At 46.6% G+C, this 72,089-nt stretch overlaps 2 protein-coding genes across 2 annotated transcripts; one reads left to right on the top strand and one right to left on the bottom strand.

Annotated features, from left to right (window-relative positions):
- Positions 1 to 19,247: 19,247 nt before the first annotated feature.
- LOC127307415 (uncharacterized) lies at positions 19,248 to 21,546 on the bottom strand. Its single transcript, XM_051338137.2, has 2 exons — positions 19,807 to 21,546; positions 19,248 to 19,705 (listed from the first exon to the last, which is right to left on the bottom strand). The coding sequence occupies exons 1-2, from the start codon at positions 21,418 to 21,420 to the stop codon at positions 19,529 to 19,531; spliced, it is 1,791 nt and encodes a 596-aa protein (XP_051194097.1). The 5' UTR covers positions 21,421 to 21,546; the 3' UTR covers positions 19,248 to 19,528.
- A 22,062-nt stretch (positions 21,547 to 43,608) lies between these two features.
- LOC139832465 (uncharacterized) lies at positions 43,609 to 44,969 on the top strand. Its single transcript, XM_071822233.1, has 5 exons — positions 43,609 to 43,779; positions 43,879 to 44,053; positions 44,354 to 44,471; positions 44,566 to 44,815; positions 44,925 to 44,969. Exons 1-5 carry the CDS (start codon positions 43,609 to 43,611, stop codon positions 44,967 to 44,969), a joined length of 759 nt encoding a protein of 252 aa, XP_071678334.1.
- The last annotated feature ends 27,120 nt before the right edge of the window (positions 44,970 to 72,089 follow it).

Here is a 72,089-nt window from a genome sequence, read left to right as displayed (position 1 = left end):
GCACACGAGAAGGAGATTGCAAAGCTATGGGGCGACATCCTCTCACTCCACGACACCACCAACAAACTCCAAGCTCAACTCTATGACGTTCAGAATCAGAACTGTGAGTATGAAAACAGGTTTAAACACATAAGCTATGCTGCTAGTTTCAGGATTCCCGAGACCAAGATGTCGTTTGTTGATGGAGAGCCTCTTCCTTGGAAGTCTGATGATGGGAATTCATCACCACCATCGCCGAAGGAGTAATTCATCATCGGTATTGGCATCCCCTTGGTTTGTTCCAAGCTTGGGGGAGTGCCGCGGTATCACATCATCACTACCTTTTACCTTTTTACTATCAAGTAGTGTCATATCATGAGTAGGGAAGTTATCATATAAGATGGGTTGCAGTGTGGAAGTATCTCTCCTTTAGTTGGTTGTCTATGTATCCCTTGGTGTGAGTTATCGTTATGGAATATTAATGAGAAGTCTTATCATTTACATATTGCACATCTTATTTTAGTTAGCAATCCTTATTATATGATTGATCTTGTTAATAGTATTGGTATCACTTTGGGAGCACTGAATAAATCTATTTGGTTTTGGCAAACTTAGCATTGGTCAATAGCAACAACACTTTGAGGTTTAAGTAGAAAAGAGAAATACATGTAGTTGTTTCATTATCTTTCTTTCTTGTTAGCTCATAGCTTATTATTCTGAAGTTAAAATTGTTTGTGCTTACAAGGAAGCTGCATGATTGTTTCTATCACATGTATATTTGTTTGTTTCCCTCGACTCTTATGCTTGCTAATTAACCTTGCTAGCCAAAGACCTGTATTGAGAGGGAATACTTCTCGTGCATCCAAACCTTAACCCAAAACCTATGTCATTTGTGTCCACCATAACTACCTACTACATGGTATTTCCTGCCATTCCAAGTAAATACTTCGTGTGCTACCTTTAAACAATTCAAAATTTACTATCTCTTATTTGTGTCAATGTTTTATAGCTCATGAGGAAGTATGTGGTGTTTTATCTTTCAACCTTGTTGGGCAACTTTCACCAATGGACTAGTGGCTTCATCCACTTATCCAATAATTTTGCAAAAAGAGCTGGCAATGGGATTCCTAGTCCCAAATAAATTAACCTAAATAGACACTCCTCCATGGTATGTGATTGATGGACGGCACCCGAAGGATTCGGTTAGCCATGGCTTGTGTAAGCAAAGGTTGGGGGGAGTGTCATCATAATAAAACTAAAATAAAAAAGGCACTCCTTCATGGTATGAGATTGTTGGCAGGCACCCGAGGATTCGGTTAGCCATGGTTTGTGAAAGAAAGGTTGGAAGGAGTGCCACACAAAAATAAAAATAAAATGGGAGCCGCTCTTTGAAGGTTTGTCTGGCAAGGGGGTTAGAGTACCCGCTACCAGTCGTTGACAACAACAAACACCTCTCAAACATGTTACTTTCATTCTCTTTATATTATTTCAAAACTGAAAAAGCTCTAGCACATGATTTAATCCCTGCTTCCCTCTGCGAAGGGCCTGTCTTTTACTTTATGTTGAGTCAGTAAACCTATTTCCCTCCATCTTAAGCAAGCATTTGAGTTGTTGTGATCAAACCATTATATTGTGATTTACCTCATCATGTCTTTTACTTTTCCTTGTTTAGTACAAGTTTTATCTGAATGAATATAGCTTTGAAAGTTATCAATGATCATGAGGAGATTATTATGATTGAGTATGCAAGTTGTGCCATATAAACTTTAACATAAGAGCGCTGCTTGATAGATAAGTATAACCTGTTAACTGTTCTTTGACCAAGAACGAAGTTTGCCATCACCAACTATGATTTCTTATGCACCTTTATTTGTGATTACCTTATACTTGTTTCAAGTTGAATTATATGAGGAAGTTGTTTACTAGAATGTCTTGTGTGAATGAATATGATGCTTCTTGTCCGTATTTTATTTATCGACTCTTCACTCCATAAACATGTGGTCCTGTTTACCGAGTTCAGTTTCGCTTGGGGACAAGCGAAGTCTAAGCTTGGGGGGAGTTGATACGTCCAATTTGCATCACTATTTTATATCATAATTTGCTGTTATTCATTGATATATTTCATATTTGGAGATGATACTTATGTTATTTCATCTATTTTGCATGATTCATGATAATTGGAGGATCGCGCACCGGAGTCAGGATTCTGCTGGAAAAAGCGCCGTCAGAATGCAATATTTCGGAAGATCAACAGTTGACGGAAATTATATGAAAAATCCTATTTTTCTAGAAGACGAAGGGAGCCAGAAGGGGGAGCCGAGGGGAGCCGAGGTGGGCCCACCTCATAGGCCGGCGCGGCCCAAGTCCTGGCCGCGCCGCCCTGTGAGGGGGGGCCCACAGCCCCCTCTCGCCTCCTTTTCTTCGCGAACGTCTTCGTCCCGAAAACCTAAGCTCCAGGGGATAGGTCGCGAAGAGTCACAGCCGCCTCTGCGAGGCGGAGAACACCAGAGAGAAAAGAGCTCTCCGGCAGGCTGAGATCCGCCGGGGAAATTTCCTCCCGGAGGGGGAAATCGACGCCATCGTCACCGCCATCGAGCTGGACATCATCTCCATCAACATCATCATCATCTCCATCATCATCACCGCCGTCTCCACCGTTGCACATCGTCACCGCTGTAACAATTTGGGTTTGATCTTGTTTGTTTGATAGGGGAAACTCTCCCGGTGTTGATTTCTACTTGTTATTGATGCTATTGAGTGAAACCGTTGAACCAAGGTTTATGTTCAGATTGTTATTCATCATCATATCACCTCTGATCATGTTCCATATGATGTCTCGTGAGTAGTTCGTTTAGTTCTTGAGGACATGGGTGAAGTCTAAATGTTAGTAGTGAAGTATGGTTGAGTAATATTCAATGTTATGATATTTAAGTTGTGGTGTTATTCTTCTAGTGGTGTCGTGTGAACGTCGACTACACGATACTTCACCTTTATGGGCCTAGGGGAATGCATCTTGTACTCGTTTGCCAATTGCGGGGGTGCCGGAGTGACAGAAACCTAAGCCCCCGTTGGTATATCGATGCAGGAGGGATAGCAGGATCTCAGAGTTTAAGGCTGTGGTTAGATTTATCTTAATTACTTTCTTGTAGTTGCGGATGCTTGCAAGGGGTATAATCACAAGTATGTATTAGTCCTAGGAAGGGCGGTGCATTAGCATAGGTCCTCCCACACAACACTTATCAAAACAATGAAGATTAATCAGCTATATGAAGCGAAAGCACTAGACTAAGTTCCCGTATGTCCTCAAGAACGTTTGGTCATTATAAGTAAACAAACCGGCTTGTCCTTTGTGCTAAAAAGGATTGGGCCACTCGATAATTTCCTATGTTCCATGCCACATTATTGATGATATCTACATGTTTTATGCATACTTTATGTCATATTTATGCATTTTCCAGCACTAACCTATTAACGAGATGCCGAAGAGCCAGTTGTTGTTTTCTGCTGTTTTTGGTTTCAGAAATCCTAGTAAGGAAATATTCTCGGAATTGGATGAAATCAATGCCCAGGGGCCTATTTTCACACGAAGCTTCCAGAAGTCCGAGGGAGAGACAAAGTGGGGCCACGGGGCGCTGCCACACTAGGGCGGCGCAGCCCGGGGGGGCCCGTGCGGCCCTAGCGTGTGGGGCCCCCGTGACGCCCCCTGACCTATCTCCTCCGCCTACTTAAAGCCTTCGTCGCGAAACCCCCAGTACCGAGAGCCACGATACGGAAAACCTTCCAGAGACGCCGCCGCCGCCAATCCCATCTCGGGGGATTCAGGAGATTGCCTCCGGCACCCTGCCGGAGAGGGGAATCATCTCCCGGGGGACTCTTCACCGCCATGGTCGCCTCCGGAGTGATGAGTGAGTAGTTCACCCCTGGACTATGGGTCCATAGCAGTAGCTAGATGGTCGTCTTCTCCTAATTGTGCTTCATTGTCGGGTCTTGTGAGCTGCCTAACATGATCAAGATCATCTATCTGTAATGCTATATGTTGTGTTTGTTGGGATCCGATGGATAGAGAATACTATGCTATGTTGATTATCAGTCTATTACCTATGTGTTGTTTATGATCTTGCATGCTCTCCGTTATTAGTAGAGGCTCTGGCCAAGTTTTTGCTAGTAACTCCAAGAGGGAGTATTTATGCTCGATAGTGGGTTCATGCCTCCATTAAATCTGGGACAGTGACAGAAAGTTCTAAGGTTGTGGATATGCTGTTGCCACTAGGGATAAAACATCGATGCTATGTCCGAGGATGTAGTTGTTGATTACATTACGCACCATACTTAATGCAATTGTCTGTTGTTTTCAACTTAATACTGGAAGGGGTTCGGATGATAATCTGAAGGTGGACTTTTTAGGCATAGATGCATGCTGGATAGCGGTCTATGTACTTTGTTGTAATGCCCAATTAAATCTAACAATACTCATCATATCATGTATGTGCATGGTCATGCCCTCTTTATTTGTCAATTGCCCAACTGTAATTTGTTCACCCAACATGCTATTTATCTTATGGGAGAGACACCTCTAGTGAACTGTGGACCCCGGTCCATTCTTTTAATCGAATACAATCTACTGCAATACTTGTTCTACTGTTTTCTGCAAACAATCATCATCCACACTATACATCTAATCCTTTGTTACAGCAAACCGGTGAGATTGACAACCTCACTGTTTCGTTGGGGCAAAGTACTTTGGTTGTGTTGTGCAGGTTCCATGTTGGAGCTGGAATCCCTGGTGTTGCGCCGCACTACATCTCGCCGCCATCAACCTTCAACGTGCTTCTTGACTCCTACTGGTTCGATAAACCTTGGTTTCTAACTGAGGGAAACTTACTGTTGTACGCATCACACCTTCCACTTGGGGTTCCCAACGGTCGCGTGCTGTACGCGTGTCATCGTCCTCCCGTAAGATCGCCGCGGCGAGCGGCTTCGGTCGCGGCAGCCTCACCGTGCCGGAGGCGTGGGCCTTGTACCGCACGGGATATCCCGTCCCGCCGGACATGCGCCTGCCAAGCAGCGACGGGTGGAGGATGGCCGTCAACAGCATAGGTGTCCCGCCGCCGCCGTCGCCTGGCACGGAGCGTTGGAGGGACTCCATCAGGGCCCGCCGGTCTACACTCACCACCGACGACCGGGCCGATCCGACCTAGGTGGCCACCGGCAACGACGCCTGGTGCGTCGCCTACTTCCAGGTGCAGTACGACATGGAGATGAACAGCACCACCGGCCTCGTCGGCGGACCAAACAACTGGAACAAGGACGGACGCGTCCTGTTCTGGGGCGTTCCGGGGCGCACCCTGGAAAGAATCATCGACGGCATACACAACGGTGCTCCAAGGTTGGAGGCGCCATCCTTACTGCCACCATCTCCCGCAGCGCGCTGGCAGCCGAGGAGGACGTACTCGTCCTCCTCCAACTCTTCCTCGTCAGGGCAGGCCCGATCGACGATGTCCTCATCGCACCGCTCCGCGCACTACACCATTCCCAAGCGTGAGGTGAACGAGGAGCCGGAATTCGCGATGACGCCCGTCAATCCAAGGCGAGGCGGCAGCGGAAGCGGCAGCCGACAGCAGAAAAGGCGCAGCGGCGATGCCCTCCTCATCCCGAAGTCGAAGGTGAAGGAGTAACAGGATGACGAGGCAGCGGCGAAGGCGGCGCTGCTGGCGGAGTACGAGCGGCAGCAGCGGCTCATCGCGAGCAGCGACGACCCCGAGGACTACCCAGGGCTGCGAGCGGCGTGCTTGGCGCCGCTGAACGACAAGGACACCTGGAGGGGCGACCTTGACACGGCGATTGCCATGTCCATCTGCGACACCGGGAAGCCGCTCGTGGACCTCACCGACGACGGCGAGGCTGGACCAAGCGGCCTGGTGAAGGACGAGCCCGTCGATGAGCCCGACGAGCGCGTCAAGCAGGAGCTTGCCACCGACGACATGTACAACCTCCACCAGTACTATGACGCCTCTGGCTGCCACAAGTACTTCTAGATTAGGGTTTAGTTTTAATTTAATCGAATTTCGTTCGAATCCATGTAATATATAGCAAGTTTGGATGAATTCGCTGAAGTTTTAAATTTCTGAAATTTTGTTTGGGGGATGCGGCTGGGGAGTGACGTCCCCCAAACGCGGCACAAACGAAACACGTCCCCAAAATGCTCGATCTGGCGCCGTTTGGGGGACGCGACTGGAGATGCTCTTAGCATGTAAGCTTAAGAGCAAGTATTGCCCATCTGACTAGCTTCGACATTGTCTCCCTGTAATGATATGGACCAAGCATAAGAGCATCTCTAGTCGCGTCCCCCAAACCGTCCCCCAAACGGCGCCGGATCGAGCATTTGGGGGACGTGTTTTGTTCGTGTCGCGTTTGGGGGACGTCGCTCCCCAGCCGCTTCCCCCAAACGCCGTCCCCAAATAGATATTCAAATGGTTTGCATTCAAAAGAGATCGTTCCCGCCGAAGTCGTCGCGATCAAGCTAGCGGCGATCAAAGTACTGGGCACGCGATCATAATACATGCCGACGTAAAAATTAGAAGAAGTGGAAGGGGTTGGGAGACGGTGACACCGATGGCGCATCCTGGGTCGATGCAGGCCCGTCGATCACGACGACCTCGTCATGATCTGCCTGGTGTGCATGCTCGGTCGCCGACGCAGAGGCTGACGCAGGTGTACTAGCAGATGTTGTCGCAGACGCGTTTGTCGGCTCTTGCTCCGGGGTTGGGGTTGCTTCCGCTGCCTCGGCTGCCGCCATTTTGGCTTCGATGTCGTCGAGGATCTGGCCTTTGAAGAAGTCGTGCTCCACCCGCGTCCGAGGAGACATTCCTAGTGTCGACGCTGTCAGCAGGGACATGTCATCCTTGCGTTTATTGAGCTCCATCTTCTCCTCTTGCATCTTGAGCAGCGCCACCCATCTTTCATTGGTCTTTTTTGTCACGGAAGAGCAGGGTCAAGGAGACCTCGGCAAGGCACTGCGTGATCAATGCCTACATCTTCTTGGTCGACGCAGCGTCAGCCAAGGCGGCCTTTGCAGCCTTGTTGCTGATAGGACGCCCTGTCGATGTTGCTAGCGGCGCATCGAGATCAATGGCGTCTTTCACCTTCGACAAGGAAAGGCGCGTCAACTGCCATTTGTGGTTCTTTTTGAGCTTGCTATAGCAATGCATCATCGCGAACAACTTATTACCTTCCGAGTACCTCCGGTACATATCCATGGCCTTGTCGAACTAACCAAACGAAACACAATCAGATCGTCGAACAAAATGTAGGCGCTACAGTTTATCTAAGAAAGAGTCGTATCATGCCGCTGATGTCGATGCCGCTATCGCCTCTGGTCTCGATCTCGCTATGGAACCCATGGAACATGTTCACCGACGCCTGGATGATGGCCCATCGCGTCGATATTGCCTTTTGGCTCCTCTTCATTGTCAATTTGTTGTAGTCGGGTTGATCATCTTGCGCTCATCGAACTCGGCATTGATCCTCGCTCAATACTTCCCGTAATTTTGGTTGGCGCCGATGATGGAGTCATGGCTCACCGTCGACCACGACTCGTAGAGACATTGATACTCCAGAACCGTCCACTTGGGGCCTCTTGTGCCCGACGCCTTCTTCTTCTTCATGTCGGTCGCGTCAACCTCCACGAGATCACCGACATCCTCATCGGCACCCTCGTCGTCCTCTTAGTCGCCGCCCTCTTCGTCCTCGTCCTCGTCCTCGTCGTCGTCCTCCACCCCCTCCCCCTTCTCCTCCTCCTCCTCTTCCTCCTCCTCCTCCTCAGCACCAATGCCGTCGAATTTGAGCGGGCCCCTGCGGCCTGTGAACGGGGCGTGATGACCCACAAGTATAGGGGGTGTATCATAGTATTTTCGATAAATAAGAGTGTCGAACCTATCGAGGAGCAGAAGGTGTTGACAAGTAGTTTCGATGAAGGATTCACTGTAAATGCTCACAGACAAGTATTCAGGGGGTTTTGATATAGCAGATAAATAAAGTACGAGTAAGTAAAATCCGAGAGAAATAACTGCAGCGAGTGGCCCAATCCTTTTTAGCACAAAGGACAAGCCGGTTTGTTTACTTATAATGACCAAACGTTCTTGAGGACACACGGGAACTTAGTCTAGTGCTTTCGCTTCATATAGCTGATTAATCTTCATTGTTTTATAAGTGTTGTGTGGGAGGACCTATGCTAATGCACCGCCCTTCCTAGGACTAATACATACTTGTGATTATACCCCTTGCAAGCATCCGCAACTACAAGAAAGTAATTAAGATAAATCTAACCACAGCCTTAAACTCTGAGATCCTGCTATCCTTCCTGCATCGATATACCAACGGGGGTTTAGGTTTCTGTCACTCCGGCAACCCCGCAATTGGCAAACGAATACAAGATGTATTCCCCTAGGTCCATAAAGGTGAAGTATCATGTAGTCGACGTTCACATGACACCACTAGAAGAATAACACCACAACTTAAATATCAAACCATTGAATATTACCCAACATAATTCACTACTAACATTTAGACTTCACCCATGTCCTCAAGAACTAAACGAACTACTCACAAGACATCATATGGAACATGATCAGAGGTGATATGATGATGAATAACAATCTGAACATAAACCTTGGTTCAATGGTTTCACTCAATAGCATCAATAACAAGTAGAAATCAATACCGGGAGAGTTTCCCCTATCAAACAATCAAGATTCAACCCTAGATGTTACAGCGGTGACGAGGTGCAGCGGTGGAGATGGCGGTGATGATGATGGAGATGATGGTGATGATGATCCCAATGATGTCCAGCTCGATGACGGTGACGATAGCGTCGATTACCCCCTCCGGGAGGGAATTTTCCCGGCAGATTTCAGCCTGCCGGAGAGCTCTTTTCTCTCTGGTGTTTTCCACCCCGCAGAGGCGGCTGTGACTCTTCGCGACTATCCTCTGGAGCTTAGGTTTTCGGGACGAAGAAATACGCGAAGGAGAGGAGGCCAGAGGGGGCTGTGGGCCCCCTCCCCACAAGGCGGCGCGGCCAGGCCTGGGCCCGCGCCGGCCTATGGGGGGCCCATGGCGGACCTCATCGGCTCCTCCTTTTGGCTATCTCCGTCTTCTAGAAAAATAAGATTTTCCATGTAATTTCCGTCAATTGTTGATCTTCCGAATTATTGCATTCTGACGGTGCCTTTTCCAGCAGAATCCTGACTCCGGTGCGCGATTCTCCAATGATCATGAAACATGCAAAATAGATGAAATAACATAAGTATCATCTATAAATATGAAATATATCAATGAATAACAGTAAATTATGATATAAAATAGTGATGCAAAATGGATGTATCAACTCCCCCCAAGCTTAGACTTCGCTTGTCCCCAAGCGAAACTGAACTCAGTAAACAAGACCACATGTTAATGGAGTGAAGAGTCGATAAACCAAATACGGACAAGAAGCATCATATTAATTCACACAAGACATTCTAGTGAACAACTTCCTCATATAATTCAACTTGAAACAAGTAGACGGTAATCACAAATAAAGGTGCATAAGAAATCATAATTGGTGATGGCAAACTTCATTCTTGGTCAGAGAACAATTAACAGATTGTACTTATCTGTCGAGCAGCGCTCTTATGTTAAAGCTTATATGGCACAACTTGCATACTCAATCATAATAATATCCTCATAATCATTGATAACTTTCAAAGCTATATTCATTCAGATAAAACTTGTACTAAACAAGGAAGAGTAAAAGGCATGATTAAGCAGATCACAATATTTTTGATCACAACAACTCAATTGCTTGCTCAAGATGGAGGGAAATAGGTTTACTGACTCAACATAAAGTAAAAGATAGGCCCTTCGCAGAGGGAAGCAGGGATTAAATCATGTGCTAGAGCTTTTTCAGTTTTGAAATCATATAGAGAGCATAAAAGTAAAATTTTGAGAGGTGTTTGTTGTTGTCAACGAATGGTAGCGGGTACTCTAACCCCCTCGCCAGACAGACTTTCAAAGAGCGGCTCCCATGAAATTTTTATTTTTGGGTGACACTCCTTCCAACCTTTTCTTTCACAAGCCATGGCTAACCGAATCCTCGGGTGCCTTCCAACAATCACATACCATGAAGGAGTGTCTATTTATTTTAGTTTTATTTAGAGATTACACTCCTCCCAACCTTTGCTTTCTCAAACCATGGCTAACCGAATCCTCGGGTGCCTTCCAACAATCTCATACCATGGAGGAGTGTCTATTTGCAAAATTATGAAGGTTAATTAATTGGGGCTGGGAACCCCGTTGCCAGCTCTTTTTGCAAAATTATTGGATAAGAGGATGAAGCCATTAGTCCATTGGTGAAAGTTGTCCAACAAGATTGAAAGATAAAACACCACATACTTCCTCATGAGCTATAAAACATTGACACAAATAAGGGATGATAAATTTTGAATTGTTTAAAGGTAGCACATGAAGTATTTACTTGGAATGGCAGGGAAATACCACATAATAGGTAGTTATGGTGGACACTGATGGCATAGGTTTTGGGTTAAGGTTTGGATGCACGAGAAGCATTCCCTCTCAGTACAGGTCTTTGGCTAGCAAGGTTGATTAGCAAGCATAAGAGTTGAGGGAAACAAACAAATATACATGTGATAGAAACAATCATGCGTCTTCCTTGTAAGCACAAACAATTTTAATCTTTAGAATACTAAGCTAAGAGCTAACAAGAAAGAAGGATAATAAACTAACATATCTACATATATTTCCTCTTTTCTATTTAAACTCAAAGTGTTGTTGCTATTGACCAATGCTAAGTTTGCCAAAACCAAATAGATTTACTCAATGCTCCAAAAGTGATACCAATACTAACAACAAGATCAATCATATAGTAGAGATTGCAAACTGAAATAAGATGTGCAATATGTAAATGATAAAACTTGTCATTAATATTCCATAACGATACTCACACCAAGGGATACATAGACAACCAACTAAGGAGAGATACCTCCACACTTCAACCCATCTTATATGATAACTTCCCTACTCATGATATGACACTACTTGATAATAAAAAGGTAAAAGATAGTGATGATGTGATACCGCGGCACTCCCCCAAGCTTGGAACAAACCAAGGGGGTGCCAATACCGATGTTGAATTACTCCTTCGGTGGTGGTGGTGATGAATTCTTCCCATCATCAGACTTCCAAGGAAGAGGCTCTCCATCAACAAACGACATCTTGGTCTCGGGAATCCTGAAACTAGCAGCATAGCTTATGTGTTTAAACCTGTTTTCATACTCACAATTTTGATTCTAAACATCATAGAGTTGAGCTTGGAGTTTTTTGGTGGTGTCGTGAAGCGAGAGGATGTCGTCCCACAGCTTTGCAGTATCCTTCTTGTGTCCATCAATAAGTTCAGACACAATCTTGTGGAAGATGTCCACTTCAAGCTCAGCCATCTTCTTGTAGTTGAAGACCTCTTGCTCTAGTTTCTCCATCATGTCTTCCAAGTTTCCTTCTCCTTTAGGGCCCTGAACATCTTCAATCTGCAACTCTCCATCTACGAGCAGCAATTCCTTGGGGTGGATCTTCAGCTCGTTCATGTACGGGTTGAAGACGTCCTCAAAGAAACTGTCCTTCGGAGTTCCCGACAAGACATGGTAGCTCTAGATCCGAAGCAGATCCTGGAAGAAAATAGCTCGAAACAAAACATGTCGAGAAAATGATATACGGACCTCCAGGGGTCCGGGGGATTATACAGAAGAAATTTTCACGACGAAAGGAAAGTACCAGGTCGAACTAGAGTCAGAGAGGGATATCGAGGGAGCCCTCCTCATAGGGCGGCGCGGCCAGGCTGGGCCCGCGCCGGCCTATGGGGGCACGCCCTCGTGCGTCTCCTCCACTCCGTTTCAATCTCGTAATTTTTCATATTTTCCAAAAACAGTAAAAACATTGTTCGGAAAGTTAAACGCGGACTTTTTATTACCAGTACTGTTACCTATTCAAAGTCGAACTCTGCAGAACTGTCAATTTGACCTTTGATGAAAGCTTCCGGAGTTACCACTCGAATAACATCAACATCTTCATTATAAGAATCTCCGGAGATATAATGCTTGAGTCTTTGTCCATTCACCACTTGTGTGGCATCGCCTTGCAGAGAACTAATTTTAATTGCTCCTGAACGATACACCTCCACAATGACATATGGTCCTACCCATTTTGAGAGTAATTTCCCTGCAAAAAATCTGAGACGAGACCGATACAATAGGACTTTATCCCCAACATTAAATTCTCTTTTGATAATTCTTCTATCATGCCATTTCTTAACTTTCTCTTTAAAGAGTTTACCATTTTCATAAGCTTCACTTCTCCATTCATCTAGAGAACTCAATTGTAGCAATCTCTTCTTACCGGCAAGTTTAGGATCTTTATTTAGTTCTCTTACAGCCCAATAAGCTTTGTGCTCTAATTCTAAAGGTAAATGACAAGCTTTTCCATGAACCATTTTATAAGGTGACATACCCATGGGATTTTTATAAGCAGTTCTATAAGCCCATAGTGCTTCCTTCAACTTACTAGCCCAGTTCTTTCTAGATTTATTAACAGTCTTTTGCAAGATAGATTTAATCTCTCTATTTGATAGTTCTACTTGCCCACAAGTTTGAGGATGATAAGCGGAAGAAATTCTGATTAATACCATATTTAGCAAGAGTTTTTCTAAAACCACCATGAATAAAATGAGAACCTCCATCAGTCATGAGATATCTAGGAACTCCAAATCTAGGAAAAATAATATCTAAAAGCATTCTTAAAGAGGTCTCACCATCAGCACTTTTTGTGGGTATGGCTTCCACCCATTTAGTAACATAATCAACAGCAACAAGTATATGAGTGTTACCTTCTGAAGAAGGGAAAGGTCCCATGAAGTCAAATCCCCAACAATCGAATGGTTCAATAACAAGAGTATAATTCATAGGCATTTCATTGCGTCTGGAGATATTACCAACCCTTTGACATTCATCACAAGATAAAATAAACTTCCTTGCATCTTTGAAGAGAGTTGGCCAATAAAAACCTGATTGTAGAACCTTTTGCGCGGTTCTATCTCTGGCGTGATGTCCTCCATAAGCACGACCATGACACTTACTCAATATCTCTTGTTGTTCATATTCGGGAACACATCTTCGCAGAATACCATCCACTCCTTTATATAAGTGTGGGTCATCTCAAAAATAATGCCTCAAGTCATAAAAGAATTTCCTCCTTTGCTGAGCTGAAAAGGTTGGAGGCAAGTACTTGGAACAATAAAGTTAACATAATCAGCATACCAAGGACTGTCTCGCGAGCTCACCTTTATTACAGCCAATTGTTCATTTGTAAAACTATCATTAACAGGAATAAGATCATAAGCAATATTTTCCAATCTAGACAAATTATCAGCAACAGGATTATCAGCACATTTCCTATCTATAATATGCAAATAAAATTCTTGCAACATAAGCACCCATCTAATAAGCCTTGGCTTAGCATCTTTCTTTTGCATAAGGTATCTAATTGCAGCATGATCAGTATGAATTGTAACTTTTGAATCAACAATATAAGGTCTAAACTTGTCACAAGCAAAGACTACAGCTAACAATTCTTTTTCAGTTGTAGCATAATTTCTTTGAGCAGCATCAAGAGTTTTACTAGCATAATGAATAACATTCAATTTTTTATCTACTCGCTGTCCAAGAACAGCGCCTACAGCAAAATCACTAGCATCACACATAATTTCAAAAGGTAAGTTCCAATCAGGAGGTTCAACTATAGGAGCAGTTGTTAATGCTTTCTTTAGAGTTTCAAAAGCTTCCTTACAATCATCATCAAAAACAAAAGGTACATCTTTTTGAAGAAGATTAGTAAGAGGTTTTGAAATCTTGGAGAAATCTTTAATAAATCTCCTATAAAACCCAGCATGACCAAGAACACTACGAATACCTTTAACATCCCTAGGATAGGGCATCTTCTCAATTGCTTCAACATTAGCTCTATCAACTTCAATACCTCTCTCGGAAATTTTATGTCCCAATACAATTCCTTCATTAACCATAAAGTGGCATTTCTCCCAATTAAGAACAAGGTTAGTTTCTTCACATCTCTGCAAAACTTTATCATGGTTTCGCAAGCAATTATCAAAAGAATTCCCATAGACAGAAAAATCATCCATGAATACCTCTACAATATTCTCGCAAAAGCCATGAAAAATAGCAGACATGCATCTTTGAAAAGTAGCAGCAGAATTACATAAACCAAAAGGCATGCGTCTATAAGCATAAGTTCCATAGGGACAAGTGAAAGTGGTTTCCTCTTGATCCTTAGTTTTAACAGCAATTTGTGAAAACCCAGAATAACCATCAAGAAAGCAAAAATGAGTATTTTTAGATAATCTTTCTAACATTTGATCAATAAAAGGTAAATGGTAATGATCTTTCTTAGTAACCTTATTAACTTTTTGATAATCAATACACATTCTATACCCTACAACTACTCTTTGAGGGATGAGCTCATCATTATCATTAGGTACAACAGTCATTCCTCCTTTCTTAGGAACACAATGCACATGACTAACCCATCTACTATCAGCAATAGGATATATAATACCAGCTTCAAGAAGTTTTAATACCTCATTCCTTACCACATCCTTCATCTTAGGAATTAGACGACGCTGATGTTCAACAACAGGCTTTGCATCATCTTTCATATTAATGGCATGTTGGCAAATAGAGGGAGAAATTCCCTTCAAGTCATCAAGAGTGTAGCCAATAGCTTCTCGGTGTTTCTTCAATATTTCCAACAACCTTTCTTCCTCAAACTCTGAAAGCTTAGAACTAATAATAACAGGATATATTTTCTTATCATCAATATGAGCATATTTAAGATTATCAGGTAATGGTTTTAAATCAAAAACAGGATCTTCCTTTGGTGGTGGTGTTGTACCTAGATCTTCAACCGGCAAATCATGTTTGAGAATAGGTTGACGAAGGAAAATTTCATCAAGCTCATTTCTTTCTTCCCTAAAGACTTCACTCTCACTATCCTCCAAATGTTGCTGCAAAGGATTATTAGGAGCAAGAGCAATAGATGCACATTGTTCAACTCTAAAATCATTATTAGGCAAATCAGCTTTATAAGGAGTTTTGGCAAATTTGGAGAAATTAAACTCATAAGATTCACCAGCAAATTTAGTCACAATTTTCTCTTTCTTGCAATCTATAACAGCTCCACAAGTATTTAGAAAAGGTCTACCAAAAATAATAGGACAAGACTTACTAGCAGCAGAACCAAGTACTAAAAAGTCAGCAGGATATTTAATCTTACCACATAGAACTTCCACATCTCGAACAATACCAATTGGAGAGATAGTTTCTCTATTAGCTAGCCGAATAACCACATCAATATCTTCAAGTTCACAAGAACCAATTTCATGCATGAACTCCGTGTAAAGCTCATAAGGAATAGCACTGATACTTGCACCAATATCGCATAAACCATAATAGCAATGATCACCAATTCTAACAGAGAGCATAGGAACACTAGTTTTCCTAGACTTATTAGGATGCGAAACAATATTAGAAGCATCTTCACAGAAAATAATATGACCATCTTCCACATTTTCAGTCACAAGATCTTTAACTATTGCAATAGCAGGTTCAACCTTTATTTGCTCTTCAGGTTCTATAGGTTTCTTTGCACTTTTATTAACCGCACTATTTATAACAGAATACTCCTTCATTTTAGCAGGGAAAGGAGTTTCTTCAATATAAGCTTCAGGAAGAACATGATCAACAGTTTCAATTACAACACATTTATTTATAGATGAATCAATTTTATCTTACGGTTCATGATACTTATCAAAATTCTTCCTAGGCAATTCAAAATGAGAGGAAAAAGCTTTATAAAGATTTGCAGCGACTTGAGAATCAAGACCATAAGTAGCACTCATATTACGAAATTTATCAGTATCCATAAAAACTTCAATGCATTTATAATCATAGTTTATACCTGACTCTCTACCTTTGTCGTTCTCCCATCCTTCAGTATTCTCCTGAATCCGATCAAGAAGGTCCCTCTTAAACTCTTCTTTGTTGCTGCGTGTAAATGATCCAGAACAAGAAGTATCCAGCAAGGTCTTATCTTGAAAAGAAAGTCTTGCATAGAAATTATCAATGATAATATTACCAGGAAGCTCATGAATGGGGCATTTGAGCATTAAAGACTTCAATCTCCCCCATGCTTGGGCAATACTCTCTCCATCATGAGGCCAGAAATTATATATGCGGTTCCGGTCTTTGTGAATTTCACTTGGGGGATAGAATTTAGAATAAAATAGAGGCACAATATCATTCCAATCAAGAGAATCCCCATTTTTCAGCAATTTATACCAATGCGCCGCTTTACCAGATAGCGATATAGAGAATAGTTTCTTCCTAACTTCATCCATAGCAATACCTGCACACTTGAATAAACCGCATAATTCATGTAAGAACAGTAAATGATCTCCAGGATGGACAGTTCCATCCCCTTCATAGCGGTTATCCACAACACGTTCAATAATTTTCATAGGTATTTTGTATGGAACCTCTTTCTCACCTGGCGCTTCATCCACTACCTTTGCAGTAGTAGTAGATTTTCCAAATAGAAATTCAAGAGAAGATATCTCCATAATGAATTATAGCAGCATCCAGAAATAAAATAAGCACGAACAGTAAAAGTTTCCCTTACCAATTCCACTTACCAATAGCGCTTCACTCCCCGGCAACGGCGCCAGAAAATAGTCTTGATGACCCACAAGTATAGGGGGTGTATCGTAGTATTTTCGATAAATAAGAGTGTCGAACCCAACGAGGAGCAGAAGGTGTTGACAAGCAGTTTCGATGAAGGATTCACTGTAAATGCTCACATACAAGTATTCAGGGGGTTTTGATATAGCATATAAATAAAGTACAAGTAAGTAAAATGCGAGAGAAATAATTGCAGCGAGTGGCCCAATCCTTTTTAGCACAAAGGACAAACCGGTTTGTTTACTTATAATGACCAAATGTTCTTGAGGACACACGAAAATTTAGTCTAGTGCTTTCGCTTCATATAGCTGATTAATCTTCATTGTTTTGATAAGTGTTGTGTGGGTGAACCTATGCTAATGCACCGCCCTTCCTAGGACTAATACATACTTGTGATTATACCCTTGCAAGCATCCGCAACTACAAGAAAGTAATTAAGATAAATCTAACCACAGCCTTAAACTCTGAGATCCTGCTATCCCTCCTGCATCGATATACCAACGGGGGTTTAGGTTTCTGTCACTCCGGCAACCCCGCAATTGGCAACCGAATACAAGATGTATTCCCCTATGCCCATAAAGGTGAAGTATCATGTAGTCAACGTTCACATGACACCACTAGAAGAATAACACCACAACTTAAATATCAAACCATTGAATATTACCCAACATAATTCACTACTAACATTTAGACTTCACCCATGTCCTCAAGAACTAAACGAACTACTCACAAGTCATCATATGAAACATGATCAGAGGTGATATGATGATGAATAACAATCTGAACATAAACCTTGGTTCAATGGTTTCACTCAATAGCATCAATAACAAGTAGAAATCAATACCGGGAGAGTTTCCCCTATCAAACAATCAAGATTCAACCCTAGATGTTACAGCGGTGACGAGGTGCAGCGGTGGAGATGGCGGTGATGATGATGGTGATGATGATCCCAATGATATCCAGCTCGATGATGGTGACGATGGCGTCGATTTCCCCCTCCGGGAGGGAATTTCCCCGGCAGATTTCAGCCTGCCGGAGAGCTCTTTTCTCTCTGGTGTTTTCCGCCTCGCAGAGGCGGCTGTGACTCTTCGCGACTATCCTCTGGAGCTTAGGTTTTCGGGACGAAGAAATACGCGAAGGAGAGGAGGCCAGAGGGGGCTGTGGGCCCCATCCCCACAAGACGGCGCGGCCAGGCCTGGGCCCGCGCCGGCCTATGGGGGGCCCATGGCGGCCCTCCTCGGCTCCTCCTTTTGGCTATCTCCGTCTTCTGGAAAAATAAGATTTTCCATGTAATTTCCGTCAATTGTTGATCTTCCGAATTATTGCATTCTGACAGTGCCTTTTCCAGCAGAATCCTGACTCCGGTGCGCGATTCTCTAATGATCATGAAACATGCAAAATAGATGAAATAACATAAGTATCATCTCTAAATATGAAATATATCAATGAATAACAGTAAATTATGATATAAAATAGTGATGCAAAATGGACGTATCAGGGCGCAATCCGCACCGGGTCCTGGCTCGCACTGGGGCGCTTGCTCGTACGCCGAGAAGTAGAAGACGACGTTGGGGTTGAAGTCGCCATGCGACAACGTATCCTGGTAGTGCGGCGATAAGTTTGGCGTCACGTACCCGGGAGTGGCGGAGTGGCCGTCGTTGTAGAACCCGGATGTCGACGGAGAGACCATTCCCGGAATGTACACCGGCGCCGACGTACTCCATGGGCTCGTGTTGGTGGCAGCGATACACCCGGCAAGCGCGTGTTGGTGCGCACGCGCGCCGTCAACGCCTTCTTCTCCAGCTGCGCCGCCCTTCGTCCCTTACGCTCCGTCGTCGACATCTTCCGACGACATCTTCCGACGTAGACAGTCTTGATGCCACTGATCATCGGTCCAGCCTTCTGGCTTCTTCTTTGGAGCCAGCGCCTTCCGCGGCTTCACGAAGGGCGCCTTCACCCTTTCGTCTCATTGCCTGGCGGCTTCTTGGCCGCTTTCTTAGCCATTTTTGGGGGTTGTTGGCGACGCTGTGGATGGGGTGAGGGTAGCGATGGCGGGAGGAACAGAGTAGCGACAACATGAGGGAGAAATAAATCGGCAAGATAGGAGGTCAAATATGTTTGGGAGGACAGAAACGGGAGAGGTGCGATGTGGCTTTCGCCTCGCTTTTTGTTGTGTTCGGCGTGCCGGAGCTGTCCCCTGTAGGAAAGACAGGCTGATCAAGGCACCGAACACTATATTAGGCTACAACGGATAAAAAAGAAACTTTGGGGAAGGTCGCGGGAAACGTTTTTTATTCGGCGCGTCCTAGATCTCTTTGGGGATGCTGCTGGAGATGCTCTAATAGAGTTGTCGGCATAACCTAAATAAAATGTCTTTACTTTATTTTACTATAGTTGGATTTGCACAGAGAAATGTAGGATGACAGAAAGAGTTTGTAGCTCATGGCAACTCAGGGGCATTCCACTAGTACTACATAATAGCTGATTCGCATTCCACTAGTACTCCGTACTACATAATACAAAGAAGAGCTGATTCTTTCACGCGATTAACGTAGTCCTGCAGTCCTGCTTACTTCACGTAAAAGATCACACGCGAACATTATTCAACCCAAGCTAACACTCCCTATACACTACTAACATACTTCATGTAGCAACGTATCTAGACAAAGTGCAACGTGCCAACCGTGTGGATCCGCTTAATCAGACTTGTCCCTGCCTTCCATCTTGGCCGCCTGATCTCCTCCCTTGACGGGGATGAGCTCCTCTTCACCGGCGACGATCCCCTTGGTGTGCTTGGCTATCCCGTACACGGTCGCGCCCACCGCCTCCAGGACGTCGCCCACTATCGTCGTGTCTTCTTCGGTACCTTCAGCCTGCATGGATCACAATTCACAACTGAGCCTATCAGTTATATCAGGCATACGAAAACATCACGGCATCCAACACCTGTGGCATGCCACGACGTCGCTTGTACCTTTGCCTTGGCCGTCTCCGACGCGCCGCCGCCGGTGGTGGCGTTCTTGCCGGTCTCCACCGCTCTGTTCTTTGCCTCCCCTGCCTGCGACCCAACGTCCCTGGACTTCTCCACCGTGCGTCCAGCTGCGCCCGTCACCGAGTCCTTGATGTACGCAGCCGTGTCACTGACCTTCTGCGCCATGGCTCCGGCCGAGTCCTTCACCTGGGCAGTCACGCCTCCTGTCCTATCCCTCATGTCTCCGGTTGTGTCCTCGGCCCTGCCCTTGGTTTGTGCAGTCATGTCGCGTGTCTTCTCCGCCGTGCCTCCTGCCGCGTCCTTCACCGACTCCTTCATGTACGCAGCCCTGTCACTGGCCTTCTGCGCCATGGAACCGGTTGCGTCCTTCACAGACGACCCCTTAGCCTGCACGCTTGTGTCAAAGCCTGGCTCCTCCGCCTTGTCCGCGACGCGGGCCGCGGCCTCCTGCGCCTTCTCCTCGGCCCTGGCAGCGGCGGCCTTCCCTTGCTCCGCCGTCTCCTTGGCGTACACCGCCACCTTCTGCGCCGTGTCCGCGGTCACCTCCTTCGCCTTCTGCGCCACCTGCGCGCCGGTGGACAGCGTCACGTCCTTGGCCTTCACGGCCGCCTGCTGCGTGTACCCGGCCGTCGTCTTCCCCGCAGCCAGCGCGGCGTCCTTCGCCTTCTCGGCCGCCGTCTTGGCGTACTCGGCGGCCGTCTGGCCGGTGGAGAGCGTCACGTCCTTGCCCTTCACCGCCGCCTGCTGCGTGTACCCGGCCGTCGTCTTGCCGGCCGCCAGCGCCGCCTCCCTCGCCTTCTCGGCGGCCGTCTTGGCGTACTCCGCGGCCGTCCCGCCGGACCCGCCGGTGCTCGCCGTGACGTCCTTGGCCTTCACCGCGGCCTGCTTCGCGTACTCCGCAGCCGTCCCGCCCGCGGCGAGCGTGACCTCCTTGGTCTTCGCGGCGGTCTGCTTCGCGTACTCCGCCGCGGTGCCCGTGGCCTCCTTCGTCTTCTCCGCCGTGAGCCCCGCGCCGCGCGCGGCGACGTCCTTGGCTTGCTCGCCCTTGGCGGCAGCCTGGTCACCCGCGGAGCCAAGCGTCTGCGTGGCAGTGTCCTTGACGCCGGTCGAGCCGCGCTCTTTGACCATGTCGTGGCTGCCGGCGTGGGCGTCCGCCGAGCTCTTCTGCTCCTCGCCGCGGTGCCTCCCGGCCTCATCGTGGCCAGAGGTCTCATGCCCGCGACTCTCCTTCTGCTTCGTGGCGTGCTGCTTCTGTGTACCCCGAGATGACGCCGTCGTGGCGCCTTGCCCGTGCGCCGCGGCAGGGCTCGTCTCCTGCTTGGAAGGATGGTTCTTGCTCTCCTGGCAAGAGACCACCGCCGTGACGCCGGGAGCCTGGGTCACCGTCACGGTTCCACCCTTGGCGCCGTGCGCCGCGCCGCCGCCCGCCTGCAGCTTCCTGTTGGCCTCGTTGTACCGCTCCTGGGCGGCACGGATGGCGTCGGTGGAGTTCTGCTGCGCCTCCGCGCGGTACTTGCCGATCTCCTTCAGGTCAAGGTCGTGGCGTTCGTCTTGCTTCGACGTGGTGTCCTTCCGGTTCTGTTGCTGCGACGCCATTGCGATCAAGGACGCGCGGGGCAAGCTGGATTAGGAGTAGGACTAGTACGTTCGTGGAGCTTGCTGTGGTAGGGTGGTGCTGGGAGTGCGAGTGGCTTCGCGCAGTACGTCTTCTTCAATCTTCACTGATCGGACGGCGATCATGGCGACGCACGCTTTAAATGTTGCCGCTAAAGCGGCTAGGCTTGGATCGGTCGAGGTTGACGCGGCACACGGAGACTGACACTGCGACGCGTGTGCAGGCGAGCTGACACGTGCGAAGCACAAGATAGAGTCACGCTGAGCAACGGGGTTTCATCGGGCACAACACAAAGGAACTGGCCGTCGAGAGGACACGAGGGCCACCTCACCTGAGGTCGTGTCCATCTGCGCGCATGGATCTCGCATGCCGGCTGTGAACAATCGCTTTGGAAAACAGGCTTCACACCTTTTTTTTTTTTGTTAAGTCGATATTTTAAGCGTGTGCCTATGTCTTAGTTGACTGAGATTTTGTTAAGTCTCAGTCACCTCAGAAAAGTGCAACTCCAGTTTAAAGAAAAATACAACTCGGTTCAGTTGCACATTTCTGGCAGAAAAGTGCAATTGCACTTTTTTAACAGAAAAATGCAACTCAAAGCACTTTTCTGTAATTGACTTAGACTTAAGAAAATCTCAGTTGCTGAGACATAGCAAAACCGATATTTTAAAGTTTATGTTTACAAAAAAAATCGTAGAAGTTTTTTTCGGATAAAATAGGAACTTTATTAAGCATGCAGGGTTATAAGCGATCATGGTCCAGATCCTGAATGACAAGAACAATTTCACGTGACTTCAGATACTGCTCGCATGGAAAACTGGAACCAAGCCACCCACGCTCTCGAGACGCGCGCGCCGACCGCGCCGCCGGCCGCATCCACCTCCTTGCCGGCCGCCCCACCGCGCCTGCCCGCCCTCCTGTGCTCCGGCCAGCTGCCGCCCTCACCTCCCCATCTCCCACGCGGCTTCCTCCCACTGGTGTTCCCCGCTGCCGGCTCACTGGATCCCGATCTGGATCTATTTTCCCAATCGCCGGCGACCCGTGCTGCTCGCGCTGCGGTGCTGTAGGATGGCGAATTCGTCCCTGAGACGCCGCCCGAGCTCCTCTTCCAGGCGGATGCGCGGGGCCAGGCGGGCCCCGCAACGACGCGCTTTCATCAAGCTGGTGGGTGGCCGGCCCTCCGAGCCGCCATTAATTCACCTCCTGCTGCAGCTGAGGCACGCCTGCATTCATTGCCGCAGCTGCGGCGCGTAGGGCTCGAGAGGGATGGCCGCGCAAGTCATGGGCGATGGGAGGGGCGCACGTCGCCTCCGCCGCGCCGAACGGCTTTTCCTTCAAGACGGGGGGCATTCATTGCCGGCCAGCGACCACCACCACCCGCCTGGCTCCTCGGCGGATGTTTCCACTGCATATACAAGGGCAGGCTTGGCCACAGGGCTTCCGACTGCAGAGAGCCGGTCAAGTGTCGCCGGTGCTTCCGATCTGGCCACCGTGCCCTGGGCTGTCACCACCCTTGGGAACCTGCTCCTGCTTCAACCACGGCCTCCCATGCGCCCGGTCGACGCCTGGCGCGCCAAGCCTCTACTCCAACAACCCCTGTCCGTGCACCGGCGCCACCACCAGCCCCTGCCAACGCAACACTCGCCCACGCTCGACGCCCTGCTGCCCATCTCCCGGCTACACCACACGCCCCGCCCGCTCCAGCCACTGCTCCAGTAGCCCAAGCCTCTGCCTCGACCATGCCTCGCATCGACGACATCCCGAGGCCGGCGGAGGACTTTGTGGTCATCCATGCTTCGCCGGAGATGAACGCGGAGGCTGCCGCGCTGCTCGCCTCGGCTGCCTATGCGAGGTTTGACAGGGAGCCTGCCCATGGCGCCAAGGCCCTGCTCAAGTGGGCAATCTGCTCCACCTTCGGCGCGCTCGACGAGACCATCATCGTCACCGACCACTACCCCGAGCCGTTCCTCGTCCGTTTCATCTTTCCGCACATCCGTGCGGCCGCCGTCGCCCGCCACTCCTTCCTCTTTGAGGGCCACATGATCCAAGTCAGGCCTTGGCGGCTCAAGGACAACGCTGATCAAGTGGAGCTCCGGCAGCATGTCCGCCTATGCGTGGAGAATGTTCCACTCTACCTCTGGAATGATGCTGTGGCGGTGCAGCAGGCCATTGGGCGGGCCTGCTCCCTGGACTACGTTGAGGATGCCTGCAAGACCAAGACATACACCAAGGCGCTTTGCCTTTGGGCATGGGTTGGGCACCCTGGGCTCGTGCCGCGCGTGCGTTGGGTAACGCTGCCTGGACCTAGCAGCGGCTCGGCGGAGAGAGGTCGCCGGGGGCTGCAACGTCGCTGCATTGTCCATATGGACATCCTCGAGGACTTGACAACGGAAGAGACGCCGATGCCTGGCAAGTTCTCTTGGCGCTGGGGCGTCATCGACGTCGAGCGTCTTATGCGAGACAGGGCCGAGAGAATCGTCGACAACAACAACTCTGGGCGTGGCCGAAGAGACAACGACGACGAAGACACGCAGGGCCGGCGTGGCCGTGACGGCTCGCGGGGCTGGGGCCATGCTCTGCGTCGGAGCCTCTCTCGTGGAGCGGGTTTCCGAGCACGGGACGCTGGCTAGGAGGGGCAGCGCCACCGTGACAGGTCGCACCACCGCGAGGAGGGCAGGCGCAGGGCCGCTGATCATCCGGTGCTTCCCCCTCTCTTGGATGCTGGGCAGGCCCCTCTGCCCGTCCTCCATGCTGGGGTGCAGCAGCAGCATCGTGAGGAGCCCTGTATGGCCCTGACTCTGGTCAATGGCGCCACTCCTCCACCTGGGAGTCCGGGCTCCTGCACGCCGGTCGCTGATGGCCTGGGCATGCCCAAGGACTGGGGTTTTGGCCTTGGCTCTGGAGACGCCCTCGATGCAGTGCTTGGCATCGACAACGCCGGGCGGGGCAGGGCCTGGAGGCGCCACGCGTCGCCTCATGCATCAAGGCGTCGCTCGCGGGCCGCGCTCACGCCGCCAATCACGCCGGACCCGCCCTCCTCGCCCACCTCCGTCATCCCTGGGACTCCTACGAGCAAGGGCTGCGGCCAGGAACTTCTTAGGTTGTCCGCCGCTGGGCACGATGACGGCACGATCATCGTCTCCCCGCACGTGCCCTCCTCGGCTGGCGCTGCATCAGCGCTTGCACTGCTCGCACCGTCCTCCTTCATCGACATCAGCCCCTCGTCGAGGCCCCCAGGCTTTGAGGCAACGCCGGAGCCTCGGACGCCGCCGCTCTACACCGATGGCACGCCTATTCGCACTTCGGAACCGACGCCCAGAACCCGCCGCAACCCCGCTGCGCCCGAGCCGGAGCTCACCACCTTGGCCAGCGTGCCACTGGCGCCACTCTTCCTGGCCCCCCTGCCACCTATCCTCTCGCCACCAACGTCCTCGCCTCTGGTGCGGCCGCAACCAAGGAGGAAGACTCTGGCGGGGGCTAACATCACCAGGACCGTCAAGTTCTCGCTGCGGAAGGCTGGTGCCCGCGGCAAGCAGCGCACGACGGCGGCTCCAGTTGCGTGGAAGGTGGAGGCGATGGTTTGAAAGGGGCTCGGCATCATCAAAGATGGAGAGGAGGTCACTGACTGGGCCTTGGCGGAATTCGCAAGTCGATTCAAAGGTCGGGTGGATGAAGAGGTGATCAACGCGATGAGGGCTTTTCAAGGTTGGATCGGAGGATGACGATGCCATGGACGACTGCATGCTGGAGCACGGTGGAGCTTCGGCTCTGGACCCGGACAGGCCCACGGCAAACACAGCCACGGCTGATGCCTGATGATGTTCTTGGCTTCTGCTTGGGCCTCCTTAGTTATGATGTTAGTCTTCTTTACATGTTGTAGTTCTACCTTTGGGGTTGGTTGCTTGTTCGGGGTTGCTGTGCATCCCTGCTTCCACTCTGCTGCTCCTTCGAGGAGCATGTATGCCCAGTTTATCGCATCCTATTGTAGTTCTATCTTTGGGGCTGGTTGCTTGTTCGGGGTTGCTGTGCATCCCTGCTTCCACTCTGCTGCTCCTTCGAGGAGCATGTATGCCCAGATTATCACATCCTGTTTGTTAACGCTTTGTCTCCGGTTCACCCTTTTTATATGCCAGTGTGGGTTTCTATGGTTCATATGTTAGAACAACTCCCGTACTTGCTCGGGTGGAACGTCAGGGGCCTTAACGATCAAGATCGCAAAGACACCGTCCACGAGACCATCGCCAATTCTTCTTGCCACATTGCCTGTCTTCAGGAAACTAAGTTACAGCACATCTCACCGTTCGACGCTGCATACATTGGCGGTTATGGGCTCAAAAGCTTCGTTTACAAGCCGGCCAATGGCACGAGGGGTGGAATCCTTCTCCTTTGGGATGATTCCATGGTTTCCATCTCCAACGCGACTATCTCCGAGTTCTCTCTGTCCGCGGATGTATCCTTTTCTAATGCTTCTGAGAACGGATACTTCAAGATTACCTCCGTCTATGGGCCTACGGATAATGCGCTTAAGGATCAATTCTTCGCCGAGCTTATCGGTCTCAAGCCTCCGCATGGGGGAAGATGGCTTGTTCTCGGAGACTTCAATCAAATTAGAAGAGCAAGGGACAAGAGCAAAGGAAATGTTAATAGAAGTCGCATGGTTCGGTTCAGAGACGCTCTCCATTCTTGTGAGCTAAACGAGATACATTTGCAGAACCGCCGGTTTACTTGGTCCAACGAAAGAGCGAGCCCGACCCTCTGCAAGCTTGACGCTTTTTACTGCAACGCGGAGTGGGATCTTCGCTTTGGCACGCACATCATTTGCGCGCTCTCCTCCTCGCTTTCGGACCATTGCCCCCTCCTCCTTGCCGATGATAGTGGCCCTAAGCGACATAGATCTTTCAAGTTTGAGAACTTCTGGGTCAAACTTCCGGGCTTCATTGATGTGGTCAAGGAGGCTTGGGACAAACCAACTTCCCACACGGAGCCCTGCCAAATTCTTTTCCACAAGATGAAGGAAACCGACATATGCCTTAGGAGGTGGGGGAGAGGAATCTATTCCAACACTGAGGTGTTGCTCCATGCGGCACTCCTTGTCATCCTCCATTTTGACTTGGCTCAAGAGACAAGACCTCTTTTTCCGGAGGAGATTGACCTTCATGCTCGTTTGAAGAAAAAGGTGATTGCACTCGCCGTCATTGAAAGGGCTAGAAAGAAACAATGTGCACGTATTTCTAACATCAAAGAGGGGGACGCCAATACAAAATTCTTCCATAGGCGGGTCAATGCTAGAAGAAGGAAGAATCACATCCATCACCTCAAACAAAACAATGGTTGGGTCACGGGGCACGACCAAAAAGAGCAAATCATCCACGAACACTTTCAAAGGGTGATGGGTAGAGGGGAACCTAGTAGCCATGACTTCAATTGGGCGGAGCTCATGTTCCCTCCTATGGACTTACAGTCGCTTGGTGCTCCTTTTCCCGGGGAAGAAGTGAAATTGGCCATTAACCAATTGCCCGACGACAAAGCTCCGGGGCCGGATGGATTCACCGGGCTTTTCTTCAAGAAATGTTGGGACACCATTAAAGTCGATGTCTTGAATGTGATCCAACACTTTGGGAATCTTCATGTGCATAATTTCCATTGGCTCAACTCCGCAAACATCTCCCTTTTGCCAAAGAAGGACGGTGCCGAAGAGATTTCCGACTACCGGCCTATTAGCTTAATTCATGCCATTGCGAAGATTGTCTCCAAGATGCTTGCAAACCGGTTGGGGCCTCTCATGGACGGGCTTGTCTCAAACGCTCAAAGTGCCTTAATCAAGAGACGAAGCATACACGATAACTTTCTCTATGTTAAAAACCTTGCCACAAAATTCCACAAAAATAAAACCCCGGCCCTCATTCTCAAGCTTGACATCTGGAAGGCCTTCGATTCTATCCGTTGGGGATATCTTTTTGACCTTCTTGACAAAATGGGCTTCCCGGTACGTTTCCGGAATTGGATTGCCGCACTCCTCAACACCGCCTCCTCTCGGGTGCTCCTTAATGGCATGGCCGGCCACCCCATTCGCCATGGCCGGGGGCTTCGGCAAGGAGACCCATTGTCCCCTCTTCTTTTTGTCCTTGCTATTGACACCCTTGCACAAATCTTAGAGCGAGCCACATCTCATGGATTGATCCACAAGCTCCGGGGTAGAGGTTCCATCCTCCGCACCTCTCTCTACGCGGACGATGCGGCTATCTTTCTTGCACCTTTAAAGGAAGATGTGCAAAGTCTTGCACACATTCTACACGACTTTGGCAAGGTTACCGGCCTTTGCACGAACTTCCATAAAAGCTCCGTTGTGCCAATAAGATGTGCAAATCTTAACCTTGATGATATTCTCCTAAGCATCCCGGCCAAGAAGGAATCCTTTCCCATTCGCTATCTTGGGCTACCTCTTACGGTTCGGACAATAAGAAGGAAAGACATCCAACACCTCGAAGACAAATGCGCCGGGAAACTTCCCGCTTGGAATGGGAACTTCATTACTACGGCCGGCCACGCCGCCTTGGTCAAATCCGTCATCGCCTCTCAAGCGACATACTTCTTGACACCCCTTTCCATCCCGGCAAGCACCATTTCCTTCATCAACAAGATTGAGAGAGCCTTCCATTGGTCTGCTAGTGATCACACGACGGGAGCCAAGTGCAAGGTTAATTGGGAGTTAGTTTGTCGACCAAAGAAGCTAGGGGGTCTTGGTATCATTCATACGGACAAGTTCGCAACGGCTCTTCGCCTTAGATGGCCGTGGTTGGAATGGAAGGAACCTAACAAGATTTGGGTGGGCTCCGGTAACCCATGCTCGGAATATGACATGGACATCTTCTACTCCGCCACGACCATTACGGTTGGCAATGGTATGAAAACACCGTTTTGGTTCGCGCCTTGGCTACATGGGAGAAAGCCCATTGACATTGCTCCACTTATCTATGCTTCCTCCAAACGCAAAAATTGGAGGGTGGCTAATGCTCTTCGGAACGAGGCTTGGGTCCAAAAGATTGCCTTGGGGGACGATTTTTCCTTGGAACACCTATCGCAATTTGTGGAGCTTTGGGGTCTCATACAAAACTTCCACCTTAATGAGGACCTCGAGGATGACATTACTTGGAAGCTCACCGAAAGTGGCCACTACTCTTCCAAGTCCGCCTATGAGTTGCAATTTTTGGGATCCACCTTCTCACCCCTATACAACTCCATGTGGAAAATGTGGGCGCCGCCTAAGATCAAGTTCTTCACTTGGCTTGTCTTCCAAAATAGAGTGTGGACCGCCGACCGCTTGGAAAAAAGGGGGTGGCCTAATTGTGGGACTTGCCCTCTTTGTGATCAATGCACGGAATCCATCGACCACCTTCTTATTCATTGCCGCTTCACTTTGCGTCTTTGGGACATGGCCAAAGAAACCTTTGACATCCCGGTTTCCCATGCCAATAATTGGGCAAATCTTGCCTTCCCGGAGTGGTGGATCTTGATATCATCCGGACAAAATCGCAAGGGTATGGCTTCTCTCGCTATGCTCATCATTTGGGAGATTTGGAATGAAAGAAATGATAGAATCTTCAAGAACAAAAGCTCACCTACGCAAGTCTTTGAGAGGATCAATAAAGAAGCGACCCTTTGGGTCATAGCGGGTGCGAAAGGTTTGGGTATTTTGATGCCGCGAGAGTAGAACTTGTAATATCTTAAGACCTTTTACCATTCTTGTAAACTCCTCTCTTAATTAATGAATGGGCAAAGCTTTTGCCCGCGTTTCAAAAAAACAATCAGTGTGGTTTTAAAGCCTCGCAAGATTTGCAAGACTATGGCTAACCCTAACATGTGATCGTTCCAAAGACACACTCACTACTATGGCTAGCTAATGATTTAATATGAGAGATCAAATGCAGAAAAGATGATCTATCCTAGCCGTTGAACTTCACAGCAACAATCAACTCAGAGCCAGGGACGGAGGCAGGGGGCGAGCAGGAGTCAGACCCCCCCCCCCCCCCAAATGCTTCGCCCCCCCATGAATTTTCTGTACATAGTACTAGTAATATCCTACTATAAATCATTCTAATTGGCCGGAAGTAATGATGTAATTAGCCCACTCGTCCGATGCACACCCTGAAGGCTGAAGCCCATGTACAAAGCAGCCCATAGTGTAGGCTATCGTGGTGGAGCATCTAGTCCTGGACGTGTTTCCAGCGATCGATCAGATCGATCGATTACATCTGCCGTGCCGCCTCCAGGCCCTGGCAGGCTCTATCTCCCATCCCATCTCGCTGCCGCCTAGGGCTCTTGCCGTTGCGGCGCTGCCGTCTGTCTCTGCCCCTGCAACTCTGGAACCAGCCGGCCGAGCAAGATATACGTCTACAATCCGCTGCACTCTAAAGTCTGAAAGAACCTGACGCCTGACGGTTTGTGCTGAACTGTTGTCTGTTGATTACTTGGGTTACTTCTTTTGTGAATTAGAAGTTCAAACCGTAGTCACTTGGTACGGTTCACTAATTAGTATAATGTATACCATCATATTTTATTGGTTAGATTAGTTTATTAATTTGTGTTCTTCCTAATTTTGTAGTTTTACTAAAAGATGAAGAGAAAGGGACCTTCAAAAATCAGGCGGGTAGATCATTTTTTCAAGCCAATTGCTATTGCTTCCAGTTCAAATACCAACATTGCTAGCGCTGAAAATGCAAATCCATCTGACGAACAACAACCTGTAGTACATAGCAGTTCCAATCCAGTAGATATGGACAGTGATAATCAGAATATTATGGAGAGAGAAGAAATTTCAGAACAAGTTAGAATTGGAAGCACGCCATTTGATAGGGATCCAGGTAAGCGCTAGCAGATTTGGGAACTTCCTCTTGATAAGCAAGAAGAAGCACGACGATTCTATATTAGAGAGGGTCCTTATCAGCCATACATGCCAGAGTATCCATTTAATGGAACATCAAAAAATCGCCGCCGCTTCCAGTTTAGCTATTTCACAAATTTTCCTTGGCTCGAGTATTCACCTACCACATATCGTGCATATTGTTTGCCTTGTTTTGTGTTTACGAAAAAACCAAGTGGCAAGTGCGGGTCAGATGCATTCACAGTTAAGGGGTTTAGAAATTGGAAGAAGGTGAATGATGGAAAAGAGTGTGCTTTATTAACCCACATGGGCAAAGATTCCAAGTCGGCTCATAATTTTCAGTTCGTTGTTTTGACAACCTGAAAGATACTGTGACCCACATTGACACGACAATAGTACGAGCATCTGAAAAAATGGTTATGGATGCCAGGCTAAGACTTAAAGTTACTATTGACTCCATCAAGTAAGTAATATTGTTTTATCCTAGTAATTATAATATTACATACTGTACTAAGAAGGCTAGTGACAACTTTTCCTTTATTTCACCAGGTGGTTAACATTTCAAGCTTGTGCTTTGTAACATCCCAAAATTTTCCTAATTTTGGAATGTTAAAATTAATAAATTAATTTGATTGAATTGTTTGATTTTGATTGGAATTATGAATGAAAAGAAATTTTGATGAATTGTTTGAATTTTATTTTTCAACCTTGCTTTAAAATATAATTTTATATGAGTGGATTAACATGACTATCCAAGTTATTGAATTTTAGTGACATATAAAATCTTCATCCAACCATACTTGAATTATTAATGAGAGGGAATAAAATGACTTTCCCAATAATGGAGGATTACTACGCTAATGTCCTGATTGACTTTTAAATCTTCTATAGTTGAATTTGTGGATTCTTCTAAATATTTCTACCACCTATTTTAAGAGAAATGATAATATGACTTCATCATGATTAAGGTTAGAAAATTATTAATATTTTAAATCTCATTCAAAAATATTTATTTAGTATTTCGTGTATGTTTGAGTTTGTTTGAATTGATTGAGTGATTGAAACTAAAACTCACCTAAATTATAAAAAAAATGCACAAGCAGCTATATAGCCAAAGTGCATAATATATTATTTTTGCATATTTATTTCAGGCGGAAAAGAGATTTTCCTTTGTCCAATTTACATGTTTTGGTTTTTAAAATTTAATTGAATAATTATCTGTAGAGTTTTTCCTAAATAAAAGGAAGCAAAAAACAAAGGACACGGCTAGCCAGCATCCGGTGCTGGTTTGTTCATCCCAGCATTCGGGTGCTGGTTTGTCCATCCCAGCATCCGGGTGCTAGTTTGACTGATTCAACATCCAACCAAGAAAATACACGTAATGTAAAGACAAGAAAATACACGTAAGGTAAAAACAATGTTTTGTATAGCATCCAAATAAGAAAAGGGATGTTACTCAATGCTGTGACAAACTACTCCGGCTCTTCTGCAAGACAAGTTACTCTAGAATTTCTTCCTTTCTGCAAGACGGACTACTCCATGTCTTCTTTCTCTTCCAAAACTCCATGAAATCTAGATTTAACTGACAAGTGCGATAGACCACAAAACAACACACGATCTCCTCCTGCATGAAAACAACTTAGCATCAATCTTAAGGCAACTTTAATATTACCTAAAAAGTAACTTAGCATCAATGTTTAGATAAGTTAAACATTATCAGAAATCAACTTAACAAGGGAGAAGTGAGTAAGTTAATTAAAATGGATAATCAACTTACGTCGGCAGGCTGGCGCTCGCGATAGGCAGGCTGGCGCTCGCGATAGGCATTGTGGGCGCCGCCACCTCCTCGAGCTAGGCGCCATGGCCTCCTCCACTATGGCGCTGGAGATGGTACTACCTACACTGCCCAGGATCCACAGCTTCCCGGTGCAACTTAGCAATATCACAAATAAGCACCTTAAGCAAGTTGACAAGGCAACTTAATTAGACCAGTGGACAACTTATGCATGCTGCTCGAAAATGAAAATTAAGATAGATTGTAGATAACCCCACAACTTAATTTTTCGTTTAAACTTGAGCATGTTGATAAGGAAACTAACTAAACCAGTGAACAACTTATGCATGTTGCTCAAAAGAAACACATACAAAGATTGCACCAATATCTTGAGACTTAAGAATGTTGGAGGAATCCACATGATTAATTTCAATGCTTAACTTAAGCATGTTGACAAAGCAACGAATCAATCCAGTACATAACTTATGCATGTTGCTTAAAAGGAACACCTAGATACCGATACCCAAAAACTTAAGCATGCTCTAGGAATAAAAAATTATTTCAGCATAGTCAACTTAAGCATAATAATAAAATAACTTAAATCGCCAAACAACTTATGCATGTTACTTCAAAGAAGCACCTACATAAATTGTACTGGTATCCAACAACTTCAGCATGCTCAGGAATCAACTTAATTTATTTCAGTACACAGTTTTAGCATAGTGATAAACAATTTAATTAAAATGCTAGACAACTTATCCATATAGTTCAAAAAGGAATCAGAAGAACTAAAACTAACCCATATACGTATTTGTAAATTGCCCAGTTTGTCTATTACACTCAGAACTATTAGGTAGTGGAGAGCAATATACCGAGCTGATCCGCTCTATATTTCATACTCTTGATTCATGAATTCAATGGCTACAGTTTCCCATCACACAATAGTTAAGAGTTTCATGTAAGTGTCTCTCTTCCTTAAACACGTACCTACTGGCAAGTTTTCGGACGAGGCCCTCAACGATTCCCTGCTGCTGCATCAACTTCTGGTAAACGGAAGCGAGAACACTTGTTCGCCTCTTTTGTTATTTTATGTGTTATCAGATTTCAAGTTTGTGTGCTAGAAAATAAGTTTCTAATTAAAATCATTATTAAGCTAAGGAACGCTATTGGTTGTTTAACCAAAAATTAAATGCATGGTGGAAAGAAACTTAGTTAGGTTATGTAAAACAACTTCTCTAGTCTCAGAAAGCAACTTAGACGGATGACAAGAAGCAACTTAATTAAATTGGTATGCTACTTAGGGGCATTTTGGTGTAACTCAAAAACTTAAAGAATGTTGACAAAAAGTAACTTAGGGAGATTATAGGGAAAGTGAGGCATGCTAACAGGCTGAATCATCGACTGTAATCAACTTAGTTTGGATGATAGAACCAACTTAGAGACAACAAAAGTAACTTATGCATTTTGTCAAAAGCAACTTAATTAATATAGAAGATGATGGAAGTAAAAAACACCTCGCGCTAGATGGACATTGCACAGGTGAAACTAAAAAAATACCATGTTACAAAACAAATAAAGGCACATGGAAAGGGTGTGACCAAAACATAACATTGAGATAATGGGAAATTAAAAAACAACTTCCTAAATACATGGGTAAGCAGTTTGTGATATGTCTGCCTATAATCGAAACGAACACAGCAATAGCAAGCAAGCGATAAGCAGCTTAGGATAAATTGGAAAAGCAACTTATGGTAAAGTAACTAATCAACTTAATTATAATAAAGTGGGAATAAATTTATGCTAAAGTAGCTAATCAACTTAATTCAAAGGAATAAGCAACTTAGGTAAAAGTTTAAAAGCAACTTAAGCCGAAATGGATAATCAACTTAATGAAACAGGATATGCAACTTAGGATAATGTCGGAATAAACTTAAAATAAAGTGACAAAGTAACTTAATTAAATGAGAGAAGCAACTTAGGGTAAAGTGGGAAGAAGGTTAAGATAAAGTGAATCGACCTAACTAAATTGGATAAGCAACTTAGTTTAAAAGTGGGGAGAAACTTAAGCTAAAGAGGCTAATCAATTTAATTAAAAGTGATAGTAAATAAGATAATCTAGAAAACAAATTAAGCTAAAGTCGTTAATCAACTTAATGAAATGAGATAATCAATTTAGGACTTAGTGTAAAGCAACATAAGCTAAAGTCATTGATCAACTTAATGAAACAGGGTACGCAACTTAGGAGAAAAGTGTAAAGCAACTTAATCTGAAGTGGTTAATCAACCTAAGAAACATGATAATCAACTTGGCTTAATCTATATGCCCAGTCAAATTAATGAAACATGGTAAGAACTTAGGAGAATCTAGCTATCAACTTAGTTTTAAGCTGAAAAGCAACTTAACTAGGGTAAAAAAGGCAACTTAATTGGGAAAAAGCGACAGTGAATCAAAGCAAAAGAATTGCCCCCACACAAAAAGAGGAAATATCATCAAAGTCTCGAGCTCGCATTCTTACAAAAAGGGACAGTGAAAAAGGGACAACAATCTGGTAGCCATTGCTAACTTTCATTGTCGTATAAACCAATCACATCTAACGCTATATTTCTCACTCAACACAGATGAACATGATAATAGTAAGAATTACTATATAGCTACAGAATGACTAACGCTTCTCCAACGAGCTCAACGCCTGCTCCCTCGCACCCACCCTCTCTCCACCGACGAAATTACCGCGGGACAGAGAAATGGGGATGGCTCTGGGGAGAGAGAAGGGGGTGTTGCGACCCGTACACAGGTGGGATTTGGTGACTTTGGTCGGAGCCAGATGGTTTCCATCGGGACGTCGGTCGGGACGCGCCGTGCGATCGCCTCGTCCAGGACGCATGGACGGTCCATAACCGAGTGGTCAGTTGGACAAATAGCATTCAAGCACTTTTTAGCACTTGGGACTTGGTAAATCCAGTATGTTACTATTTTTCTAGTAGCATGGTATCGAAACAAACTTAGTTAGAAGATGGCACAACTTAACTATGCTGATAGAAACTTAATTAAATCATTTTACTGCGGCGCATTTAGTTGAACTCAAATTCAAGCAAAGTTGGAAAAACAACTCGTTCAAATCAGTATGCAACTGAAAAGGATGTTGTTAAATATCTAAACTAAAGTAGATGTTAAAAATCAATCCAAAAAAATCATGATGTGGAGTCAAGCTTATCTATATGTAGTACACAACTTAACCATGTTGAACAAACAACTCAGTTAAACCAGTATGCAACATAAGCATGTTGAACCATAAAAAGGAAAAAAACTTATTTATTTTTTATAACCAGCTTAAGCACGATGAACAATCAACTTAATGAAAATCAGTATCAATTTAACCATTTAGTCAAAAAAAAAAACAACTTAAAATTGACCACCTAACTTGCTAAAATCCCTGAGTTATGCAACACTAATAAACTGTGCCAATAAACCGTGCTCCTATTTCCCTTTGCTATGCATATATCAGCCAAGCATAGCCGTGAAAATGAATTTCCTATGGTACCTATAACTCTACAAAAAACATAGGGATCTGCGAAAAGGTATGTCCGTGTTCCAGCACATTAACCCAAATTCTGCACGTGAAGTGCAATCCAGTTTGTCAGAAAACGAAATTATACAGATAAAAGAGGCACTGAATTATCATAAAAAATTCAGAAAAGAGAATACTTGTCAGAATTCACATTACAGTAACATCACATCTGAGTGCTTGTTCCTTTATCTCTAAATACACGGCGGGAGGAGCACCTAAGTTCCAGTGGAAGGAGACAGTGGCGTGGAGACTCAGGAAACTCTAACACAAATGTTCTCAGCTCTCACAATAAGTAAAATAAATATCTACAAAAAAAGCATCTAATAGGCAACCAATGCTACCAATTCAGGTCTATAATGCATCAACATAAGCATCTAATAGGCAACCAATAGCAATTATTTGCCTGCATTAAGAAAAGCATGTGATAACATGTTAGGTAACAAAGTTCATGCAAGATTTGGGCAAGGGAAAGCAAATTAAATCCTCAGCAGTAACACTACACAAAGCAGTTTTTATTCAGATTTGAACATAAACAGTTGTTGGGCACAGATGCAAGACATCTGCATCGTCATGTGCCTCTCACAGGAGGTCCATCTCCATCATAGTCTTGTATTACACAAGGCCAGATTTAGCTCGCACATAATCACTCCCATAGGCAGCACCCCAACCCTTTCTTGCATCTGCATAGCAAAATAACATGATGGGGGGTGGACTTGCGATGCTAGATGGACGTTCACCACTGACCACTATACTATCAAAAGGTTCAACCACTAGATTAATTCACCGCAAGATGGGCGCCATGAGATCCATATGCCATTGATTACTAATTTGTTCAGAGAAATCGGCAGCAAGAGGTAGAGGACAAAAATAGAGCGGGGGGTGGAACCGGGAGATGAATCCCCACATCCTCAGAACAAAAAATGTGCATGGATTGCATTTCCACATTACGAATCGCACGTTATTGGGGGATTTGTGCATAGACAATTACCTGGGGTACTCGATGTAGACACCTCCGACGCGGATCTTCGTCTCCGACGACCCTGCCCTCGCCCCACAACCTAACCCTTGGGCCATGAGCTCGCTGCCCTCGTGCGCAGCTTGATCTCCGCCGAATATCTCGCCGCACGTCAGCCCGGCTAGCTCGAAGATGAAGATCTCGCCGCACTACCTCGCGGCTCGCCCTCTGCCGACGAGCTCGTCGCCCCCTCGCGGATGCTCGCCTCCCGCCAACGAGCTCATCGCCCTCTCGCTCACGCTCGCCCTCCGGCCACGAGCTGTGCGCCCTGTGGCGCCTGCTCGCTCGGCGGCGACGAGATCACCGCCCCATTCGACGGAACCCTAAATCCCAGGGGGAAATGGGGAACGCCTCGGGAGAGAAGGGTGCGCTGCTCGGTGCCACGTAGGACCACGTGGGGATATGTCGGGAGCCAATTCCAGGTGTAATCTGGTCGGAACTCTCCTCCGACGCGGCGCGCGATCGAGCATACCATCGAACATCGGACGGCTCAAAAGCGAGTGCTCGATGTGTCAATCAGCATCCAAGCGCTTTTTAGCACTTGGGAAAAACAAAACAAAACAAAAAGAAGAGATAGACTCCACGTACCTGTTCAGGTCAACCACGACCGTACGCACTCGCGGCAGAGGCACCAAGTTGCTCCAGCAATCAGCTCCCTCCTTTTATGTCAAAAAAAAAAAGCTCCCTCCTTTCAGTTTTTTTTTTCTGAAGGCCCACATGTCATCACCTACCTCCAGCTAGGAGTTGGAACTCAACACGAGTTCATCCGGTATGAGATAAATCCCGGCAAGTCATCTCAATTCGGCCGATTTCGTTGCCCTTACTCCACGAAAACTCCTCTACATAATCCGCTGCAGCAACCTCTCTCTGTTTTTCGAAAAATCACAAACTCTAAACCACCCGAGAGCTCAAACCGATCTCGCCGGAGTTCCGCCGCTGCAAACTGGAGTCGAAGTTCCATGACCTCCGTGCCTCCTCTTTTCTTTCTAGATCGTCGACCGTATCCTCCTAACTTTTTCTCATCTGCAGAATCACAAGAACACGTACACGAGGCCGCTGGAGTTTTTTTTTTTTATAGATAAAAGGCACTGAAGTGCCCGACTTTGAATTAACAAAGCCAGCAGCGGCGAGAACGATACATAGTGCTGAACCCAGCTTACAAAACGACACCACACACCCACACGAACTACCGAAGAGGCTACAGCCGGAAGAGCGACCAAGAAGCTCAGCCAAAGCGCCTACGAGGACTCGAAGAAGAGCTGGAGTCTACAGTGTCGGGCCGGAGCTCACCCTAGAGCGAGCCATTTTTCACGCGCGCCTCAACAACACTCCTTCGTCGCAGAAGCGCCACCGGAAGCCGACCACCACCGGGGACCGACCCGCGTTGCTCACAGACCGAGAGGTAGCACCAAGGAGGCTCGACCAGGGGAGGGCACGGAGCAAGCCTTGCCGATGATCGCCGAAGAACCACCTCCGTCACAACCATCAGAGAGCCTCGTGTTGTGGACTCCAAGACGATGTCTTCAAGAAGAGAACGACACCGGAGTGCCGCCACCGCCCGATCCGAGGATCTAGGGTTTTCACCCGGAGCCTGTAGATGGATAGAGAGAAGCCCCAATCGACGCCTTCAGGAAGGTCACGGCGTCCGCGGACGTCGCCATCGTGGCCCAAGCGGGCAAGGGTTTCCCCTCGGCAAAATCCCTCCACCATCTACAGATTGGACCAACCAGAAGGTCAACCCACCACCGCACCACGCTGCTCGCCGGAGACACGCCGCCCTCACGGCCGTGGACACTGGCCAGCACCCGAGCTTCTGGCACGCCCGCCAACCAACAAGCTCCCACCTTCCAGGGCCGCCGCCCCGGCGTCCAAGCGCACACACCTCAGATTGAAGAAGGAGACACGGCCCTGCCGCGAAGAACCCGAGACGAGAGGCGGCGAGGGGGGTTTCCACCAGCCAGATCGGCGGCCAGCAGCCCCCTGGCTGCCAGCGGCCCTCAGATCTGGGGGTAGATCGGAGCTCGGAGTGCCCAGAGGCCCCTGCCCCGGCCCGAGCCCACCCGCCACGCGCGCCTCCACGACCCGTCGGGTCGCCCCGCCCGGCGCTGCCCCGGGCCGTCTTCCGCCGGAGGAGCGTCCGCTCGCGTCACCGGCCGCCGGGGAGGATCCCGAGAGCCCCGCCCCGCGACAGTACGCCGGGAACACGAAGCCGCCACGCCGCCGCGGCGCGACCACGCCACGGCGCCCCTCGACCAGCGCCGCGCCCCGCCGACCGCCGCAGCCCGCGCCACCGCAACCGAGCGAGAGGGGAGAGAGTCCCCGCCGCCGCCGACGCCCCCGAGGCTTCGCCCCGGCGCGCCCTCTGGCGGCGACGAGGGAGAGGACAGGGGAAGGGGAGGCCCGGCGGCGCGCGAGTTAGGGTTTCGCCCTGCCGCTCGCGGGAGCGGGCAGGGACGAAACGGTCTAAGCCTCTCTTTAGGGCAAGCCCTGCATCTCTAAGCCGTGATTACAGATTTCGGCCGCTGGAGTTTCGCCAGAGCTTCGTCGAAGACGGAGGAATTCAGCTAGAACTGCCGCTGTTCGGGATGAGGAGGATCGCTGACAGGACGTGAACGAGATCAGCAGTCGAGCCGCACCTTCGTAGAGCCGGAGGCCAGCCAACCACGTCCAACCGCCGCGTCCGTCGTCGTCCACCACCGGTAACGCTCCCAGCATCCTAGTGTAGCAACGGTATCAATACGCCGGTATCAGCCTTATCATGCCATGCCACACGCTCCTTCATTTTTTTTTTCTCCCGCACGCATGTGAATCAGATCGATCAGTTCCAGCTAGGTGCTAGCTCATGTTAAAATTCAAAAATTCATAATTCATAACTATAAATCTGTAACTTAGTTTTAAATAATTCTTTTTGTGTTGGTTTCGTAATGAAATTCTCAATCCACTGGTACTAATTTTTATAATTATAGATTTGTTTGAATCTGCAAGTTTAAAATCTGATTACAAATCTGTTTTGGCTATCGTCAAATTTTCGTTCCAATTAAATACCTTAGTATCTACCCTTTTTTCTCAAATTGTTTTGGTTGAATCGCATTGCGCAACGCCGGAGTCGTAGCTGAAGATCAACCGAAGACTTTCGAGACGGAGCAACATAGTCGTGAGATCAAGATCCAATGCTCGATGCGTCACGTCGTCGCGTAAACATTAAGATCTGAATACTTTGAAAAATCATAATTAAATAATCGTAACTCCGTTTTAGTGGATTTTTTTTGCGTTAGTTTCATAATTTTGATATCTACACTTTGGCATTTGAATTTCGAATTTATGAATAATTAATCTGCATGATTGAAGTTTTAAACTTAATTTGAACATATCTGGAGTCATATAAATTCTATCAAATTAATTCCTGTTGCAAATTGATCCTTTTGAATGTATCTAATATTTGTAACAAACATAGTTACTCTAGCACGAAATAAATATACAATTTAAAATTATTTTGCATTTTATTTGTTTTACATGATTATGTGTTATATTTGGCTCTTTATTTGCAATGGTTGTTTTTTGCGTGTAATTTTTCGGTGCGTTAGATTTATTCGGAGTGCGAGAGAAATTCACAAGGAAGAAATCATCATCAAATGTTACTAAGGCAAGTTACACCTTTGTTCAAATTTTTGTCCCAAGTTTTCTATGCATGTTTTTTTCCTTCAAATGATTAGTATGCATGTGTAGGATGTTTTGGTAGATTTTACTTAAATGTTTTACAAGTTCGCGTGCTATTTTGTAGATTGCCATGAGTAGAAGTATTACTTAGAAATATTTCCACTTTATATCATGGCCATAGGAATCCCTAAAAAATTTCTAAGTGCTATGATTATCAAAAGGGGTTTGGAACAAGAAAATTTTCTAAGTACTTGAGCTCTGTTTATGAGCGCAACTTTTCTCCCAAAATCCTCCTTCAAAATAAAATTAAGTTTTCTTCTGGGCGGAATGGTTTTGACGGGACAATGAGTGTGGAGATTGGTGGAGGACTGCCGCCCAGGATCAAAGAAGTCTGCCATGTTCCAGATATCAGAAGCTTCCAGTGCAACCACAATACAATATGGGCTCTGTCTTGGCTAAATACTTAGTGGGAAACCTCGCCTGGGTAACGCCATTGGGAGGAATTTTGGACACAGGCGAATCCGGAAGGTGGAGGGGCTACTAAGGAAAAGCTTCGTCGTGACCTCGTCCTGGCCTTAATGAAGATGAATAATTTTGGCAAAAAGGCTTGGTTGTGAATTGTGGGTAAAGAGCGCAACCTCTCGAGAGTGTTAACCTGATCGATCAGCCGTGTCCACGGTAAAAAGACAAATTTGAGCATCTGAAGGATGGAGCCTTGATACGTCTCAAACGTATCTATAATTTCTTATGTTCCATGCTACTTTATTGATGATACTCACATGTTTTATACATACTTTATGTCATATTTATGCATTTTCCGGTACTAACCTATTAACGAGATGCCGAAGAGCAAGTTGCTATTTTCTGCTGTTTTTGGTTTCAGAAATCCTAGTAAGAAAATATTCTCGGAATTGGACGAAATCAACGCCCAGGATCTTATTTTTCCACGAAGCTTCCACAAGTCCGGAGGAGATACGAAGTGGGGCGACGAGGCGCCCACACAACAGGGCGGCGTGGCCCAGGTGCTGGCCGCGCGGCCCTGGCATGTGGGGCCCTCGTGGCGCCCCCTGACCTACCCTTACACCTACATAAGCCTTCGTCGAGAATAGTTCCAGTACCGAGAGCCACGATACGGAAAACCTTCCAGAGACGCCGCCGCCAATCCCATCTCGGGGGATTCAGGAGATCGCCTCCGGCACCCTGCCGGAGAGGGGAATCATCTCCTGGAGGACTCTTCACCGCCATGGTCGCCTCCGGAGTGATGTGTGAGTAGTTCACCCCTGGACTATGGGTCCATAACAGTAGCTAGATGGTTGTCTTCTCCTAATTGTGCTATCATTGTTGGATCTTGTGATCTGCCTAACATGATCAAGATCATCTATTTGTAATGCTACATGTTGCGTTTGTTGGGATCCGATGAATATGGAATACTATGCTATGTTGATTATCAATCTATTATCTATGTGTTGTTTATGATCTTGCATGCTCTCCGTTATTAGTAGAGGCTCTGGCCAAGTTGATACTTGTAACTCCAAGAGGGAGTATTTATGCTCGATAGTGGGTTCATGCCTCCATTAAATCTGGGACAGTGACAGAAAGTTCTAAGGTTGTGGATGTGCTATTACCACTAGGGATAAAACATCAATGCTATGTCTAAGGATGTATTTGTTGATTACATTACGCACCATACTTAATGCAATTGTCTGTTGTTTGCAACTTAATACTGGAGGGGGTTCGGATGATAACCTGAAGGTGGACTTTTTAGGCATAGATGCATGCTGGATAGCGGTCTATGTACTTTGTCGTAATGCCCAATTGAATTTCACAATACTCATCATAACATGTATGTGCATGGTCATGCCCTCTTTATTTGTCAATTGCCCAACTGTAATTTGTTCACCCAACATGCTATTTATCTTACGGAGAGACACCTCTAGTGAACTGTGGACCCCGGTCTATTCTTTTACATCGAATACAATCTACTGCAATACTCGTTCTACTGTTCTCTGCAAACATCATCATCCACACTATACATCTAATCCTTTGTTACAGCAAGCCGGTGAGATTGACAACCTCATTGTCACGTTGGGGCAAAGTAATTTGGTTGTGTTGTGCAGGTTCCACGTTGGCGCCGGAATCCCTGGTGTTGCGCCGCACTACACTCCTCCGCCATCAACCTTCAACGTGCTTCTTGGCTCCTACTGGTTCGATAAACCTTGGTTTCTTACCGAGGGAAACTTACTGCTGTACGCATCACACCTTCCACTTGGGGTTCCCAACGGTCGCGTGCTGAACGGAGAGACACACGTCAGCTGCGCGTCAGCAAGCCTCTGAAGGATTTCCTCTCTCTTTTCAAACAAGTTTTTAAAACCCTATGGCGTGTGTAATATCGTTCATAGGTGGGTTTTGGGGCCTTGGTGTGTAATATCCAAGTGCTCGGGACTTGGTGTGTAATATCCAAGTGTTTGGGACTTGGTGTGTCATATCCAAGTGTTTGGTTGATTTGGACGCTTGGTGTGTAATATCCATGTGTTCCACTCGGCCAATAATATTTATCAAAATTTGGCAAAGTAGGGTAAAAGATTTTCTCTCTTTAACTATGTAAAATTGGCTTTACGCAAATAAACATCAAGCCTCCTCTTGTCTGCCTTTGCATGTAGATGTAGTCAATTTTCCTCTTCTTGGTGTAATTTGCCATACATTCAAAGTATTGACCACTCTCGTGGGTTATTCGACGACTTGTGAGAATGCGTAGGTCGCGAGTCTACACTCAACCAGCCTGTGGCATTGATGGGACTCCAAGATGTTATTTCGTTTTCCGTTGTATTGAGCTAGCCTTTGGCTATGCAAGTTGTAATTATTTGTACTCTGGATTATTCGAATCGTGTAATAAAGACTTGTGTTTTACATGATAATTCATCGACTGTGAGTACTAGCTAATGATCCAGGGACTAGCATGTTTAATCACAGGGACTTTGGATCCTACCAGATCCGGGGTCGCTACATGCTTATAGAGGCCATGATGAATCAGCAGGATCCTTAAATCAAGGTAATTTTCTTGAGTTGGTGAAGTTGTTGGCTGCTTATAATAAGGAGGTGGATGCGGTTGTGTTGGATAACGCTCCACGGAATGCAAAGTACACCTCCCATCCCGTTCAGCAAGAAATTCTTCAGTTACTTTCTCGAAAAGTTCAGACGCAAATTAGAGAAGAAATTGGTACTAGCAAGTTTTTCATAATGGTGGATGAAGCCCGAGATGAATCTAAGAAAGAGCAAATGGCATTGGTCCTCCGGTTTGTGAACAGTGAAGGATTCATAAAGGAGCATTTTCTTGATGTCATTCATGTGACTGACACTGTTGCAGGGACTCTCAAACAGGCAATTTGCACTGTACTTGCAGACAACAATTTGAGTGTCCAAGATATCAGAGGACAAGGCTATGATGGGGCAAGTAACATGCGAGGTGAATGGAATGGACTAAAGGCTCTGATTCTAAATGAGTGCCCTTATGCCTATTATGTACATTGTATGGCTCATCAATTGCAGTTGGCTCTTGTTGCATCATCAAGGGAGGTACATGAGGTGCACAACTTTTTTCAAAATGCTATTCAGATTATAAATGTTGTTAGTGCATCTCCTAAGCGCACTGATCAGTTACTAGCAAAACAAGCTGAAGACATTGAACGTGAAATTGAGTTGGGCGAGCTTGATACAGGAAAAGGTGCTAATCAGATTGGCTCTTTACAGAGACCAGGGGATACTAGATGGAGTTCTCACTTCAAGTCAATTCAGAGCTTACATAAGATGTTTGGTGCTACAGTGGCAATCCTACAGAGTGTCTCTACTGACCGTTCAGTCAATCCATATTCCAGAGGAGATGCTGTAGGCGCTCTAACAAAAATTAAATCCTTTGATTTTGTGTTCATTATGCATCTAATGGAAAAAATTATGAAGATCACGGATGTCTTATGTCAAACACTCCAAAAGAAGTCCATTGACATTTTAAATGCATTGGATTCAGTTTCGAACACAAAAGTGTTGCTTGGTAAGCTAAGGGAAGATGGCTGGGAATCTCTTCTCAAGGAGGTTCAAGCTTTTTGTATGAAGCATGAGATTGAGGTGCCTGATTTGAGTCGCAGGTAATATCCGTCTCCTTGCATGTATGAAACATAATGTTATTTAGCATATATAATTACTTCACTCTGATATTAACATTTATTTTAAATTGTGTAGGTATGTTGATGTTAGAAAGTCCCGGAACAAGCATGATAACACAACAACATTACATCACTACAAGGCAGACGTGTTCTATGTTGCTATAGATCAACAGTTGTTTGAGCTGAATGACCGTTTTGGTGTTCAAAATACCGAGCTCTTGAGACTCTGTGCATCTCTGGACCCAAGACATGACTCTTTTGATATGTCAAAAATATGCACGCTAGCGGAGAAATTTTATCCTGCAGATTTTTCTAGTCAAGAAAGGGTTCAACTGGAGTCTCAATTTCCGCATTTTCAGTTGGATGTTTGCAACAATCAAGAGCTAGTATGCTTGCCTTCACTTGCTGATCTGACTGTTGGACTAGCTAAAACAGGTAAAGCTTCTACATACTCAATGGTGGATAGACTACTGCGTTTAGTCATAACTCTTCCAGTATCTACTGCAACCACTGAGCGAGCTTTTTCGGCTATGAAACTAATCAAGACACGTCTTCGAAATAGAATGGGAGATGATTTTCTTCGGCACTATATGATTGTCTACATTGGAAAAGAAATAGCTGCCAAGATTAGCTGTCACGAAATTATCGACTTATTTGACACCGGTGGTCGGAGAGCACAATTTAAGATAATAGGCATGTAATTTTTCTTTTCGTAGTGCTAAACATACATTTGAATATTTATATGGTTTGATATTATCATATTAATTCTTTTCTGAGGGTTAATATATCGTGAGATTTTTTCTATTTTGTGTTCATTGAAATTTCGCCCCCCATCTCCAATTCCTGGCTCCGCCCCTGCTCAGAGCAATCATATTCGATGGGTCTGCATATTGCTATGCCCTCTACTTCCGACTAAAACCCTAGTCTACAATCTGTAGGCATTGATAAGTTAATCCCTTGTCAATTGGCGCCGTCTGTGGGAATTAGAGGTGTAAAGGATCTGATCTCGATGGCACGTTCAAGATCGTCGACTTCGTCAACTGGAAGCAACGCGATGGACAGAGGTAAACAGATCGAAACTGGTCTAGTTGTTTTTTTTCCTCACCCGCCCTCCCGTTTGGATGCATATGCGTATCTGGAGGAGCCCATGGAGATGACGTTCGGAAAGTTCCACTTCCGCGTCGAGAAAAAAGGAGCGTATCGTCTCGAAATTCCGATCTCGTCGGGATTATCAGCGGTCGATCCCGATTTTTCGAGTTCAACATCGTCAATCGAGTCAGGCGACGAGGAGATTTCATCGCCACGCTTCATCAGTACCATGGCAAGTGCAAAACTCGCCAAGATCTTCAGTGACATGTCCTTCGAGTCATCTGCGGACTCCGATATAAGCGATGACTTGAGCAACTTCGACAGCTTCATCGACAGATCCACTATCGTTGGCAAGGTCATCACCAATCTCTATGATGGTGTCACCAAACCAGACGAAGTTCAGAATCCAAAATATCATCAAATCTACGCAATTGGAGATCCAAGTCGCCCACAGGAGGAGATATCATAGAACTTCGACGAGGCGGGAAATCCGTATGTTGATCCTGCAGATCTCACGAGAGGTCTAGGAACAAAATATATCGGACCGGGAACACGAGAGATGGTGCGATTTCCGCAGGCAGTATGAGATCGAATCGCAAGATCCATTGATGGTACAGAGCCAATGACCGTAACGGCGACACCTGAGGAGTTACAAGCGTATCAATATAGGCTTGCACGTACCAGGCGGGAGCTCGAGAAGCAGAAAATCGAGTTGGATAGGAGGCAGGAAGCATCTTCTGCATCAAGCAGGTGAAGAGCTAACTTGAGTCAACAGTCTGGTACTTTGGGAGATAGCCACAGGGCATCACGAAATAGAGGAAGATCTCGGCTGCAAAATATACCTGAGGCAGATAGGGAGAACCTGGTTCAAAACCTCGACATGTCCCTTATGTCAATAGACACGAGGGGGAACATTATCCCAAAGACACCAGAAGCTGGGTACATGGCGACGCAAGCCTTCATCCTCGCATCCAAGCCACCTCCCGGAGATCCAAGAGAAGCATTGTACAATATGGCTATGGCAGGAGTTGGAGCCATGGGAACGGCGTTTATAAATTCGCCTCCCGAAGGATCAGCAAGGTAAAATAGTCCACGACCCACTGCAGCAGCACTAGGTCCCGAAAGAGCAAGCGGGGCAAGAGACACAGCAACACAAGGACGAGTGGACAGAGCACGACAAAATAGAAGGGAACATCAGCATTCCCCAGAGATAGATGACGAGGATATGTGTGGGCTGCCATGCTTTACAAGGAGGGCCCGGAAAACTCGAGTTCCTTCAGGGTTCAAATTACCCGATAATTTCAAAAAATTCGACGGTCTGCAAGATCTCGAGGATTGGCTAGTTGATTATCTCGAGATGGTGAAGCTGATAGGAGGAACCAGAGTAACAGCCATGCAGAGCATTCAAGTACATCTGAGTGGAGCCGCACGATCTTGGATAAAGAAGCTTCCTCCGGGTTCCATTGACAACTGGGACAGTTTTGAGGATGTGTTCGTTAAGAATTTCCGATCCACCTGCAAAAAACCCGCATCATTAGAAGATTTGAGATCGTGTCGACAAAAGCATGATGAATCAATGAGAAAGTACGTCCAAAGGTGGAACATCATTAAAAACTCGGCAGAAAACATATCTGACGAGAGAGCGATAGATGTGTTCGTAGCAGGAATTCGACGAGGAGACTTTGTCGAAGACTTGGGAAGAACCAACCCAAGGATAGTGTCAACACCCGGATTTTTTAGTCCGAATGCCTATTATGTCATACATCGCAATCCCAGGAATATTGTTGTTGCGAGGCATAATAGTTAAGTATCACAGTCATCATTCATTACAAACCATAATGTCTTACAACTTGGAATCACATCATCCATATTACACGAATAGTTGATCTATTGATCAATGAACAAACATAAGTTCATAGCGAAAGCGTAAGATACAAGGACTCTCTAGTCCACAGGCCAACGCTTGATGTTGGAAGACTCTAGTTGTCGTAGGCATCCTGCTGGTCGTCTCCTTGTTCATCTTCATACTCTGGCCATTTGAATAGCCAGGGACAAAGCCGTGAGTACTTTAAGTACTCGCAAACTAATACTAATGTAAGTGCTAGACATTTCTAGTATGGTTTGGCTAAGCTCTAGTTTATTTGCATAAAGCCAATTTTAGTTCACAAGGATTTGAGAAAAGCTTATTCAAGTGCTACTAACTCAAGTGGGAACATTAGTGTCATTCCCACCATTCAAGTGGTGATTTCAATTCAATTCACCACAAGTCATTTCACCATCATCTTTCAACATCATTTTCAAAGATATGACATCGGAAACTGTATGGCCTTTCCAACCGTCCGTAACCGTGGACGCGGCTATTAGAATAGATTGACACTCTGCAGAGGTTGCACACTTGTGCCACAACATTTGATTTCATCCGTCGGGATTACCCCGAATCATCGTAACACAGTACGCGGATCATCAACCATAACCTTTCACTTATAAATCCTAGTATGAGCACCTCTCCCCATGAGCTTGGCCTCCCAGTGAAGACCAACTGTCATCCTGGGAACTGCACAGGGCTTGGCCGTACAATTCACCTCAATTTCACATCATTTCTCAACAACGGAGGCAGCCTCAAGCGTAACCCCTATGACGTGTGTTCAGAGGGAACCCATACTAAGATGCATAAACTTCCAGTTAAGCCCTATCCATAATCAGGTATTGTGGGGGTACTTAATAATTGGAAAGGTATCACATTCAAACCAACATCATGTTTATCAAAAATCACCATCTTCTCTTGGTCCTATTCACCTTCGAAAATCATTCAATGGAATGCTTCATCATTCCAAGGTTTCAAATTCATTTCAATTCACCTTGTTCCCATCTAGAGTAGTCAAGTTTTATTTTATTAGCACTAGCTCTAAATCATGAGGGGTGTTATCTTGCTTTGCTTGATTGAGTCTACTTCACTACTCTAGTAACCATCCTTTACTTTGACCAAAGTTAACTATAAAAGTAACTCTTGGAAAACAACAAGTCAAACTTGTAAGGTAAAAACTTGGGATAGGCTAATGTAAGAAAAGGTAAGATTCATGGTGCCTTGCCCCAAGGGGCTTTGCACTTTGCAAGAATATTAGCTTGCCTTGGTAGTTCTCAAACTGTTCCTCCTCCTCCTCTTGGTAGCAACCTTCTTCTTCGGTGTACTCTCCGGTGCTAGCGTCTAAATTTGAATACGAGTATAATTACTCACTAATTCAATGGCTATTCCATATATCACATATAAACACACAAACTATTCTATGCACACAAGTAATCTAATTAGAGTACATGGGTTGTGTTGTTTGAGGAGAATTTACTTCTTTGTATTTAACATGTAAATAATAGTTTTCCATAGGGTTCTTGAGAAATAATTTCCTCTCATTGAAATCTTCTTAAGATTTAATTTCTCAAACAATCATGTATGAACTTATATTGACCTAAGTCAAATGTTCATCATCATCATTTGAGAAGATGATTTAAATGGGTAGATCACCTCATACCATTTAATAATACTACATATGATTTAAATCTCAAGTAATTCATATAAGAGAGTTTGGGCCAGGGGTCCAAACATCCCATGAATTCATGTGAGACAATATTTAAATGAAGTATAATACTTCATATGAATTACTTAATAGTTTTGGACAATATCAACTAGTTAAACTAGCCATATTATCCACTAATTAAACTAGGGCATGATCATGCAAAGTGACCACACCATTTTATTGCATACTCAATTAGTGTAAGTCAAATGTGAGCTATTAGAGTTGGAATTAACTTAATAACTATTTTGGTTGATTTTTAATAATTATTTGAATAGGGAAAAGTCCCTGCCTTATTCTTTTTATCACATTAATTCTACAATGAATCTGGTCATGAGACCAGTGGCATTTTGTAGATAATTTCATTAGCTTTCCAACAACATAAAATTCATTGAATTTGGTTTAGCCAATTTAAATCTATTGATTTTCAAAGTGGAGGGAATATTGAAATTCATTTGGCTTGTTTAAAACGAATTTGAATTAAAACGCCGGGCGGGAAAACTAAACGGGCCGAAAGATTTAAAAACGGCCCAAGGCCAGCCCAGCCACGGTCCAGAGACGCGCGGGCTGCCTGACAGAGGGTCCCGCATGTCAGCATCTATTTAAACCCGAAGCGGTATGGAGTAACCAGGGGGCGTTGGATTAGATCAAAGATCAACGGCCATGGTTCATCGTCGTCTCCGACGAGAACCCGACGCTCTGGCGGCGGCGGTAGGGGGTCGGAGGGCTTACGGCGGCTCCAGCAAGGGTTGGCAGTGTGCTCGGGGTAGATGTGGACGACGGCGAAGCTCCAGGTACAGGTGGCGTCGCCTGAGGTGGTCTGGTTCGCCGGCGATTGCTGCAGAGCTTCCGCGGCGGCGAGCTCCCGATTGGCCTTGCTCCGGCGAGAATCGAGAGAGTGGTGAGGTGGTTGAGAGGCAGTGAGAGGTGGCGAGTGCGGTGGTGTGCTTAGATTGTCCAGGGGAGGTCTCCTTTTATAGCAATGCGAGAGTGCTGCGGGGCAGGGTGGTGGTCGACCATGGCGCGGCTTCTCCGGCGAGCTAGAGAGCTAGGCGAGGTGGCGGCAGTGTTCTACGGTTCCTGGCGATGCTATTGGCGGCGACAGCTTGGTCGGGCAGGGCTTGGTTGGGTCGCATTGCTTCCAGGCATGTCGCGGTAGTGGCGGGATCTTCTTCTCCGTCTACGGCGGCGGCGGCCCAGGGTCTGGTCGAGCGAGTGTCTGGCGGCGTCCAGGTGGCATGGTGATGCTCAACGGCTAGTAAACGGGGCCAGGGCGAGCGCGAGGTGGCCAGGCGAGAGGTGGCCAGAGCGCGTCCATGCACGTGCATGCGCGACGTCGTCGGCATGGCGAGCGCGTTCTGGGCGCGCTGTCTCCGGCCTGTGTCGTCGTCCTCCTCGACAATGGCGATGCTAGGCGGTGCTAGGCGATGCGGTGGCGAGCTGTGGCGCGGTGGCCAGGGCAGAGAGTGAAGGAGGAGAGGGGAGGGTAGTCGGGGTGGCGACATGGCCGGCATGGCCATGCCCTAGCTGCCCTCCTCTTCTCCTTAGGCTTGCTATGCAGCACTTAGTGTTAGAGGGGACCAGGGGACAATGTGGTGTAGGTTGGGGTAGATTAGATGGGGTAGAATCACTATAGCAAATAGTGTGTAATAGTGCCATAGATGCTATTTGCAATTTTTGTCTAAATTTGGTTTAATTCAAATAGTTGGCCAATTTGAATTGTGTGTGTTTAAATAAGTTGTATTTGACCAGAGATGATGAGAGGTGGTGGTGGCAAAGTTTAATTCAAAGTTTTGCAAAATTGATAAGTGGGAGATTGTTGATTATGTTAAAAAGTTGAAACTTTGGATGAGCATAGCTAATGATCAAGAAAGATTTTAGCATGGTGATCTTTACAAAAAGTGTTCACCTTGATGTTGACTTTGAAATGGTGCAAAGAGTTAGCAAGATTTAGTTTGAGAAAATTGAATTGCAATGGCTCAAAGTAGTGATCAGACTATAATTGTCAATTTTGACCATTATCATATGTGAGCAAGATTTGTGTTTGAAATTCATTTGAATTGTGATTCTTTGATTCCAAAAGTTGTAATAAGTGTTTAGTAACATTATTCAACTAATGGTGAAGACCAAATTGGTCTAGGGTCAAAATTTATAAAAAATGCCATAGGGCATATGTGAGGGTTTTTAGGGTTTTTCATTTAATGGATTTTCTTCCTCTTTGATTTATTTGGTTGGTGATCTTAATATGATCACATTAGGGTTTTAGAGTATAGCACAAACAAATAATAACACTCCTCATGGCATATCACTCAAATGCACAAGTCCTATGCATGGCACTATATGCAATTTAAAAAGTTTTTGTTTGTTTGAAATTTTTCTCTCTGGAATTCTCTAACTTTCTTTTTATTGAAATTTGGAATGTTACAAACCCTTCCCCCTTACAAAAGATCTCGTCCCGAGATCGAAAAGAAAGTTAGGTAATAAAGAGATCTGGGTACTCCTTCTTCATGAAGTCTTCGCGTTCCCATGTGGCTTCATCCTCGGTATGATTGCTCCATTGTATCTTCAGAAACTTGATGCTTCGGGTGCGGGTGGTTCGGTAAGCTTCCTCCAGGATGCGAATTGGCACTTCACGGTAAGTCAGATCCTTGTTGATATCCACCGATCGGTGATCGATGTTCTTGAACACTTCGGTCTTCTCCGGGACTTCAAGGCACTTCCGGAGAAGTGAGATATGAAACACGTCGTGCACAGCCGACATTTCTTCAGGCAACTCCAATTGATAAGATACTTCACCTCGGCGGCTGAGGACTTTGAAAGGTCCGACATATCGGGGTGCGAGCTTTCCTTTCAGCTGGAATCTCTGCATTCCTTTCAAGGGGGATACCTTGAGATAGACGAAGTCTCCGATCTCGAAGGTCATCTCCCGATGTCTCTTGTCGGCGTAGCTCTTCTGTCTTGATTGCGCAGTCTTGAGGTACTCGCGAATCTTGTGGACTTTCTCTTCGGCTTCACGAAGAACATCTGGGCCAAAAACTTGGCTTTCTCCGACTTCCGACCAGTTCAGGGGGGTACGGCATTTCCTTCCGTACAAGGCTTCAACGGGGGCCATCTGTAGGCTAGCTTGGTAGCTGTTGTTGTAAGAGAATTCTGCATAAGGTAGGCAGTCTTCCCACTTGGATCCGTATTCCAGTACACATGCTCTCAGCATGTCCTCCAGTATCTGGTTGACTCTCTCAGTCTGTCCGTCGGTCTGAGGGTGATAGGCAGTGCTGAAATTCAGACGGGTTCCTAGTCCTTCATGCACTTTCTGCCAGAATCTTGAGGTGAACTGTGATCCTCTATCTGACACTATCGATTTTGGGGTTCCGTGCAGGGCGACTATTCTGGAGATGTATAGTTCAGCTAACTTTGGGCCTTGGTAAGTGGTTTTGACGGCGATGAAATGGGCGACTTTGGTCAATCTATCGACAACTACCCATATTGAATCATTGCCTTTGCTGGATTTGGGCAGTCCGGTGATAAAGTCCATTCCTACGGAGTCCCATTTCCATTCTGGAATCTGGAGGGGTTGTAACAGTCCGGCGGGTCGTTGATGTTCTGCCTTGACTCTTTGACAGATGTCACACTTGGCGATGTAGTTGCCGATTTCTCTCTTCATTCCATGCCACCAAAATTGCTCCTTCAGGTCTTGGTACATCTTGGTACCTCCGGGGTGGATTGAATAAAGGGTGTCATGGGCTTCTTGCAGGATGACTTGCTTCAAGTCTGAGTCCGATGGTACGCAGAGGCGTTCTTTGTACCAAAGAACTCCGGCTTCGTCTACGGTAAATCCGGGGGCTTTTCCTGCGGCTATATGTTTCTTGATTCCGTCGATGCTAGCGTTGTCCTTCTGGGCTTCCTTGATTTGGCTAACCAAGGTGGGTTGCAGTTCTATGCTGGCTAGGAATCCTTCACTAACAAGTTCAAGTCTGAACTGTTCAAATTCTTGGTGCAAGCTAGGTTGTTCGGTTGCGAGCATGGAATTCAACTGACACGGCAGTCGACTCAAAGCATCCGCTACCACATTGGCCTTGCCGGGGTGGTAGTGAATCTCCATGTCGTAATCCTTGATCAATTCAATCCATCGGCGTTGTCTCATGTTCAGCTCCTTCTGGGTGAATATGTATTTGAGGCTCTTGTGGTCGGAGTAGATCTCGCATCGATTACCCATGAGGTAATGACGCCAAACTTTCAAGGCTAAGACCACGGCTGCAAGCTCGAGGTCATGGGTTGGGTAGTTCTGTTCATGTTGCTTTAGCTGTCTTGAAAGGTAGGATACAACCTTGCCTTCTTGCATAAGCACACATCCAAGTCCAGTCTTGGAGGCGTCGCAATATACATCAAAGGGCTTTGCGATATCGGGCATGATCAGGATGGGGGCTGTTGTCAGTCTACTCTTGAGCTGTTGGAAGCTCTCTTCACATTTGTCGGTCCACTCAAACTTTCTGTCCTTCTTCAGTAGCTGGGTCATTGGTCGAGCGATGCTCGAAAAGCCTTCTACAAATCTGCGGTAGTATCCGGCTAATCCAAGAAAAGCGCGGACCTCGGTTTGGGTGGTTGGGGCTTGCCATTCCATAACGGTTTTGATTTTGGCGGGATCTACGGCAATTCCTCCTGCAGACAAGATGTGTCCCAGGAATCCAACTTCTTCCAACCAAAACTCACACTTGCTGAACTTGGCATACAACTTGTGCTGCCTATGTTGTCGTCAGAAACCCACCGGCGGGCAGCGACGGGCAACACCGTAGAGCCGGGAACAACCTAGAGCTGCGGCTGGCTGAGGTCCCTCCGAGCGACGGCCCGCAAAGCCTTCTGGTCACACGTCCGATGCTGATGCAAGGGCGTGCCACCTGACCTATACCTGGTCAGGAAGGTGATGGAGATGCCTCGCTTAGTTTCCTGCATGGCATACACGTAAACATTAAATATGAGCCTCGATCGGCTCTCAGGTTATCCTGTGAATCGGCTTAGGGAGCCGATCCACCCATGATTCGTACGAGGTGCACGAATATATGGTGGTCCTGCTTGATCAAGATAAAGCTAATTAGATCTACGACGATTTAGGGTTTTCACCGCATAATCGGATCATCCTACTCACGGTTGGGCCTCGCGGCCACGCACGGTGATCGTAAGGCGATCCTAAACAAGGCCTAAAAACCAACACAAGGTTGATCCCCGGAACATCCTGTTTAGGGCTAGCGAACGACACCCTACGTGCCGCTGGATCCTCCACCCCTTTGTAAGGCCTAACTATTACAGATATTAAACTAATCCTTGTAGAACAAGGAGCAATCGTAACGGATCAGATCTACTAAATAATGATCAAGCGGGGTGCCGCCCCCACACCTAAGATAGGTGTGAGGGCGGCTAGACATGCAAGGGTTGCACTACGATAGCATGTTACGCGAAGAACTATGCTAACCCTAACACATCTATGATAACTACGTTGCTCGCCATCAACAAGGCTTCAGTACGAGCAACGCATGAACAACGTGGAGCTTGTGCTGCCTAGATCGCAAGATGCGATCTAGGCAGCATGTTGCTTACCGGTAGAAACCCTCGAGACGAAGGAGTTGGCGATGCGCCGAGATTGATTTGTTGGTTGAACGTTGGTTGTTGTTTATTCCATAAACTCTAGATACATATTTATAGTCCAGGGGACTTTCTAATTTAGGCGTGCACCTAACCGTGCACGGGTAAAATTCTATCTTCTAATCTAAGATATAATCTACCATACTTGAAGATACACGGGCCATCTAGCCCAAACTCTTCGTGCGAGGCCGCTTCAAAGATCTCCCACGTGTAATCTTCTAAGCCCATCTCTCTTACGGCCCACCTCCTGATTTGACCAAAATCTGGTGATAACACATGCCCCCCTGGTTTTGGCAATGATAATTTCAAAACCACTCTGTTTTTCCTTCGAAGGGTCATGTCATGGCAGGGCAGACCTGTCGCAGTATTCCTCATCATGATGCCTTGTCTTTCCAGCTTCTGTGCAAAATTTGATAACCTTGGCATCATTTCCTCGAAAACTGCAATGGCATTAAATTTCCACCAGGCTTCTCATTATTTAACTGTGCCGATTGATTAACTCTCTTCATCCCCTTCCTCTGTTCCGTCCATCGGCACCCAAAAACCCTCTTCTCCCTCAGCCATGTCGTCTTCTTCCTCGTCTTCCGTCTCTCTCCAATCCTCTTCCTCAAGCGAGTTGGTCCCAGAGCACGACAAGATGGAGGCGTACAACCGCCGGGCTCCCAAACATTGGGACAAGCAGGAGTGGGACTTCGACTTCGTGCCGGAGGGTGAGGACCTCGTCTGGTCAGATGGGGCCATGCCCCTAACCGACGGGGAAGATGACCTCCGGTACCTGGTTGACGGAGCACTGGAGGCGGAGAGCGGCGACGACGACCCTCCCTTCCGGGGTAAATTCACATCCGTCACCAAAAGAGAAGAAGAGGATGTCGAAGACGAAGACATCTCCTACGACATGAAGAAGGAACAGGAGGACGACACCTCCTCCGACGAACCGCCGGCGAAACGCATCCGGGGCTGGGCTTGGTCAGACGAGGACGATGATGATGACGAGGAAGAAGCCTCCGCTGAAGGTCACAGTAGCAGCACCGAGGGATTCGTCGACAGTAGCAATGAGGGCAGCTACCTCAGCGACGGCGAAGACGGCAACAGTCCTTAGAATAGGGACCTACTAGCATAAGATTAGTAGTAGCAATCTGTCCCTTTTGCTGAACAATCGGCACCTCTTTGTAAGAAATCTTATTATCAATGAAAAATTTCTTTTGATTTTGCCGATGTTCTTTATGCCGACTCAGCCGATTTTCCTCATCTGACCTTGACGGTTGCTAACCAATGCTTAATGACCAGCGAGACAAGCTAATTCAGTCATCCTTCCAAGTCAACTTCCAAGTTAACTAGCCCTGCCGATGACGATAGCACTGGGTGCAGCCGATCGCAGCAGACCGGCTTCCTTTGATTTTGAGCGGACGTTCCCAAGAGAGTCCCGGAACTGTTGCTGAATCAGCTTGGATGCTGAAACTGATGACTCTGTAACCAAGCATCATTCTCCAGAACAGCTGCAACGTAGAACCAGCTGATTCCAACAAAATCGGCTCCCAAAGCCAAGAACCTCTCGGGCGAGTCGCCCTCCGAGCCCCATCCAAAACGAGCCAACTGCATCGCCATTGGTTTCCACGTTGTAATGCAGAAACAGCCGATTCCAACAAAATCGGCTCTCTAAAGATATTTTAGGGCGAGCTGCCCCCCGAGCCTTAATCAAGGCGAGAATACCGGCGAGGATGCACAGATCGTTGATCAGCTCTTTGAGCATATAGCCAGTAGGTCTTGGTCTTGTGTAACCGTACTAGGGTCGATGGCTACGCATCGGCTTCCAATGTTGGTTATTCACACGTAGGGTCGACCATCACCTTAGGCCTCCATCACAGTAGGTCTTAATTCTAAAGTCGATGCCCTTGCATCGGCTGTAAAAAATTTTTTTTACTGGCCGATTTCCCTAATCGGCCCTTAATGTTTATCTGCACATGTTTATCTGCACATGTACATGTTCATCTGACTATATGCCCCCCGAGCCGAATCTGCCAGATGACTGCAGATATCGGCTTTTATGGTTAGCCAGGGCACTGCACTTGTACGTCGGCTCCGCGAGGATTCGTGCTGACTTTCATCCGCCGACGTGGCTGCTGCCCAATAGATTGATGTTAAACACAAGCAGCAATACGTGGTGAAGATAATTTTGGCCGATTGCTGGAATCGGCCTCCATATCCATTGAAGCGCTCGATCGAAGGTTTTATAATGCTCCTTCACAATTTCTGGGGCCGATCACACAGCTCAGCCTCGCCCCGTTTGCTCATCGGTTTAATCTTGCTACTCGGTCAGGCTGGTGGATAAAACCAGCCCAACCTCTGACTTGATGCGCTCTTTGTCGTCCACCTTGAGTGCATCGTAGAATCGTGGAGCACTAAGCTCCGTCGGAAGGACGAGCACCATGTTTGTGCCAGCCGATGTTTCATCATCGGCTTTCCTTTGTTTGGGGCGCCACTCCATTTTCCGTGGACGACCCTCTTCGTCCAGGGTTCGCTGAACTTTCGCTGCTAGATCAGGTCGTGCCTTCCTTAACGTATGCAAGTATAACCTTTCGGCTTCCTCCAGGCCGCGCAATCGCTGAACCCTGCGCTTTTGTGAACGGCTGAGTCCATCAGGGCACCACCTTGGCCGGTGGTACCTGTCTTCTTCTTCTTCTTGTCCCTCGTCTTCTGAATCCTCGAGATCTGCCCAGCGAGGGGACTCAGCGCGTTTGCTTTGTGGCGGGAGAGGCCCTAAGCGCTTGAACACAGACACGTTGGCTGCCTCCTTCTTCTTCTGGTTGCATTCTGGGCAATTGGCGATTGTGGGCAATCGGCTCATTCCTGAATCCCAGCAGTGTCTGAAGAAGGGGCAGTCCCAGTGCCTGTCGTTGTCGTCTTGCTCCCTTGATTTTTCCGTGGCACGGCGCTCGTGCTCCTCCTCATTGCGATCGTGCCGACGATGTCTTCTGGCTTCTCTAGCCAGACGATTTCTCTCATCACCATCGCTGGATCGTCGGCGTTGGTCATACTGACTCACATACTTGTTGAGGAGGTGATCAGAGAGGGGTCTTTGATATCTCATGTTCTTCACTTCTCCCTCTGTGACGTAGCGCTTGCCATCATGCCGGAGCCGATCGCATGGAGCGGCCTCCTCTGTGTCTTTGCTACGAGAGCAGCTGCCCTCGTCTCCATCTTTGCCAGAGTGGTGCCCAGGTCCTACCATGTTGATGCTGAACAAGGATCCTGGCTGGCAACCTTCAGGGTAAGTGCATTCTACCATGTTAACGGCGGGGAAGGGCTGGGTGTCGACCTTCATAGCGTACTGGTTGAAAATTAGACGCCCTTTTTCTATCGCCGCTTGGATGTGCTGACGCCATACCCTGCAGTCGTTGGTGGCATGGGAGAGCGAGTTATGCCATTTGCAGTATGGCTTTCCGTTCAGCTCTTGCACCGTGGGGAATTTGAGACCTTCAGGAATCGTCAACTGCTTCTCCTTGAGCAGGAGGTCGAAGATTTGCTCAGTCTTGGTCACGTCAAAATCAAATCCCCTGGGCGGGCCTGGTGGCTTTACCCATTTGCAGGATACGGGGGTTCCTCCCCGAGTCCATTCAGCCACTGCTACCTCTTGGTCTCCCGCATGAACTTCGTCTTCCTCTGCATCGACCAGGACTACTGCACGCTTGAACTTGTCTTGGTACAGTTCCGGGTGGCGCTGTTCATATGCCGATAGTTTCTGAACCATGTGCGCCAGTGAGGGATAATCTGCTTGGGAGGCCATGTCCTTGAGCTGTGTTGCAAGGCCTGCTACTACCAACTCGACTGCTTCTTTTTCAGTTATACGAACCGAATAACATCGGTTCCTAAGATTCCTGAAGCGCTGGATGTATTCTATCACAGTTTCTCCGTGCTTCTGACGTAGTTGTGCTAGATCGGCAATGCCAGACTCGGAAGCCTCTGAATGGTACTGCATATGGAACTGCTCTTCCAACTGCTTCCAAGTCCGGATGGAGTCTGGTGGCAAAGAGGTGTACCATCCGAAAGCCGATCCCGTGAGGGACTGTGAGAAGAGCCTCACGCGTAGTTGATCCGACACTAAAGCCGGTCCTAGTTGCGCCAAATATCGGCCCACGTGCTCGATGGAGCTGGAACCATCTGATCAACTGAATTTGGAGAAGTCAGGGAGCCGATATTTAGGTGGTAGCGGGATCATCTCGTAGTCGTCGGGGTACGGCTTGGAATAGCCGATGGCCCTTCTTTTCGGCACCATGCCGAACTGGTCTCTCAGTATTATACTGATCTGATCCGCTGTGCTGGCTGCAGGAGTTGAATTCTGAAGATTCGCCGGGGTGGCGTACTTAGCCAGCCATGTTTGCTTTTCCAGCTCTGAGCCAACTACAGGAGCTGAGCTCTGGAGGTTCGTCGGGGTGGCGTACTTAGTTAGCCACGTCTGCTTCTCAAGCTCTGTCGCTGACGTCCCTCCTGTTTTCCCAGAAGTCCCTGATGTTGTGGCCTGGTTTGTGAGTGCCCAGCTGCCACAATCTGGCACATACGTGCACGTGTACCCGTGAGGGATCTCCTTAGGCGCCTCGGGAAAGAACTGGTAGTCACTAGGGTCACCACCGATCTTGTAGACGACGAATGCCGGTGTAGCCGGCACTTCTGGTGCTGCCAACGCATATGGCAGCGGTGGACGGGACTGGAGTGGCAACTCTCCTTGATGCGTCCCGAGAGCTGGTCCTGACGGCGAGTACTGGTGCCTCATGATCTCCTGGATCACACGAAGAGCGACACGCTCCAACGTGTTGACCAGGTTCTCAAAGTGGCGGTGTAGCGAGTGAGCCACCAAGTAGTTGATCTCCTGCCGCAGGGACCTGGTGCGTTCTTCCGACGGGGCAGAGAGGTCTATCCCATCTAGTGCACCATTAGGCGAGAACCCCTTCCACCTGATGCCATGTGAACGGGTTCTGTGGAAAGAGCCGATGAGGTCGGCTTCGAGGATGACTTTGATCTCGTCATACTTCTTCTTGAGCTCGTCCGTCAGATCCTCGTACGTGACTGGCGTACCGTCCGCCATCTCAGATGTAGATGGCGATGTGGTTGATGTAGAAGCTTGTCCCACCGGGCGTGCCAGAATGTGTTGTCGTCAGAAACCCACCGGCGGGCAGCGACGGGCAACACCGTAGAGCCGGGAACAACCTAGAGCTGCGGCTGGCTGAGGTCCCTCCGAGCGACGGCCCGCAAAGCCTTCTGGTCACACGTCCGATGCTGATGCAAGGGCGTGCCACCTGACCTATACCTGGTCAGGAAGGTGATGGAGATGCCTCGCTTAGTTTCCTGCATGGCATACACGTAAACATTAAATACGAGCCTCGATCGGCTCTCAGGTTATCCTGTGAATCGGCTTAGGGAGCCGATCCACCCATGATTCGTACGAGGTGCACGAATATATGGTGGTCCTGCTTGATCAAGATAAAGCTAATTAGATCTACGACGATTTAGGGTTTTCACCGCATAATCGGATCATCCTACTCACGGTTGGGCCTCGCGGCCACGCACGGTGATCGTAAGCCGATCCTAAACAAGGCCTAAAAACCAACACAAGGTTGATCCCCGGAACATCCTGTTTAGGGCCAGCGAACGACACCCTACGTGCCGCTGGATCCTCCACCCCTTTGTAAGGCCTAACTATTACAGATATTAAACTAATCCTTGTAGAACAAGGAGCAATCGTAACGGATCAGATCTACTAAATAATGATCAAGCGGGGTGCCGCCCCCACACCTAAGATAGGTGTGAGGGCGGCTAGACATGCAAGGGTTGCACTACGATAGCATGTTACGCGAAGAACTATGCTAACCCTAACACATCTATGATAACTACGTTGCTCGCCATCAACAAGGCTTCAGTACGAGCAACGCATGAACAACGTGGAGCTTGTGCTGCCTAGATCGCAAGATGCGATCTAGGCAGCATGTTGCTTACCGGTAGAAACCCTCGAGACGAAGGAGTTAGCGATGCGCCGAGATTGATTTGTTGGTTGAACGTTGGTTGTTGTTTATTCCATAAACCCTAGATACATATTTATAGTCCAGGGGACTTTCTAATTTAGGCGTGCACCTAACCGTGCACGGGTAAAATTCTATCTTCTAATCTAAGATATAATCTACCATACTTGAAGATACACGGGCCATCTAGCCCAAACTCTTCGTGCGAGGCCGCTTCAAAGATCTCCCACGTGTAATCTTCTAAGCCCATCTCTCTTACGGCCCACCTCCTGATTTGACCAAAATCTGGTGATAACAGCCTAAGGGTTTCTAGGACGGTCTCCAAATGCTGTTCATGTTCCTCTTCGGACTTGGAGTACACGAGGATGTCATCGATGAAGACAACGACAAACTTGTCCAAAAAGTTCATGAAGATCTTATTCATGAGATTCATGAAGTAAGCGGGGGCATTGGTCAGTCCAAACGACATGACGTTGTACTCATACAACCCATATCTGGTGGTGAAGGCAGTTTTTGGAATGTCGGTGGCTCGGATTTTCAGCTGATGATATCCAGTTCTAAGGTCGATCTTGGAGAAAACTTTGGCTCCGGTGAGTTGATCAAACAAGTCTTCCATCTTGGGTAGGGGGTATTTGTTTTTGATGGTGACATCGTTAAGCTTATGATAATCCGTACATAAACGATTTGCACCATCCTTCTTGTCCACAAACAAGACGGGGGATCTCCAGGGGGATGCACTCGGTCTAATCAGACCTTTGGCCAACATATCATCTATTTGCTTATTTAGCTCCACAAGCTCGGTTGCGTTCATGCTGTAGGCTCTCTGGGCTATGGGTCCAGTTCCGGGGATTAACTCGATGATAAACTCGATATCCCGATCCGGGGGCATACCGGGTAGACCATCCGGAAACACATGAGGGTAGCGACAAACGACCCTGATTTGATACAGAGTTGGCTTGGATACACTTTGGTTGCAGGTGAATTTTCTGGGTAGTTTTTCAGAGACGTTCTCTACTACGATACCGGTGCTGCTAGTCATGGTTATGGCTTTCTTGGCACAGTCTATCAATCCATTGTGTTTTGACATCCAGTCCATTCCTAGTACGACTTCCAAACCTTTGGTTCCCAGAATAATTAGATTGGCATAGAAATCTACATCATGGATTTTGATTGGTACATTTTTGCAAAATTTTCTCGCTTTGGTGGTTGATCCGAGAATTTGAACTATCATAACATGCTTCAAACTGAGGGGTTGAATTTTACTTGTTGATGCAAAGTCTTCGGTGACAAAAGAATGAGATGCTCCGGAATCAAACAACACTCTGGCAGGGATGTGGTTGACAGAAAACATACCCAGTACAACATCTGGTGCTTCCTGGGCTTCTTCGGCGTTCATGTGGTAGAGGCGGCCGTTGCGGTTATTGGGGTTGTTGGGGGCGAACTTCTTGCCGGTGGAGACACGGCGTTGCTGCTGAGCAGGTGCAGCGGTGTTGCCGGCGAGCTTGGCAAGACGCTTGGGACACTCGTTGGAGTAGTGCCCCACTACACCACACTCATAGCAAGTGATGGTGGTCTTGTCCTGCTTGTTCGCAACGGGAACGGCATTGCTTCCGGTTCTGGGAGCGGTGTTGGTGTTTTTGTTGTTGTTGTTGGGGGCTCGGGGCGGAGCGCGGTTGTAGTAGTAGTTGTTGTTGTAGTTGTTGTTGTTGTAGCCTCCTGGCTTGGAGTTTCCTCCAATCCGGTTCTGATAACCGGGGCGCGAGTTCTGCATCGGGGGTTTGCTGTTCCTTGGAGTGAAACCTCCGCTTGAGCTAGGGCGATACTTTTGGGGGTGGCTTGATCCACTTTGAATCGCCATGCGGCGCTTGCGGTTCTCATTGGCTTGGTTCAACTTGCCCTCCATCTGGATGGCAGAGTCAATAAGGGCTTCAAGGTCGGCGAAGGGGATGTTGACGAGGACAGTCTACATCTCATCATGCAGTCCGTTCAGGAATCTCTCCTTCCTCTTTTCAACGGTGTCGGTCTCATCAGGGGCATACCTCGACAGTGTAAGAAACTTGTCGCGGTATTCAACCACCGTCATGCGACCTTGTTTCAGTTCACGGAACTCATCCCTCATCTTTTTAATAAGACCCGGGGGTACATGGTACTTGCTGAACTTTAGCTTGAAATCCTCCCAAGTCATGAACTGACCTCCGTTCATGGCACGGGTGCTTGTCCACCAAGCGCGGGCTGGTCCAGCGAGATAGTGGGTGGCAAACAAGGCTTTCTCGTTGGCTTCCACTCCGGCTACTTCCAGATTGTTCTCCATAGTCTGGAGCCAATCGTCGGCGTCGAGGGGTTCCTCGGTCTTGCTAAACACCAGGGGATTGGTGTTCTGAAAGTTCTTGAGCTTGGATCCAGGGTGATCATGATTTCCATGGCCTTGGTTGGCAATGTTCTGCAAGGCGATGAGGTTGGCTTGGCGTTCAGCTCTTTCTGTTTCCCTGTCGGCAAGCATGGTCTGCAGCAGTTGCAACATCGCGTCGTTGGTGCGATTGGGAGGGGCCATCTGAAGATATAGAAGATTATGAGATGAGAGGGAACATTCTAAGGTTCATTTTGGTTAAGTTTGAAAACATTTGAAAACTTGTAATCTTTTCATGACAAACATAGCATTCATTCATTCATTCAACACATAGTACACACTAACACACACTCCAATGGTTTTAAGAACCATTCTCATGCTACGATACAAGGGACGGGATACAACTCACACCTACATAAGTGAAACTAGTGCAACTACTCCTCATCCTCGACATCGATCGGGACGTAGTCGTCGGGTCCTGCCTCCAGGAACTCGTAGTCCTCCTCCTCGGTGTTCTCGTCCTCCTCAAAGTCGTCGTCGTCGCTCAGGAAGGCTCCTCCTCCCTGAATGTCGATGCCTCCGTCGTCATCCTCCAGTTCACGAATCTGATCCTCCTGGGCCTTGACAGTGGCCTCGAGTGATGCTATCTTGGCGCGAAGGCGCCGAATCGTAGCGTCCTTCTTGGCACGCTGCTGACGAAGGCTCTTGCGGTCGTTGTTGAGTAGCTTGATCGCCTCCCCCTGCTCGGTGATGTGAGCATGGGTCTGGTTCGCGTAAGCGCGAGTGGCGTCGAGGTCCCTCTGAGTCTGGTAGAGCATGAAGTCCAGGTGCTCAGCATGGTGCCTCAACTCCGGGTGCGGCTGCAGCTCCATGGGCACTCCCGCAGCATCACGCCTCACAAGATGTGCGTAGCGCGACGCAAGGATGCGCACCACGTTCTGTCCACAGAGACGCGCAAGTGCCTCCTGAAGGCCACGTGCGAGTCTGTCGAGCCAGTTGCTCTCGCGGAAGGAAAAGAGGATCCTCTCCGAGGTGGGAGGCTCCATCTTGCCCCTCAAGTCGGCAGTGATCACCCACTGCAACTCTCCTCCGGGCGTGTCGTCCAGCTGGACCCCGTGGAACTCGGGGTGTGGGCGCCCAAGGAAGTCAGAGACGACATTGAGGTCGTGCTCGAAGATCAAGCTCCCTCCGTTCCCAAGCTGGTAAAACTTGGTGTTGATGGGTTCATTCGGCTCCATCTGAAAGAGAATTGGATGAGTAAGTTAGGGAGTGTAAAGTGTGGCAAAATTTTAAGTTGATTCAAATAAGATAGAACATGATTCATCAAATTTTGGCAAAGTCTCAAAGACAAGAGTATAAGTAAATTTTTACAAATATTTTCTTTCATTTGATTTCAAAGTTAAGTTTTTCAGAACGCCCATTCTAACTAAGGTCTTCTAAGGTCAAACAATGGCTCTGATACCAACTTGTCAACACCCGGATTTTTTAGTCCGAATGCCTATTATGTCATACATCGCAATCCCAGGAATATTGTTGTTGCGAGGCATAATAGTTAAGTATCACAGTCATCATTCATTACAAACCATAATGTCTTACAACTTGGAATCACATCATCCATATTACACGAATAGTTGATCTATTGATCAACGAACAAACATAAGTTCATAGCGGAAGCGTAAGATACAAGGACTCTCTAGTCCACAGGCCAACGCTTGACGTTGGAAGACTCCTAGTTGTCGTAGGCGTCCTGCTGGTCGTCTCCTTGTTCATCTTCATACTCTGGCCATTTGAATAGCCAGGGACAAAGCCGTGAGTACTTTAAGTACTCGCAAACTAATACTAATGTAAGTGCTAGACATTTCTAGTATGGTTTGGCTAAGCTCTAGTTTATTTGCATAAAGCCAATTTTAGTTCACAAGGATTTGAGAAAAGCTTATTCAAGTGCTACTAACTCAAGTGGGAACATTAGTGTCATTCCCACCATTCAAGTGGTGATTTCAATTCAATTCACCACAAGTCATTTCACCATCATCTTTCAACATCATTTTCAAAGATATGACATCGGAAACTGTATGGCCTTTCCAACCGTCCGTAACCGTGGACGCGGCTATTCGAATAGATTGACACTCTGCAGAGGTTGCACACTTGTGCCACAACATTTGATTTCATCCGTCGGGATTACCCCGAATCATCGTAACACAGTACGCGGATCATCAACCATAACCTTTCACTTATAAATCCTAGTATGAGCACCTCTCCCCATGAGCTTGGCCTCCCAGTGAAGACCAACTGTCAACCTGGGAACTGCACAGGGCTTGGCCGTACAATTCACCTCAATTTCACATCATTTCTCAACAACGGAGGCAGCCTCAAGCGTAACCCCTATGACGTGTGTTCAGAGGGAACCCATACTAAGATGCATAAACTTCTAGTTAAGCCCTACCCATAATCAGGTATTGTGGGGGTACTTAATAATTGGAAAGGTATCGCATTCAAACCAACATCATGTTTATCAAAAATCACCATCTTCTCTTGGTCCTATTCACCTTCAAAAATCATTCAATGGAATGCTTCATCATTCCAAGGTTTCAAATTCATTTCAATTCACCTTGTTCCCATCTAGAGTAGTCAAGTTTTATTTTATTAGCACTAGCTCTAAATCATGAGGGGTGCTATCTTGCTTTGCTTGATTGAGTCTACTTCACTACTCTAGTAACCATCCTTTACTTTGACCAAAGTTAACTATAAAAGTAACTCTTGGAAAACAACAAGTCAAACTTGTAAGGTAAAAACTTGGGATAGGCTTATGTAAGAAAAGGTAAGATTCATGGTGCCTTGCCCCAAGGGGCTTTGCACTTTGCAAGAATATTAGTTTGCCTTGGTAGTTCTCAAACTGTTCCTCCTCCTCCTCTTGGTAGCAACCTTCTTCTTCGGTGTACTCTCCGGTGCTAGCATCTAAAATTGAATACGAGTATAATTACTCACTAATTCAATGGCTATTCCATATATCACATATAAACACACAAACTATTCTATGCACACAAGTAATCTAATTAGAGTACATGGGTTGTGTTGTTTGAGGAGAATTTACTTCTTTGTATTTAATATGTAAATGATAGTTTTCCATAGGGTTCTTGAGAAATAATTTCCTCTCATTGAAATCTTCTTAAGATTTAATTTCTCAAACAATCATGTCTGAACTTATATTGACCTAAGTCAAATGTTCATCATCATCATTTGAGAAGATGATTTAAATGGGCAGATCACCTCATACCATTTAATAATACTACATATGATTTAAATCTCAAGTAATTCATATAAGAGAGTTTGGGCCAGGGGTCCAAACATCCCATGAATTCATGTGAGACAAGATTTAAATGAAGTATAATACTTCATATGAATTACTTAATAGTTTTGGACAATATCAACTAGTTAAACTAGCCATATTATCCACTAATTAAACTAGGGCATGATCATGCAAAGTGACCACACCATTTTATTGCATACTCAATTAGTGTAAGTCAAATGTGAGCTATTAGAGTTGGAATTAACTTAATATCTATTTTGGTTGATTTTTAATAATTATTTGAATAGGGAAAAGTCCCTGCCTTATTCTTTTTATCACATTAATTCTACAATGAATCTGGTCATGAGACCAGTGGCATTTTGTAGATAATTTCATTAGCTTTCCAACAACATAAAATTCATTGAATTTGGTTTAGCCAATTTAAATCTATTGATTTTCAAAGTGGAGGCAGTATTGAAATTCATTTGGAATTGTTTAAAACGAATTTGAATTAAAAGGCCGGGCGGGAAAACTAAACGGGCTGAAAGATTTAAAAACGGCCCAAGGCCATCCCAGCCACGGTCCAGAGACGCGCGGGCTGCCTGACAGAGGGTCCCGCATGTCAGCGTCTATTTAAACCCGAAGCGGTATGGAGTAACCAGGGGCGTTGGATTAGATCAAAGATCAACGGCCGTGGTTCATCGTCGTCTCCGACGAGAACCCGACGCTCTGGCGGCGGCGGTAGGGGGTCGGAGGGCTTACAGCGGCTCCAGCAAGGGTTGGCAGTGTGCTCGGGGTAGATGTGGACGACGGCGAAGCTCCAGGTACAGGTGGCGTCGCCTGAGGTGGTCTGGTTCGCCGGCGATTGCTGCAGAGCTTCCGCGGCGGCGAGCTCCCGATTGGCCTTGCTCCGGCGAGAATCGAGAGAGTGGTGAGGTGGTTGAGAGGCAGTGAGAGGTGGCGAGTGCGGTGGTGTGCTTAGATTGTCCAGGGGAGGTCTCCTTTTATAGCAATGCGAGAGTGCTGCGGGGCAGGGTGGTGGTCGACCATGGCGCGGCTTGCGAGCTAGAGAGCTAGGCGAGGTGGTGGCAGTGTTCTATGGTTCCTGGCGATGCTATTGGCGGCGACAGCTTGGTCGGGCAGGGCTTGGTTGGGTCGCATTGCTTCCAGGCATGTCGCGGCAGTGGCGGGATCTTCTTCTCCGTCTACGGCGGCGGCGGCCCAGGGTCTGGTCGAGCGAGTGTCTGGCGGCGTCCAGGTGGCGTGGTGATGCTCAACGGCTAGTAAACGGGGCCAGGGCGAGCGCGAGGTGGCCAGGCGAGAGGTGGCCAGAGCGTGTCCATGCACGTGCATGCGCGAGGTCGACGGCATGGCGAGCGCGTTCTGGGCGCGCTGTCTCCGGCCATTGTCGTCGTCCTCCTCGACAATGGCGATGCTAGGCGGTGCTAGGCGATGCGGTGGCGAGTTGTGGCGCGGTGGCCAGGGCAGAGAGTGAAGGAGGAGAGGGGAGGGTAGTCGGGGTGGCGACATGGCCGGCATGGCCATGCCCTAGCTGCCCCCCTCTTCTCCTTAGGCTTGCTATGCAGCACTTAGTGTTAGAGGGGACCAGGGGACAATGTGGTGTAGGTTGGGGTAGATTAGATGGGGTAGAATCACTATAGCAAATAGTGTGTAATAGTGCCATAGATGCTATTTGCAATTTTTATCTAAATTTGGTTTAATTCAAATAGTTGGCCAATTTGAATTGTGTGTGTTTAGATAAGTTGTATTTGACCAGAGATGATGAGAGGTGGTGGTGGCAAAGTTTAATTCAAAGTTTTGCAAAATTTGATAAGTGGGAGATTGTTGATTATGTTAAAAAGTTGAAACTTTGGATGAGCATAGCTAATGATCAAGAAAGATTTTGGCATGGTGATCTTTACAAAAAGTGTTCACCTTGATGTTGACTTTGAAATGGTGCAAAGAGTTAGCAAGATTTAGTTTGAGAAAATTGAATTGCAATGGCTCAAAGTAGTGATCAGACTATAATTGTCAATTTTGACCATTATCATATGTGAGCAAGATTTGTGTTTGAAATTCATTTGAATTGTGATTCTTTGATTCCAAAAGTTGTAATAAGTGTTTAGTAACATTATTCAACTAATGGTGAAGACCAAATTGGTCTAGGGTCAAAATTTATAAAAATGCCATAGGGCATATGTGAGGGTTTTTAGGGTTTTTCATTTAATGGATTTTCTTCCTCTTTGATTTATTTGGTTGGTGATCTTAATATGATCACATTAGGGTTTTAGAGTATAGCACAAACAAATAATAACACTCCTCATGGCATATCACTCAAATGCACAAGTCCTATGCATGGCACTATATGCAATTTAAAAAGTTTTTGTTTGTTTGAAATTTTGCTCTCTGGAATTCTCTAACTTTCTTTTTATTGAAAGTTGGGATGTTATAGATAGTATCAGCATCGATGGAGATAGCATACAGGTGGGCAGATGGAGAAGACGCTGTTCACAATAAGCGGCACAGATCGCCTGAAGAGGACCGAAGTCGAAATTTTCAAAATAGACGACGATTCCCTCGGCAGTTCTCGAGTTATGATGCTCCTGGCCAAATATCGGCTGGTTTTCGAGGAAATACTGGAGGAAGCAATAGAGATGAATACCAAAGGAGTAGCGAGCAGCGAGGCGACAATAGAGATGACTGATACGTCTCCAACGTATCTATAATTTCTGATGTTTCATGCTAGTTTTATGACAATACCTACATGTTTTGCTCGCACTTTATAATATTTTTATGCGTTTTCCGGAACTAACCTATTAACAAGATGCCGAAGTGCCAGTTCCTGTTTTCTGCTGTTTTTGGTTCCAGAAAGGCTGTTCGGGCAATATTCTCGGAATTCGACGAAACAAAGGCCAAATATCTTAATTCACCGAGACGGACCAGAACACCGAAGGAGAGCCGGAGGGGTGGCCCAGGGCCCCCAGACCACAGGGCCGCGCGGGTGCCCCCCTGGCCGCGCCGGCCTATGGGGAGGGAGCCCTGTTGCCCCTCTTGCGCCGCCTCTTCGCCTATATAATCTCTCGCGACGCAAAAACCCTACACGAATTGACGAAACTCCAGAAAGACTCCAGGGACGCCGCCGCCATCGCGAAACTCCGTTTCGGGGGACAGAAGTCTCTGTTCCGGCACGCCGCCGGGACGGGGAATTGCCCCCGGAGTCATCTCCATCGACACCACCGCCATCTTCATCGCCGTTGCTATCTCCCATGATGAGGAGGGAGTAGTTCTCCCCCGAGGCTGAGGGCTCTAGCGGTAGCTATGTGGTTCATCTCTCTCTCCATGGTGTGATCTTTATGTGATCATGAGCTTTGTATCACTATTAATCTATGTGCTACTCTAGTGATGTTATTAAAGTAGTCTATTCCTCCTCCATGATGTAATGTTGACAGTGTGTGCATCATGTAGTACTTGGCGTAGGTTATGATTGTAATCTCTTGTAGATTATGAAGTTAACTATTACTATGATAGTATTGATGTGATCTATTCCCCCTATCATAGCTATTGTTGACAGTGTGTATGCTATGTTAGTACTCGGTCTAAATTGCAACGGTCTATTATGCACTCTAGAGGTTACTTAAATATGAACTCCGGATGTTGTGGAGCTTGTTTACTCCGGCTTGAGGTCTGCTTTTATAGCCCTACACAATGAATGGTGTTTGTTATCCAACAAGAGAGTGTAGAGTAGTTTTATTATGTGATCATTGTTGAGAGTGTCCACTAGTGAAAGTAGGATCCCTAGGCCTTGTTTCCAAATATCGAATCACCGTTTATTTAGTGTTCTACTGCATGTTTACTTGCTGCCATATTTATTTCAGATTGTTATTACCACTCATATTCATCCATATCACTTGCATCTTACTATCTCTTCGCCGAACTAGTGCACCTATACATCTGACAAGTGTATTAGGTGTGTTGGGGACACAAGAGACTTCTTGTATCGTAATTGCAGGGTTTCTTGAGAGGGATATGTTTGACCTCTACCTCCCTGAGTTCGATAAACCTTGGGTGATTCACTTAAGGGAAACTTTCTGCTGTTCTACAAACCTCTGCTCTTGAAGGCCCAACACTGTCTACAGGAATAGAAGCGTGCGTAGACATCAAGCTATTTTCTGGCGCCGTTGCCGGGGAGGTAAGGTAAAAGGTATTCACATCCTCCGACTACTAAGCTATTTCCTAGCACTGTTGCCGGTGTGTGAGTTCTCGAAGCTATTTCCTTTAGATCCTGCAATTGCATCTTTTTGTTTCTTGTTTTTATTTTTCACTAGTTAGGCATAATGGAAAACAACAGTGAGCTTTTTAATCTATTTCCTGAGTTAAGACATGAATTGTGTGATGCGAAAATTAAAAAACCTATGGAACCTTATTTGCATGCTAGTAGCAATGTTATTGGTATGAACGCAATTACTGCTAATGCTATGGAAAAGTCTAAGCTTGGGGAAGCTAGTTTTTATGATCTTTTTAGCTTCCCATCTTTAGGGGAGAAAATTTGCTCTGATAATACTTTATCTCCCATATGCGATAACTCTAATGATGCTTATGATATTTTAAATCCACCTGTTGAAAGTATTCCTTTCAAGATACCCATGAAAATTATTGAACGTGTTATGGATAACCGCTATGAAGGGGATGGAACTATCCATCCTGGAGATCATTTACTGTTTTTGCAAGAATTATGCGGGTTATTCAAGTGTGCAGGTATCTCTATGGATGAAGTGAGGAAGAAATTATTCTCTATGTCGCTGTCCGGTAAAGCAGCGCATTGGTATAAATTGCTGAAGAATAGGCATTCTCTTGATTGGGAGGATACTATGCCTCTCTTTTATTCTAAATTTTATCCTCCTCATGAAGTGCATATTGATAGGAATTACATTTATAACTTTTATCCTCGTGATGGAGAGAGTATTTCCCAAGCATGGGGGAGATTGAAGTCACTAATGCTCAAATGTCCCATTCATGAGCTCCCCCGTAATGTTATTATTAATAATTTTTATGCAAGGCTTTCAGGACACCACAAGGACTATCTAGATGCCTGTTTGGAGGGATCTTTCACAAGCAAGGAGGTTGAAGCTAGGTGGGATCTTCTTGAAAGAATTCAGGAGAATACTAAAGAATGGGAGAACGACAAAGGTAGAGAGTCAAGTATAAATTATGATTATGAATGCATTGAAACTTTTATGAATACTGATAAATTTCAAAATATGAGTGCTACTTATGGTCTTGACTCTCAAGTTGTTGCAAATCTTTATAAAGCTTTTGCTTCTCATTTTGAATTGCCTAGGAAGAATTTTGATAAGTATCATGAACCTTTCAAAGACACTTGCATGGAAAATGAAATTGTTCTTAATGAGTGCAATAAACATGCCCAAACTTCTGAAAATACTAATTTCTTATAAGCATGGTTAATTTTTGTGGAATACATAGACCTTGTGGAATTAATCAAATCGAAGATGAATATTGTATCCACCATAGGAATGAAAAAACTAGAAAGTGGTTTAGGGCTCTAGATGATCTTGGTGAAAAAGTTTGTGCCCTCTATCCTTTTATTTGTGAACTTTGCCATAGAGTGGGTCATTTTAATTTTCAATGCTCCTCCAATGATAATTCGAA

This window comes from Lolium perenne, chromosome 6, assembly GCF_019359855.2.
Source record: "Lolium perenne isolate Kyuss_39 chromosome 6, Kyuss_2.0, whole genome shotgun sequence".
Lineage (NCBI taxonomy): Eukaryota > Viridiplantae > Streptophyta > Magnoliopsida > Poales > Poaceae > Lolium > Lolium perenne.
The sequence above is the reverse complement of the archived record's forward strand: the minus strand, read 5'-3'. Positions and strand labels throughout refer to the sequence as shown.

Coding starts and splice junctions, on each gene's coding strand:
- LOC127307415 (XM_051338137.2), bottom strand. CDS start 21,420: ATGGCGTCGCAGCAACAGAACCGGAAGGACACCACGTCGAAGCAAGAC. Junction 19,706..19,806: donor CGGAGACGGCCAAGGCAAAG/GTACAAGCGACG, acceptor TGATCCATGCAG/GCTGAAGGTACCGAAGAAGA.
- LOC139832465 (XM_071822233.1), top strand. CDS start 43,609: ATGGCATTGGTCCTCCGGTTTGTGAACAGTGAAGGATTCATAAAGGAG. Junction 43,780..43,878: donor GAGGACAAGGCTATGATGGG/GCAAGTAACATG, acceptor CATCAATTGCAG/TTGGCTCTTGTTGCATCATC. Junction 44,816..44,924: donor ATTTTTCTAGTCAAGAAAGG/GTTCAACTGGAG, acceptor TAGCTAAAACAG/GTAAAGCTTCTACATACTCA.